The sequence below is a fragment of the Daucus carota genome, chromosome 6, assembly GCF_001625215.2.
Source record: "Daucus carota subsp. sativus chromosome 6, DH1 v3.0, whole genome shotgun sequence".
Lineage (NCBI taxonomy): Eukaryota > Viridiplantae > Streptophyta > Magnoliopsida > Apiales > Apiaceae > Daucus > Daucus carota.
In genome coordinates, this window is record NC_030386.2 from 15,936,091 (window position 1) to 16,008,179 (window position 72,089).

Here is a 72,089-nt window from a genome sequence, read left to right on the forward strand (position 1 = left end):
TCGCTAAGGTCACAAATACCCGGTGACTCGGTATCATAAGTTCATAACTTTGTCAGTAATGCGCCCCTTACTAAGGTATCATAAAGTGTGCAACCCCGAAGGTATCATAACAGGCACCCCTAGTAAGGTATCATAGGCTAGTTCCGGAACTATACGCAGATACTAACGGTTTCATAGGTCAGAGCTAACTGGGAATTCTTATATCTAAAATGTTTAACTTGAACCAAATATTTAAACAAAACAAAGTTTCAAATAAATACAATAGCAAGACTGAAAAGTTAACTTACCTTAACTAGCAACACCGATGCACAATATTCAATGATCAAATGATTTCCTAACCAATAAAACAAAACTTGATAAATATCTAATTTAAATAATTAAATAAAATATCATGACAATGATTTTAAAACAAGAGAGACACTACAAAAATATCGATAAATGATATTATAATATTATTACATGTTGCACCCAATTTGCATATTCCTAAAATAAATTAAACATGACATTAATAATAAGGTCCAATATTACTTATATATATTATAATCATACAAAATAAATTTAGCTTGGCACATAATTAAATATGCAACTCTAATAAAAAAAATGATTTAAGAAAGAGACTCTCTAAAATAGTTTGTCTTTTGAAAATATAATAACCTCATATATTACAAAATTTATTAATGAGAGTAATTAAATTAAGCCATTAATCATATAACTAATCTTAACAATTATACAAATAAATAAAAGAAGATATAAACTAAGTGCATAGAATAATCATAACATTTTTATAAGCCAGTACAAGTATACATAAACTAATTTTATATTGTATACACAGTTAACCTATTTTGACGTGAACACATACAAATAGCCTGTGCAAGTAACACATAAAGCCCACTCAACAAGCCCATCCATCACTTCTAAACAGATTACAAATAATTCACAATTTACCCTATCTGTTCATATCCCAAAACTCCAGTAAACTGAATTCAACAAAAACTAATAATTTATACATATGTAGCCAATCAAATATAAACACACAATATTAAACAATCTCATAATATACAAGTCTCCACAAATATTTACTAAACAATTTTGTTCATAAATATACAAGTAAACATTAGTCTTAAAATACTACTATTATAATTGACAAGAGTGACATAAAATAATAATAGTTTTAATAAAATAATGTATATTAATTACGTAAATCTAATATAATTCATAAAAGATTAACATGCATATTAAATTATAAAATCAAAGATATCCATATCCAAAATTGATGCATATATACATAAAAGCATATTTTTCAGAAATTAATTATAAACATAATTTTAATCACTCCAAAACAATTTTGAGATCTAATAAAAAATCAGACTCCATTATATACATTAAAATAATTAACAAAAGATAAAGGCATCAAACTTTAAACAAGATATTACACAAACACTTAATAATAGAAGACATATAATATACAATAATAGAAAACATATAATATACAGTAGCCAACAGTATGTGTAAAACTAGTAAAATAGACATGTATATACACAACACAGTGACAAACTAAATTCACTGTAGTAAACATGTTATACATATAATGTCAAATATCAGCCAAGAGTGTATAGCAGAGCAGAGCACATAAGCAGGACATAAACATAGACATACCTTTTAGAAGAGAAGAGCTGTACAAGAAAATAAGTGAAACAAGTACGTGTATTTATGTACATACTTGGTTCAACGTGTTCCTACAATTATGGGTACGTGATCATTATTTTGAGTTAAGATCTATCCACTTGCTAACGGAAGTTCTGGCCTAAATATTTGCTTAGAGATAACACTTCAGTATATAAAATCTTATAAAATAACAACACACGTATTCAAATATAATCACATAGAAATATATTTTATCAAAGTTTTAAACACCATTGAAAAGTAGTTTTTTTTTTTTTTTTTTTTTTTTTTTTTACAAGGAAAATACAGGCTATCACAGCAAAAGAGTATCTATCTAGTATATAACTATATATTATATGATAAAACGGAGAATAAATAGTTTATTATATTCGGCCTGGACCAAATCTGCCTATATATTCAATTCAACCCACTCTCTCCAAAGAACACTAATTTCAGTAGCAACAGAACACTACACACACCATGCCAGGCCCTTCATCCCCCTTATCATCCCCCACCGCACTCCGGTCACCGCTCCTCTCCCCCGAGGCCAAAATTCCGGTCACCGACGAACCCGAAAAGCTCTACATAGACCACATGTTACAAAAATATTGCGGAGAATTCGGGGCTTATCAGTTAAAACACTTTGTTCTCACGAGCTTAGCATGGGCTCTGGAGGCTTTCCACACCATGATCATGATTTTCGCGGACCGCGAGCCAGACTGGCGCTGTAGTGGCCCAGGATGTTCTCCTGCGGCCACTAGTGTTTGTGGACTCGACGAGGACGTCTGGCAGTGGAGCAGCGGAACGGGCAGCTCCACTGTGTCGGAATGGGGATTAATTTGCGGCGAAAAATATAAGGTCGGGCTGGTACAAGCTTTATTTTTCGGAGGCTGCATGATAGGTAACAAATTCGATTTCGCTTATTCGCCATTAATGTGTTTTTTTCCTTACTTTCGATATTGATTTTGTCATCTACTACGCTTCCCATCTTGTCCCACGTTATTTATTGCGTTAGTGTTCATTTTCACAACTGTTACCACTTACCGATAACCCATATATTCATCAACGTGATATATATTCACGAATATTCCGAAATAAGATAAATATCAATTGATATATATATATATATTCGCAAATATTCTGGAATAAGATAATTTTATACATTTATATGGACCGGGTAATATAATTAAATAAAAAAAGTAGGAATATGTAGAAATTATAAATTTATGAGATATCGAAGATATTGTGCATAGTCGCGAGATAGAACTGGATAGCAGGCAGTGATGCAGATATACGTGAATATACACAGACACTTATATTCCCCGAACTGCACTTGCCAAGTTATATTTATATAATTAAGAAAATTATGATGACACTAATAAATTATACTCCCTCCGTCCCGGTGATTTATATACAAATGGTTTGGACACGGAGACCAAGAAAAAGTGTAAAAAGTGAGTAAAGTTAGAGGAAAAATGGGTGAAGTGGTGGGACCCATTTATATTTAATGATAGATTTGAGATAGTGGAGGAAAGTAGTGGGTGTAATAGTGTTTATATTATTATAGAATGAAGATAGTGGAAGAAAGTAGTAGGTGTAATAGTGTTTTATATTATTAAAAGTTACTATTTTTGGAATGTATAGAAATGATGGGACGGCCCGAAAAGGAAACTGTATAGAATTGAATGGGACGGAGGGAGTAGCCTAACAGGCAAGTGATTTGGTTAAAAAGCTTGACTTTGGTTTATATATGACTAAACAATGAACAGATAATGTATAGAAATGACACTGGGATCCAGTAACAAAGAAGTTAATATAAATATCACTAAGATGGATGGTGTACATGTACCAATCCAGCTGTGACTCTGTCCAAACAGACCAATCCTTTGTAACATCTCGATTCTCGTGGTCTCACTTTACTCTCTCCGTCCTATTTTAATTGTCACTTTTGAGTTTGTGCCGGTCAAATTGATCAAAATTTGACTGAAATTTATTGATATTTTATTAATTGAAAAAATAAAAAAAATATGTCACCGGAAATAACTTTTAATCTACTTTAAGATGTAATTTTCAGTTTTTTAAAATAATGAAAGAACGACTTATAATTTATGGTCAAAGATAAGCCAATTTGACCTAACAAAAATAGAAATGTGACAACTAAAATGCGACGGAGAGAGTACTTGAGTACTGTACCCTTTCTTATTCATCTGTTTAATACTAAATTCTTATATTAGTCCCAAGCCTGCAAATACTTTATATTATAGTATGTAATATACAAATATAAATGTGAGCGATGATATATTTAGAAAGAAAAACCTTTTGCTGATTTTAAAACCAAAATTTTCTCCATAAATATATAATTATAAGTTTTAACCCATATGATAGGTAAAATCAAAGCATTTAAATTAAATGTATAATTATACTCCCTCTCGGCTGTTGTTTACGTTTCATTTTGAAACTACTACAAAATATAATTTCATAACATTTTTCTTAATTTAATTTTTTTTTAAAAAATAATATGGAACCATATTTTACAGGAACAATCTCTTCCCAACGTTCCGCTTAATGATAATTTGTCATATTAAAATTCTTATATGGTACTTTTCTATTAAATAAAGAGTGAGCGGAAATATGATTATTAATAGGAATATAGTTCATTCAAATAATATTAGTTCGAGGATAATTTTTGTGGCTCCTTCTTATCTATTTTAAAAAGATAATGATGAGGATGCATCCGGCTGCTTTTTTGAATAAATAATTATATAAATACGAAATATTATCATCTCGGTCTTTGTCGGTATCCTGCCAGTTCCAGATCAAGCAGACTAGGTTCACATGTAAACAACTCCCAGTCGACGGATGATGTTATAAAAATATATATGCAAGTGACGGTCATGATTGATCTTTGTTTTCCGATCACGACTCTCGTGTTGGTCTTTCCAAAATTAATTAAAAATATTGATTTGGGTTGATATTTTTTAACGTTGTCGAATATGTGTATTCACGATTGTGCCACTGAATATATTATATCATGTCTTGGTCAGAGTGAGTAATCTGAAAATGGATTGACATGGACACTTACGAATAGAAAATTCCTGATAAATTACGTCTTCTGGGTAAACTGAAAACAAATAGACCCGAGACAGAGCACCTAGTACAATGGAATATGCCCCCCGCTTACCATTTTTGAATAAAAGCTGTGTTTTGTGGGAAAGTATGTAGTATCTTCTGTTGCTGCTAATGGGTATATCCAGATTGTTTTGTGCTTGTGTAATATTTGAAATGACTGCACTAATTGTGGAAGAACCAAAATTAAATTTAAATTACTTTTTGTTGATAGATGTTATGTTAGCTGGATTAGACACTGTGTGTGTAGGGAGAGTTGCAAGATTATACAGCACACGCATGTTTTAGTGGAAATGTTCATGTATGAATTTGTAGCACTGCCAGAGTAGTAAGAAAAGTCGAAAATAAATAGCTAGCAGGATGATCTGATTCGTATGAAATTCAGTGTTGGAACCATGATCTCGAAAGGGAATAACGTTTATATTGTGTTAACTCAAAAGCAAAAAAATATAAAAACTATACTGATATTAGTAATTCAGTCGGGGTAATAGTCTAGACTCCGCCACTGACGAGAAGTGATTTGTTCTGAGAACATTAGATCCCCTAACTTGAACACTGAAGGTTAATATGATTACAGTTATTCTCTTTGAACATATACTATTTCCAGATTTAAAGGGGGTGTCTCTGGGCAATCCAGCCACCATCTTTGCTAGCCAAGTAAGAGCCGTGACATAACAATTTTTCAGCCACGGGACGCTTAAAAGAGTCAAATTTTGGTTTAGCTGAAAAAGAGTCAAATTTTGCTAAACTTGTTTTTTTTCCTCAGGTGCTGGAATTTTTGGCCACCTCTCTGATTCAAAACTGGGAAGAAAAGGATCTCTGACACTGGTCTGCATACTCAACGCCATCTTTGGTTGCTTAACAGCATTTTCACCCAACTACTGGATCTACGTCCTTCTCCGCTTCCTCACTGGCTTCAGTACTGGAGGGGTAGGCCTTTGTTCATTTGTTCTGGCTACCGAACCCATTGGTCCATCAAAACGCGGCATTGCTGGAATGTCCACATTCTATTTCTTTTCGGGAGGCATTGCAGTTCTATCAGGCATCGCTTACATTTTCCAGACATGGCGCTCTCTTTACATTGCCGCCTCTATTCCCTCCATCCTCTTTCTTTTCATCATCATTCCTTTTGTCTCCGAATCTCCTAGATGGTATTTAGTTCGTGGCAGAAGTAACGATGCATTGAAAATAATGCGCGACATTGCTAAATCCAACGGGAAGTACCTTCCGGATAATGTTTCTCTTGCCATGGATGATGATAAAGAAAGCACTGATACTTCAGATAAAGAAGGATCAATAGATGATAAAGAAGCTGTCACGGGTTCTATACTGGATGTGCTCAAATCACCACTAACGCGGCTTCGTTTGTTTTTGACAGTGGCAATAAGTTTTTCCAGCTCAATTGTATATTACGGGCTTAGTTTAAATGTTGTGAACCTAGACACAAATCTTTATCTCACTGTCCTGGTGAATGCAGTTGCGGAAATGCCTGCGTTTCTATTGACAGCCATTTTGCTGGATAAGTACGGGAGGAAACCATTAGCGATTGGTACACAGTGGTTTAGTGGATTGTTTTGTCTAGCAGGGAGCTTGATGGCAAGAAATGGCCCGTGGAAAGTTGTGAGAATGGTTTGTGGAGTGTTGGGAATATTTGGGATGGCAGGGACTTATAATTTGTTATTTATATACACAATGGAGCTGTTTCCAACTGTGGTCAGGAATGCTGCCCTCGGATGTGCCACTCAAGCAGCGCAAATGGGAGCTATTTTAGCACCCTTCGTGGTGGTTCTGGGCGGAGGTATTCCATTTGCTGTGTTCGGTGTGTGTGGGGTCTTAGGTGGCATCCTAACGTTTTACTTGCCAGAGACATTGCACAAGCCCTTATACGACACAATGGCCGGAATGGCTGTGGGTGAAATCTGATTAAGCTGTGGTTTAGTTAGTAGGGTGTTATTTCGTTTTCAAAGGACACTAAACTTTAAGGTCATCACATGTCAGTTTGTAAATTTACCATGTCGGGTTTTTGACATTTTGTTATACTGTAATGGTTTACTGTTGTTGCCTCCATTTCTCTGGGAAATAGATTAAACTCTGGCACTAGTGATTACATGATGCTCTATATCATAAGTAGTTCCTCTGTTTTCGTCCTCCATGTTCTAAAAGGCTAAAAGGAGAACGCGATTGAGCTTTGTTTTCCAGCAACTATGCATATTCAACTCATTACAGGTTTTAAATTCAATTGTATTACACAGGAATAGAGCTGTAAACGAACCGAACTGTTCGGTAAGTTCGTTCGGTTCGGTTCGTGTTCGAGTTCGGTAAGCTCGTCCGGTAAGCTTACCGAACACGAGTTCGAACAGCATTTTCCGTTCGGTTCGTTAAGCTCGTGTTCGGTTCGAGTTCGAGAAACTCGTGTTCGTTCGATAATAAATAAAATTATTTATAATATTATATATAAATATAATATATAATATTATTTAAAAATATACATTGTTCGCGAACAGTTCGTGTTCGGTTCGGTTCGACATGTTCGCGAACAGTTCGTGTTCGGTTCGGTTCGTTACCGAACCGAGTTCGGACAGAAAATTTTGTCCGATAAAATTATCGAACATTGTTCGGTTCGTTAAGATTTTGTTCGAGTTCGATAAGAGTTCATCCGAGTTCGTCCGAGTTCGCTTACAGCTCTACACAGGAGCGGATCTAGCATGTGGTTTCTCGGGGGACGGGGAGCACCAAGCAATTTTTTTAGATTAATATATCTCTATATTTTTAAATTTTATGAAGGCACCACACCTTCTATAATTTTATAAGAGTATATTGCAAAACGCACCCCCCTGGTTTTTGCGAAAAGCACTTTTTACCCTAGACTTTCCAAAATTGCACTCTCCACCCCCATCATTTCAAAAGCGCGGCAGTATGCACCTGGTTTGACCACAACCGTTAGTCTCTCCCGTTAACGTTAAAATTTAAGGGCAAAGCTGTAATTTCACCGAGGACTTTACAGTCCACTTTTGTTTTTCTAATTGTTTACCCCTAAATATCTAATTCCCTCCCAAATTGAGACATAACCCACCCCCCCATTCAGAAGTCGCTCCATCTCCCCAACTACACCCTGCGATCAAAACCCTAGATTGGAGATACTTGCAATTAAACATTTTGAAGCTTTGTAATTAACAACAATGAGAGGGCGTTTAAGGACCGGCGTTCAAGCCCGAAATGATGGTGACCTTTGGAAAGAGGATAAAGCAACCGGTGATGATAGTGGCAGTGTAGTTAAAGAGTGTGCTGATGAAATACCTGCTTATGGTGGTAAGCATCTTCGATGTCCTTTTTCAAGCTTTGTATTTATGTTGTTGCTATATATAGTTGCATGCATTATGTGTTTTAGGGTTTTTGTTTTTTAAATCTTTGTGGTCCCTTTATGTTTGTCATGATAAATGATTTACTATATTTGCTTGCTCCAGTAGTTTATTACTATATTTTAAAATTTTTGTGGTCCCTTTAAATCTTGCTGCAGATATGAGTCCCTACTTTACCTTAAAACTTCATTACGGGGGTTATTTGAATGAGGATTGTACTGCTTATGTTGGTGGTGAAATAGCCTATTTTGATATGTGTTCTGTGACTGGTTTGGATTTATTTGAAATTGATGCTATGCTTGGTGAAGTAGGTTGTAGTAGTCAGAGTATGGATCTTTGGTTTTTGACAAATGAGCATGAGTTTTGTGCTGCTAATATTAATCCGATTGAAACTAATCGTGATCTTGAGGTTGTGAAAACTCTGGTAGAGTGTAACTACAAGTTGGTAAGGCTCTATACGACCCCAAATGGTCCTGGTCTTGATGGTGAATTTGCTGATTTTTCATTCACACAACTGGCTATAGATCAAAGAATTGAAAGGATAGAAGATATAAGAGTTGAGGTAGAAGCTGCTGTGAGGGATGAGGGTCTAGAAACTGTACAAGAGGAGGAAGAGAAATTAAGCTTCCATGGGGACAGTTCAAACATGGATTCCAGTGACACTCATTTGCCCAAGTCTAAAAAAAAGAAGAGGAGAATCCCACCTCCTAATCCACCATACAGAGCTAGAAAGAGAGGGAGGTACTCAATGCTGAGGGGCTTATTTAAGAACACAGAGGAAACCCCTGTTGTGCTAGATGATGCTGGTAATGATGTGACCCCAGAGCCACTTAAAGCTAAGAAGGGAAGAAAGGTTGGTGAAAAACAGAACAAGGGACATGAGAAGGAGGTTGGTGAAAAAATAAGCAAGAGAAGTGAGGTGGATGGAGTTGAAAAACCAGGCAAGAGACATGAGATGGAGGGAGGTGAAAACTCTAGCAAGAGAGAAAAGCAGAAGAAATCTGTAGGGAGGTTGAAGAAGGGTACTCCAACAAAAATTATTGAAGAAAAGGGTGGGGATAAACAAGGTGCAAAGCTGCCTTGTGTTAAAGAAAAAGTGCAAGAAGAAAGTGCAAGGGTGGCTGCTGTAGAGCCAAAAGAAGTGAGAAACAATGTGAAGAACAAGGGCAAGTATTTCAGTCAGAAAAAGGACAAGGCCAAGAGTGTCAAGGACAAGGATGAAGATGAAATTGAGACAGTGTTGCCAGAAGAACAAGGACAAGAGAGTGTAATTGATGAGAAACATGTAAAAGAAGATGAGAAAAATGAAGAGATGGAAGAAGATAGTACTTCATCAGAGAGTGAGTATAACAGTAGTGTGGAGAGGATGGCCATCTCCTCTTGTGATGAAGAGGACAACACTTTTCCAGAATTTAATGAGCAAAATGATATGGAGGATCCACAATTTGAGATGGGTATGCTATTCAGCAGTGGCCAGGTTTTTAGAGAGGCTGTGAGGAAGCATGCTATTCTACACCAAAGAGGGGTTAGGCTCAAGAAGAATCTATCTGATAAGATAAAGTGGGTTTGCACTGCTGGATGTGACTGGAAAGTTTATGGTATCAAGCAGCAGAGATCAACCATTATTCAAATCAAGACAGTGTGCAACATACACACATGTACACCTACATGGGTTCAAAAACAGATTAATTCAACTTGGTTGGCTAGGACTTATGAAGAAGAGATAAGGATGAATCCAAGTTGGCCCTTACAAGCTTTTCATGCAAAAGTTGTAAATGATTTGAAATGTAACATTTCATTAACAATGGCATACAGGGCAATGAGGAAGGCTAGAGAAACTATAACAGGGAGGCATGAAGAAGAATTTAGCAAGCTATATCTTTATGCAAATGAAGTTAAGAAGGTGATGCCAACCTCCACTGTGAAGCTGATGACAGAGCTTGCAGAGAATGGTTTTCCTGGAAGAAGATTTCTCAGATTTTATGTATGCTTGGGACCATTAAAAGATGGATTTCTTGAAGGATGTAGGCCCTTGATTGGTTTAGATGGATGCCATCTAAAAGGTCCATTTGGAGGTATATTACTCACTGCAGTGGCTACAGATCCAAATGAAGGCATGTACCCTGTAGCCTGGGCACATGTTGAAGCTGAAAACAACAGCAGCTGGGACTGGTTCTTGGGGCTGTTGAAGAATGACTTGAGGATTGAAAACACTGGCACCTACACATTTATCAGTGACAGACAAAAGGTCCATTTCTAAACCTATCATCTATATTAACTTGGAATATTTCATTGTTTGTTTGTGTTAATTAGATGTTTGTGCATTGTGTAATTTTTGGTCTGTGCATGATATAGGGGCTTGTAAATGCACTTGAGACACATTTCCCCCAAGCTGAAATTAGATTTTGTGTGATGCATCTATATCACAACATGAAAAAAGATTTTAAGGGTATAGGAGTGACTAGGCAAATGTGGTTGGCTGCTAGGTCTACTATAGACTATTTCTTCAACATGAACATGGAAAGTTTGAAAAAGGTAATTGTCGTATTTTATTAACTTTACTGCATTTGTTTAAGGCTATACTAATTTCAGTTTTTACAGCTGAACAAGAATGCTTATGAATGGTTGGCTGCAAAGCCAAGGTCTCAATGGTCTAGGAGTGGCTTCAGAGAACTCTGCAAGTCAGATGTTTTTGTTAACAACAATTGCGAGGTATTTAACAATGCCATTAACAAATACATAGATAATGGCATTGTCACAATGTTCAAAAATATTCACAAAACTTGCATGGTGAGGATCCAGAAGTGGAAAAGTAAGATGGAGAAGAACAAAAATAAATTTTGCACCAAGACACTTAAAAAAATTGAAAAGTGAGTCTCTCCATCAACTTTGCACTTATTTATTTGCACTTATTTATTTGAACTTGTTTATTTGCACTTATTTATTTGCACTTATTCTAGGGCAATTAAAGATGCTGCAAAAGCAAGTCCAGTGTGGAATGGTGGGGACAAGTACCATGTTACCATGTCAGCTGGAGGACATGAGGTTGTAGTGGACTTGAAGCAGAGGAGATGTGCCTGCAGGAAGTGGCAATTGACTGGGATCCCTTGCTTCCATGCTGTGGCATGTATTTTATTCCAGAAAATGGACCCTATGGACTTCATTCATGAATGCTACAGCAAGGAGAGGTATTTGCAGGTGTATAGCCACATTTTGGAGCCCATAAGTGGTGAGGCCTATTGGGAACAAACTGAACAAGAACCACCCTTGCCTCCTATTAAGAAAACTGCACCTGGAAGGCCCAAAAAAATTAGAGACAAGAAAAATGATGTGGTCCAAACCAGGCCAAATAACCCAACAATGCTGAAAAGACAGGGCACTAGTTTAAAGTGCTCATACTGTGGTCAATGGGAGCACAATGTCAGAAAATGTCCAAAAAAGGTATCTACATTATCTCAACCTTATCATCTAGCTCAAATATTATCTACACATTTAAATTTTATTCTTTTTTAAAATAGATATCAGATGGAGTTGAAGCAGCTCACCAAGCTGAAAATCCAGATGAGGTGCCAAAGTGGCCACAAAAACCATCAAAATGCAGTTACTGCAAGGAAGAAGGCCACAACCTCAGATCTTGCCCATCCAAGGTATACTTTGCATTCCATTATCATCTGCTATATCCATCATCCAACCAACATTACATCATCTCCTTCTTCTGTGTAGACCCTTGATGAGGAGAAAAAAAGGAAGGATGGTGAAGAAAGTGCACAAAGTCTCCGGGAGAAGCTTGAGGACCTTCAAAAATCACAGAATGAATTGTTTGCCACCCAAAAGCAACCAAGGACTAAACAATTGGCAGGAAAGTCACCTAGATCCAGCCCCTTAAAGAATGGCAAGCATGTTTTAATTCAAGGAGGCACTGTGAGACCGTTCAAACCACCTGCACAGACAGGTCCTTTGGGAGTGGAGTGTTTTGAAAAAAATGGTGAGAAGTTTACAACACTAGGACAGTTGCAGGCAGCACTAAGAAAGAAGAAGGGTCCTGCTAAGTAATGCTATTTTCTACAAAAAATGCTATTAAGTCCTAGTGTTTGTTTGTGAAGACTCTTTTTTGTTGTTGTTGGTAGTCTTTTGGATTATGTTGGTTTTGAAGATGGTATTTTGGTTAGGAAACCAGTGTATGGTCTTTTGAGGATATGATTTTGGGACTTGGTCGGTTGTATCCTAACTCATACATTTATGTTCCCCATCCGTTTTATTCAATGTCATCAACTGCCAACCTTTGCATTATTACTTGTTTTTCTTCTTCTTTTGGAATCTTTGTCAGTGTGTTAAATATTGTGCTTGGACCACTAGGTTGTGTTGTAAAGAAACTGAGCTTTCATTATAAAACTACATTACAAACTACACCACTACAGCTTCAATCTAAACATCATAATCCTCTCCTTCTTGCATCTTACAGAAACAGTACAAAATAATTGCGATCCATGTCACGATAAGAAAAGTAAGACTGATGTTGCAGCTGCACTTCTCCTTCTGGACTTCCATGCCGCTTCTATCCGAAAGCTCCAGTCGCCCACCTTCTTCAGAACAGACCATATGCCCACCGATTGTGTCGTCAACAAATCCGATTCTCTTGCATGCCTCTGGTCGTTGTTGTGCTTCTAGCTTGTTGATTCTTCTCAACAGACCGGGAATAATCGCTCTTGAACGCTCACACAATGGTTCGTTCAACCACCGGAAAAAACGACATCTCTCACACGAAATAAACCGACGTCCGGCATTTGCATCCGTCCATGCCGTCTTTGCTGCCAACCATTTACCACAGAAACATTTGCCAGCCATGATTCAGTAAGTCGATTTGAAGAAGAGGAAAAAAAAATGAAGAGAAAAGAGAGAGAAGATGCTGTGGGGTTGTATGTATTGTGTGTATATAAAGACAACCTCAATAAGACCGTTGCTCAGCATTTAATTAAAAACAAAACTGAAATACCAAGCATACCCTCAGCAGTAACTAACGGTAACGGATATATTTAACGGAAGGGTCTAAAATGTCGCGCCAAAAAAACTTTCAGGGTGGATAGTGCAATTTTGGAAAGTCTAGGGTAAAAAGTGCTTTTCGCAAAAACCAGGGAGGTGCGTTTTGCAATATACTCATTTTATAATTTAGAATGTTCAAAAAAATATCAAAAAATTTTTGTGGGGAGACATGTGTCTCTCGGTGCTCATTACTAGATCCGTCCTGTAGGCATTTCGAATATTGAGTTCATAAGCAACAAAATGTTTTAGGAGTTCGTAAGCAACAAAAAGTTTTTGAAGTTCGTAAGCAACAAAATGTTTCTTAGTTATGAACAGCCCGGTGACTCAAAGAGTGGATAATCGCAATAAAACTCTACAATCTTTACAATCTGAAATCAAATACAACTGGTAATAATAAACGATTATTCAACTGGAAATCTGCAGGACAAAACTGTGAACATACTCGACATCATGCATTACATATGTACAAACAGATTACTATCTGCAAGACTTTTAACACACAAAGATGCTCATTGGATCCACTATGTCGTCAGAACAGAAACGGTGTCGGAGCGAATGCTGGTATGATATCTGGCATCGGAGCTCTCCTACAAAACAATACAGATTAATCATTACTTTAACACTAATACCACAAAGCTAAGCAGTTCACTTACTTAAAAAAAAGTGACTTTTTACTTAAAACTAAAGAAAGTGGATTAGAAATGATAAGTAAGTTAAGACTTATAAGTTATTAAATTGTTTAAAAAAGAAGTAGAAGCCAACTTTTTAAAAGTGCTTTTAGCTTTTTTACACGGGTCAAAAAAAGCAGAAGCTACTCCCGCTTTAGGTAAACAAACATGCACTAATTACCTGTAGTCTTCGGACCGACTAGTCCGGACCTTAGATTTATGCATAAGAGAATCTTTCCGTTTGGCAGTTGTTTCGGAAGTGGAGCTGTTGTGTCTCTTCACAGCTACAATGTTATCCTCCGAAATCGCGTTAAGAGAAGGCCTCCAGTCTGCAGGAGCGGAACCAGATTTCCGAGGACTAATGCTACACTTTCTGCGATCGCGGTACCGTGGCCTGTCTGGCTGCAGAACAGGGACGACACACTTGGAATCATCAGGCCGCAACGATGATGAGGCTTCGGAGATTGAGCTAGAAGAAGTACAACAGATTAAATACTCAAAAAATTTCATGCTTGTGAAATACAGTAATTGTTATGCATTCATTAATGAAACATGAGAAATGTCGTGAAATGATTTTTATGGTCTAGTGGAAGCTGTAGCTTGTGTCTTTTACATGACATGTACAACTGTACAAGTGGGGCGGCTTCGTTTTATAGACAAAAATATTTGGCACTAATCTCTCGTGGCTACCTGGATTACTCTTTGTCTTATCCAAATCACTAGTAATTTGCCACTAATTGATTAATTTAATTACGCTTTTACCAAACTTGTTCTATCTCGCTTGGATTCCCGTGGGCCGTGTCTAGATACTTATTATGGGGATAATTGTCAGCCTTTTTTCTTGTACCAGTTTTCGCTTGAATTTAAAATAAAATTTCCCATCTCGAAGTTTTGTCATCATAAATAAATAAATTTATCCATGTCCAGGTTTTATTGGCCTGTACGTTTATTAGCATAATTCTTTTTTGTCGACGTTTTAGAGTTATAATTAAAATTTAGCAATGTGAAATTTGTTTTTGATATCTATAATTAAATATAAATTTTCACATGTTTTTCATCATATGCACGGAAATGAAAAAAATAATTTCATTTGGCGTAGCCAAAGGCATTATCTTAAATTTAATAAATAACAAAAGAATCATTGTCACCTCAATGTGAACGTATACAATTTTCTAAAATTCTCATTAGTATCTTAAATTTGAAGTTTACATACCGTTACATCAATTCAATACAGATCGCACGTATTTTGGATATCTTATATCTATACGGACCACAATACGGAGAACTAGCCACGTTAACATACGTTGATGTGCATTGCAGGACAGTCTGTGCTTTTACTCAGAACTTGGTAGTTTTCTTATTCACATAACAACTAATCAGTTAACCAGAGTACCGTTGAAAATTGCTGTGTTGTCAGAAAAAGTAATGCTAAAACAATTAAAAAAGTGCTGTTGTAGAAATCAGTTTGTGAATTTTCTGACATTTGCTTATTTTAAATTATAATATAAAGAAAATATTGTTTTTAATGAAATTCGATAATAAAATCTGTATCAGCCGTAAAAGCTGATATAAGAATCGATTTGTGCCACATGCACTACAGCAATTAAGGCGCCAAAATTCTTCCAGTCTTCTTGCAAGCTATGCTCTCTTGTTTCCGCCTGCGCCAGAAGTTCTCTCTTTTAACTTCAAGGAAACCAACTTATCAGCACTGTCTTAGTCGGTGAGGACACCGTTGCTGCCACGATACGAAGGCACATTTTTCATCTTTCCATTAATTCCACCATGATTCACTAACCGATGCCACAGAACCAATTTAATTTGTTCGCATTCGCAGCTCTCCAACATAACTAAGATCCATGAACCAATCGACAGTGATCTGCGACGTTGCTTTCGGGGCCATAAATTGTATTGACTTGATTGTCTGGACACCTGTTGCATGTATCATGTGGATAGGATACTAGTTATCAACATTCATCTTACTGTGGCCAATGTTTGTCTGCTTCAATACAACTCAAGAGTCAGATCACATTCTGTGTGATGTATAGTATTCAATGCACCGAAACCCCGCCAGGTAATGCTTATGTTGTTCCATCTTTCACTACAAAACTCTAAATTGTCTGACTCAGACTCACAGAGTATATTCATGAAATGTAAACTGGGCTAAAGAAACGTGTTTTCCAGGATACATTTAAGTCTACCAAGCCAACACTAGCTTCCCCATCAATGCCAAGTCTTGCTCTGGAAACTTCTTTTAATTTTGTGGTCATCGATATTGGATGTGCAAACATTCTAATAGACTTTTTGGGAAGTACAAGGAACTTTGCAGAATAGAATTATCACCCATCATATACCAAGTGCAAGTACAGTGATATACAAATATTCTAACAAGTATCCTATAAATATAGTAAAAATTATTGTTTTAGAGATTCATCATTTAAGACATTACTTCGGTACATGAACTCTAAAATTATGTCTTATAATCTTATCTTATTATTTAAGATATTTGAAATAGATGCTTTAAAATTGAGGAAGCTAATTTTTAATTGATAAAAATAGTTTAGAACATGCATAATATTTTAATACACCACTAGAATATTATTCGAGAACACATGTGTTCCAAATACCTTAAAGTTTAGTCTTAACATCGATTGAGGCATCACTAGAAAAACTGATAATTTCTACAGAATTTTGATATTCGGAAGAAATCACTTATTATTGCGTTATCCGCCAAGAACAAACTAGTTATTGTCAATGAGTTTTTTTGTAATGTCTGATGACACTTCTCCTCTTAAGACTTAACTGCAAGAAGAAAGAGAAACGAAAAGGTTGTTGAAGTTCCTTATGGACTTGAATGACAGTTACTCTATTGCTATGGGAATTCTAATGACAGAACCCTTTGCTTTGCACATGCCTTTTTTTTTTTTTTTTTGTCAAGTAGGAAGAGCGCCAGAGACATGAATTAGTAAGGCTGTTAACTTGGATCGAATGGATGAAAAATTATATAAAAATTTTATGTAGAAAGAATAAGATATGAGATAATAATAACTAAATATGAATGAGTTTATACTTCTTGTAATAAAGATCGTAAGAAAACATGATATAGAAATAGAATAGAATAAGCATTCTTTCCAACACATACGAGTTATAATTCTAATTAAAATAGTAGCAATAAAATGATTGAAAAAATGAAAATTATACATGTTCTTTAACAAACACCATGTTAGAGTACATAATTCATTTTATTCTCCATCCATTCCATTCGTGAACACAACCTAATACTCCCTCCGTCCCTATTTATCTGTCCACTTTTGAAGTAAAAACTTGTCCCTATTTATCTGTCCATTTATATAACCAAAGCAAAAATTTTCATTTAATAACCTGAAGAGTGTTTGACTTTGTTCTTCTAGCTATAAATATCATGACTATTATTCACTGATTCATCAAATTTGTATTGGATAATAGAGTAATCCCACTAGTATTTTCCTACAATTAAGGCATTAAATAAGAGTATTGATGGAAGTTTCTTATCAAACTTAAATTTTCTTAATATGCGTGAAAATGTTAAAAGTGGACAGATAAATAAGGACGAAGGGAGTATTAATACAATTTGTACCTATAGTTCTTACAACACAAGCTTTACTTTTAAAGGATTCTATCGATTTCTTGAACTCTTCAGATATAACACTTGTAAACTATATCTATAAATGATCTTGATCACAATAACACTATAAAAGTATTCCACCCATTCAGGGGTAATATAAGTCTTAAGTTACGAAGAAACATGTCAAACCAGGATAGTGTGGAGAAATCATATGAAACAATTAATTGCAATACATATACTGAAATTTCGACTTAAGGTGCGACATAAATGGGTTCCTCTCTTCTGTTTCTAATATTTAGAAAGAAAATGAGAAAGTAAGGATAAGAAAATAATGGTTTAGCAAGAGTTGATGATAGATTACTATCACAGAAACGCCTTTTAATTAACATGTGATACTTGGTCAAAGTAAAGCTTAATCCCTGATATTCAATCACTGGCGTTGGCCATATGTGTTGCCAAACTGGCCTTGGCCTGGGACTGGTCTTGGCCTGGCATATTCGGCAAATATAACCCAACCATCAAGAAACTGCAAGACAGTAAAAAACAAATATCATAAGAACCATTGGCAAAAATAAATAAATTGAATTCATATCCTAAATTAATAGATACTAACATATAAAATAATAATTAAGTTGCAAAAATTTGACACAACTTGTCTTCTTAATAAGACATGTAGTGATTCTTGTTGGCGGGTCAACTCATATTCAGCTGTTCAGGGAGTTGTAAAATCTGACAGGAAAGGAACCTAATGTCACTATCAATCCCGATGAAGTTGTTGCACTTGGAGCTGCTGTTCAGGCTGGTGTTTTGGCTGGAGATGTTAGTGATATTGTTCTTTTAAATGTTAGGGAGTTTGTTAGGGACAAGTCTCTTGGCAGCTTCCGGCTAGATGGAATCCCTCCTGCTCCACGTGGGGTTCCTCAGATTGAAGTAAAGTTTGATATTGATGCAAATGGTATCTTCTGTCACTGCTCTGTTCTGGCAAGAAGCAAGATATTACTATAACTGGTGCTAGCACCTTGGCTACTGATGAGGTAGAGAGAATGGTTTCAGAAGTGGAGCGGTTTTCAAAGGAAGACAAGGAAAAGAGAGATGCTATTGATACAAAGAATCAGGCTGATTCTGTAGTTTACCAGACTGAGAAGCAGTTGAAGGAACTAGGAGACAAGGTTCCTGCACCTGTGAAGGAGAAGGTTGAGGCAAAACTTGGGGAGCTAAAAGAAGCCATAGCTGGAGGTTCAACCCAACCAATAAAGGATGCAATGACTGCACTGAATCAGGAAGTCATGCAACTTGGCCAGTCACTGTACAAATCGAACTCACAACTCTCTCCATCAGAGCAATACCAGGAGGTCATATATAAAATAAGTAAGATAGGATCACTAAAATTAGTACTACAGATGTATGAGTTATGACCAAGTTACAGGGGGGCAATTATTCCCACAACAATAGGGAAGCTCTGTTCCTAGATAAAAGCAAGCGGGGAGCATATTAACATAGTAGCTGTAAGATTCAATCAACACTTGCAAACTATAAATACGTACATATAGGCTATGCGACACATACTCTCTGATTTAGTCATCATACAATCTACCCGACTACCCGTATAAACATGACATGGTGTTGGGTACAGGATCAGAGTCTGAGTTCAGATAGCATAGGATATGAAGTGGTTGGGAACTTAACACCTTACACTTTTTCTATCATTGTAGCAAACTTTAGCCCTTTAATCTTTACCATTCATAGATATACACACGTATTATATTGATAATAAGAAAAACATCTCTTACAAAATTAGGAAAAAAGTTTGCAATCATTGATATTCAAGAGTTTGTTGCTTATGTAAACTAACCTGGCCATCCATGCCCTTTATACCCGCTTCAGCCTCTTCTACATTAGCATACCTTACAAAACCAAATCCCTTTGAAAATCCTGAATTTCGATCAGTTACTACTCTGGCTGCAATAGACAGAGTATTATTATGCTTAAGTTATTTCAAATAGATGTATTCACTTAAAGCCACAGTTATCAAAACATAGCAGCAAAAAATACCATGAACAACTTCACCAAACTTCGCAAAGGCAGCATGAAGTCCTTCAGTAGTCGTACGTTTGCTTAGTCCTATAAATAAAGATTTACAATTTTGTAATGATCAACATATGCTAGTCGAAACAAGCACGATTAGCAAAACAGGAAAGCAGAAAAAAAAATATGGACTATAACTTCAGACAGGAAGTCTCGAGCATAACTGTATAGGTAATATCAAGTAATTACCAACAAGAAGATATATGAGCTGAAACGGGTCTTATGATAGGTAAAAGTATTATCTTATGTGTGCTACTCAATCAAGTTATATTTTATTCAAATTGCTAGATGTTTAGCATTTTTGTTGAGATTTGTATTTGAGATTAATAGAATGTCACCTTTGCACGAATTTCTCCATTTATATACATACATACATACATATATATACATAGGGATAGGATCAAATAAAAACTTTTTTAAGTTACAAACTTACAAACTTTTTTTTATTCTCCCATCGTGTTAATACTTAGTTATATAAAGTATCCATGTTGAAAATTCTTCAAAAAACATCACAATTTTTAAAAATAACGCATAAATAAATCGCGTTTTCAACACATTTATAACTGGGGTTCAACATCGGGTGTTGAACACTAATTATCATTGTGTTGAATATATCTAAAAAGATGTTTAAACTATACCTCTGGGGTTTGGGTAGGGTCTAGAAACATAAATATTAGTTATATAACATGTTTACCTTAGTTCTTACATATAAAAATTGGTTTATGTACTTCTCCACTACTATTTATATCGATGTTCAACAAAATATGTTAAAAAATGTTGAACTCAAGTTATATATGTGTTGAACAAAAAAAGTTTGTAAGTTTGTAAGTTTGTACCAGAACCCTCCCCTATATACATATACATATATATATATATATATATATATATATATATATATGGAAGCCAAGAAGTTAATATAATTATCTAAAAATGCAGGCTATGAGAAAAAATTGAGATTAATCTTCGAACAATCATAGGCGCTCTAGAGGATATTGATCTTGAATTTCTTAGGAGTATGATGCACAAAGGTACACTAAGCAACTTCCCCAGCTACCCAAAAATTCTTTTGCACAGAATTTCCAGAAGCATCACCAGTTACGATCGATATTGCACAGCAAGTGTTAGTTCTTGATCCTTTAAAACACATAATGATGTCTGCCTCTTCACATTTATCATTCATATTAGAAATTTGTGTTTAATCAAAATTAATATTATACATTTCAATTTAACAATCAAATATGCTCTCTCATGAAGTTGTCAAGTTGAGGAAGCATTCACTTCAATAAAGTTTGAATAAGATCAAAAGAACCCAACTTGCAAATTTTGCATCATTTTCAATTTTGAACAAACAAGTTTGAGTAGTAATGAAGTCATATATATGAACTTAGTTTGTTGGATCAAGTTGTTACTACACGTTTCTTATAAACAAAATGATTTTTTGACCACTTTGTTTGATTATTTAGCATATAAGCAGACAACTATACGCATTTGACCAGATAAGTATACATTGCATGTCTGTCCAAACACTTGAAAATACTTGTGTGTTAAAAAAAAATATAAGACAGCCGCAGATAAGCCCCTTTGAGCCTATTTAGCAAATCAAAGTATATTACTATATTATACCATCCATTGCAAATGATTATATCATCAGGCGCAATATGAAATAACATGAAAGGGAGGGTGCTTGAATATCTGGCTAACAATCATTGTTTTTACTTTATTAGATGTTCTATATAGAGATTGGTGCAAATTGATTGATTGACTGTGAAGCATATATTTAATACTCCCTCTGTCCTGAGTAATTTGTAGTTTCTACATGTATGTAAATTACTCCATCAGGACTAAAGTAATTTTTCTAAATCTTGAGATATTTCGTCGATCTATAAATTATTCAATCAGTATTATATCAAGTTATTTTTGAAAATTCGGGACAATTCAATTAGCATTATTTTAAAATTTGATAATATTCAAATATTGATGGCATTAGGTTTCAAAAAATAAGATATGGGTTGTGAAGTGAAGCTTAATCAGGGTTGCATCTTGTTTTCTTTGTTACAGATTTTCAGGGTTGAATTAAATGGTAGCTCTTTTCCTTTATCGTCACTTATATCCTTTTTGTTGGTTGCTGTAGCCAACCAATGTTGGGGCCACTAAGGCTATACTAGTCGTTAAGATGACATGACACGTGCAGTAAACCAATTGGGTATTAAAAGGTTTGATCTAATCTGTCTATCCAAATTTTGTGGTAGCAGTTTACAGTGACTTAGCCAGCCATATGAATCTTTTAACTCTAGCTGTTATTGAAAACAGATTACAAGTCCCAGTAGAACCTTAAAGTTGTACAAGTGTTATAGCTCGTTAGTCATTACTGAATTCACTAGACCAAGTTTGATATTATATCTGAATTATAGTAATCGCTTGCACTTCGGCTACGCTGATCAGCCGCGTTAGCATTGTGCAGAAGGCCCCTACTGTTCTCAGTGAGCTTTGAAATTTTGTTCCCTGGATACAATATAATGAACTTAATAAATACTAGTACTCATTTTTACCATGTATTTACATCAAGGTTTTTCATTAGTTATACAAGCACAGTTTAAAGAGTCCAGCTCATTATACCTAAATGTTCATGTTCTGCTTTTTTCCACAAGCTAGCAAGAATTCCAACTCCAATATAATTATATCACAGCACTAAAACCATTTCATCAGTAACATTATACCCATGGAATCTCAATTAACAATACAAAATCAATAAAATTCAAAAGCACACGGTATATTCCGAAACAAGAAATTCACCCAAGTAAACTCATTTCCAATATCAGAATTCAGATATCCAGCAAACTAATCAAGAAAAACCAACTAACAATATCCATATATGAAAAGCAAAGATAAAAGACACAATATTACTCCATACTTCTAGACACGAAATGACACCCACATATAGAGGGGGGGGGGGGGGTCGAAAGAGAGGGGGGAGGGAGGAGGAGGGAGGGAGGGAGAGGGAGAGAGAGAGAGAGAGAGATGCAGAAACCTGAAACAAAGAGATTAGGGGAAGGATCAGCAGGAGGCTCCTTATTGGCTTGATTAACTTGGGGCGGAGCAAATGGCAACCCCGATGATATAGTTGAATAAAGCATCCCTCTAAGCCCTCCCTGTGACGTCATTCTCCCCGTCGCCGCCGCTCTAATCGCCGACATCGCCATTTAATTAAAGAAAAGGGAGTTTGAAGAAAGGGTGTTTGAGGGTTTTAGTAAGATTTATGACACAAAAATGCGAAAATGAGGGTAGTGATAAATTGATGAGTAGCACTGTAGCAGATTAGGTCTTATATGGGCCGGCTTAACATTCTCATCCTTTCGTTTTTCATCTGGGTTGGGCCCAATTATGCTATACTGTACTGAAGAGTGAAGAAGCCTCAGTTTGTTTCCAAAATTTAGAAAATTTTCTGAAAATTATTTACCATTTCCTGTTAGGATGCTTTCCCAATTTTGATGCATCAATAAAATGGATCTAGGTAGAGAAATTTCCTCCAGAGAAAATGCTTTATTTTTTGGAAAAATGATTTCTTGTTTTTTTTTAAAAATGAAAAAAGGTTATTCGTGAATTATCATGACCTAATTTGACGTGACCCTATAATAGAGAGTTAAATAAAGAAAGTAAAATTTATTTTAACAAATCTCTTCCCGTTTCCTTCGCATCTTTATATCTATATAAAGGAGGGTTTTGAGAGGGTGACGTGGCACCTCTCAGAACTCTTCCTTCAGCTATTCTATTTTTCTAGCATTCTACGTTTTTTTAATTTTACTTGTAATTAAAATTAATGAACTCTTCATATTTTCTGTTTATTAATTGTTACTATATCAGTTACAGTGAATCTTTATATTATATCTATATAAAGGAGGGTCTTGAGAGGGTGACGTGGCACCTCTCAGAACTCTTCCTTCAGCTATTCTATTTTTCTAGCATTCTACGTTTTTTTAATTTTACTTGTAATTAAAATTATTGAACTCTTCATATTTTCTATTTATTAATTGTTACTATATCAGTTACAGCTTTTCTGTTTTCCTGTGGTACGCAAGTATTGAGAAAAGTCTATGGTGTCACTGTGAGGATGATAAGTGTTGTGATTCTGCCTCAAATCAGAAAAAAGAAAGTAGAGGTTTCTTCTGTGATATGAAACTAAAATTTCCTTCCTAAAAGGAACTCGATGTTTGATTCCTTCACGCCCAGAAGCTGTTTGATGAAATGCCTCAACAAAGTACAAAAAATCCAATGATTTGTGTATAAAGAAATGTCGCCAGATACTGGAGAATAAGGTAACCCAAAAAATTTCTTCTTTTGTGATTGACGTTTTTTATATGATGGATAGCTTGCAAGACACAACAATAACCATTTTGCGGTATGTTAGGTGGTACAGTATTGGTTACGATATCAATTTACTTTACAAAAGCCTGCAATTTTTGACAGTATATTTTTGTATATGTGCATATATATTGTTTGTTCTAATGCTAGGAATGGGACTGTCTCATATTATAAGATTTGGCATTGGACATCTTTATATCTATATAAAGGAGGGTTTTGAGAGGGTGACGTGGCACCTCTCAGAACTCTTCCTTCAACTATTCTATTTTTCTAGCATTCTACGTTTTTTTAATTTTACTTGTAATTAAAATTAATGAACTCTTCATATTTTCTGTTTATTAATTGTTACTATATCAGTTACAGTGAATCTTTATATTATATCTATATAAAGGAGGGTCTTGAGAGGGTGACGTGGCACCTCTCAGAACTATTCCTTCAGCTATTCTATTTTTCTAGCATTCTACGTTTTTTTAATTTTACTTGTAATTAAAATTATTGAACTCTTCATATTTTCTGTTTATTAATTGTTACTATATCAGTTACAGCTTTTCTGTTTTCCTGTGGTACGCAAGTATTGAGAAAAGACTATGGTGTCACTGTGAGGATGATAAGTGTTGTGATTCTGCCTCAAATCAGAGAAAAGAAAGTAGAGGTTTCTTCTGTGATATGAAACTAAAATTTCCTTCCTAAAAGGAACTCGATGTTTGATTCCTTCACGCCCAGAAGCTGTTTGATGAAATGCCTCAACAAAGTACAAAAAATCCAATGATTTGTGTATAAAGAAATGTCGCCAGATACTGGATAATAAGGTAACCCAAAAAATTTCTTCTTTTGTGATTGACGTTTTTTATACGATGGATAGCTTGCAGGACACAACAATAACCATTTTGCGGTATGTTAGGTGGTACAGTATTGGTTACGATATCAATTTACTTTACAAAAGCCTGCAATTTTTGACAGTATATTTTTGTATATGTGCATATATATTGTTTGTTCTAATGCTAGGAATGGGACTGTCTCATATTATAAGATTTGGCATTGGACAAACAACTGCATACAGCAAGAGAAGAGCTTAGTCATGCCCTTAACCAGGTGTCTATTTTTTGGTCAACTATTGGTTCTTTTACTAAAACCAGACTGCTTTGCATCTTCTCACCACAAACACTAGCAGTGATCAGTCAAGAGTGGATGATGGAGCTATGACATACTTATTTAGTTTTCCTTGCAAATGATTTTGTTAACATGAAGTGGAGACTGGTTATATCTGATTATTTGCTGGTACCAATATGATTAGTCAGATATGCTAGCCGTGAATGTGTAATTGTGATGATTTGGCTCTACTGATGGAAGTCTGGTAACTGAACCGATTTTAATTGCACAGAATAGTCAAATGGCCGTTTTCATAATTAGCATTCCATGAAAACAATGACACACATTTGATATGCAGGACGTGTAGACTAGACTATTTCAGGTTGTAGATGTAGCAACTAGATGTCTTCCTTCTATCTGAATGCAATTGTGAAATGGAAGCATAGCACAGCTTAGTGCTTCTTTGGAAGATATCTTTTGTTTCAATAATAAGAGTTCATACCTTCTAGCTCTAGGCTTATGAAAACAAGCTGGAATAATTGAATTGCTTAATAAAACTGTACAAGCTGGATAAAAGAGGAGTGCGGATTTATAATAGAAGCATACAGCTGCAACTGACATTGTGCTGCTATATGCTTCTATTTTAATTTTTTAGCATGCTCTATTTTTGAATGACCACTTCTCTGTAGTAAGAAGTATAATTTTCTGCGACTTTTATTTAGCCTTCTTTTCAGATAATAATTACCCTAACCCTATATGAGACTTTGCTTAAAGTTATATACGATGAAAACAAAAGTTCCTTCTCTGATTGCTTTTATATCTGCAGGCTGATCAATGGAAACTCAACTAAAGAACATGATCTTGTCATGAAGAATGATCTTGAACACCTGTTGCATCTTTTACATGGAAAGGGATGGGATAGGCCTTGGCAATATCTCATGGACCACTCTACCTCAAACATGGCATCTCAAGCCTGGCACCATGAGCCTGAGGTACACTTGAACTTAACATTGTTATCTGCTGACTGCTTTCGCTTGCAACGTTTTAAGGGTTGTATGTGGTCACTCTTCGCGTCCAATTGGGAAGTGTCGGAAGACTTTGAGTTTGTCTCAAAAATAAGTTACGTAACTGTATTTTATGTAGGTACAATGTTAAAAAAGTGTGAACAAACGGAAGTACGGAGGGAGTATTATAAAGTGTGTTAGTCTATAGATGATAGACTAATCTTTATGTAATGTTTCAGCTAGTGGTGCATCATGCTGGGTTGGAACGAATGAACTCCGAGAATCAGAGACTGAGGGACATGGGGGATGAGGTGACCACCAATTACAACAATCTTCAGATGCATTTAGTCACATTTATTCAGCAGCAGCAACAGAAAGTAGATAATAATGAAGTAGAAGCAGATGTTGTTGGTGAAAATAATAATAAGGGTGAGCAATTTGTTAGACAAAATAGCAGGCGAAATACAGTGCCTAGACGGTTCATTGATCTCAGTCACAGTTTCGGTGAAAGAAAAGCTATATATTCTTTCAACAAAAATTACAGAATAAAAGGATTCAAAAAACTATAGATAATAAACATCTTTTAAAATGTCTTATATTCTATTTTTTCTCACTCGCGCGGAGCGCGTTTTTTCCAGTAGTTTTTACTTCTATTAGTAAACTAGTTTACTTCTATTAGTATTCATTAATAAATAAATACTTTTATGTACTATATTATACATGTCCTTCGCTTCTCCTTTATATAAGTATATTGCACTACAACAAGCAGGAGAATTGACGACGAATAACTTACGACGGATACGCCGAGCGCCCGAAACTTACGACATATATTAGACTTAATTTTTGTCATATATATATAGCCCACTTTGTGCAGTGTTGATTGATTATATGCTCACTTTCGGTCGTTAAAACATTCAAAAAATTAGAATAAGTAAAAATCCAACTACTTTGGGCCTGCTTGGCAAAACTTAATTATGAAAAAAAAATCTTTATTTTCTCTAGAAAAAAGTATATTTTTTTACAACTTTTTTGGATAGAAATGTTAAAAAGGTGTTACATATTCGCTAGTTGAAAGAAAAAAAGGACTTATTTTAGAAAACAATAAATTTTGTGTACTTTCTTTCAGAAATAAGTTGTTATTTCTAAGAAATAAGTACACCCAACGGCCCCTTTATAAACTAAGAAGAAACAAATGAGAAAAAAATAATACTCTAATCCAAAATAGTACTCTTTTTTTTTTTTTTTTTTACTTTTCTGGTTTGATATGTCAGTTCATAACATGAGATAATCTATAAGACTGGTTATGAGTGATCTTTTTGGATTCATATATATATATATATATGAGTAAAGTTTTTATATTTAATACTAATACAAAATCAAAAATATTAACGATCAAAAGTGTGTGTTCGATTTGTAAAAAAATGGTGTGTGTTAGCAAATATCATAAAACGTAGAAAGTAGTTATTTTGATGTAAAAACACATAATTGTGTTGCTTATTTTTAAATTGCTTTTATGTATAAATATAAAGAACAAATTTTATTTAAAAGATTTTCTTTATAAAATATAAATAATAATTAACAATTAATTAATGTTACCATTAGGTTTCCCGTGAAACTCAACACAAAAATCTAGTGGTTAAAATCCAAGTGCATTAACTCTGGATGCGACAAATTTTTGACTAAATATCATAATACCAAAATACAATCCTAAACCGTATCGAATTTATTTTCCAATTACTTATTTTTCTAAACACAATCAAATAAGGAGACACCTATAAATAGTCCAGGTACATCATACCTGCGCATACTCAAATATTTCCAAAACTCACTCCTTACAAAAATTCTTCAATCCGAAAACTTGAAGTCGTGAAGATTGATAGGATGAAGAGTCCAAACGAGATTCCAGAAGAATCAAGAAAGCGGAAGATGGAAGATCTTGATGCAGGTAGCTTAAGGTTAAGTACTTGTGATTGTGCACTCAACATGAGAATCGCTAAAAGAATTAGCGGTTTTCGTTCTTACACTCGTCAAGAGGAGGCAGATGAGAGATTTCTCGGAGTCTCTACAAAACTAAAACTTTGGTTGAATGGAAATGAGAGCAATGATCCATGGAAAATCAAGAAAAATCTGAGGCAAAGCGATTGTGATCATCTCTACAGACTCATGCCACTACTAGAAAGTAGTGAGTGACGAAGAGTATGGGATTACGAAAGAGAGAAAGAGTATGAATTGAAGTTGAAGAAACTGAGTTCCAGCAAGAGTTATGTAGTTAGTGGAGCCTGGAGAACAAAGTTTGTGAAAGAGAGGAGACTGAAGAAGGGGGACACCATTGGGCTTTACTGGAGCACATCCAAATCCAGATTCGTCTTTTCTGTTCTTGCTCGTGCTCCTCCTGCTCCTCTTTCTGAAATTTGATATTATAGGCTATCTAGATATATCATTGTTTGAATTTACATCTGTATGAAATACAAGGTCCAACTTTTTATTCAGGTGAATAAATAGAAGATACAAGGTTGTTTATCAACCGGCCTAGAGAGAATAGATAGCAGCATAACATATGTAATTAACTAATGAGACAAAGAGGTGGTGAATAAATAAGAAGAAAGCCCTTCAGAATATTAAAGGGCCTGAAGAATGACGCAGGGAATTTAAGTTTGCGCAGAGAAACCATTGTTACCATTCTTAATCTAATTATTTCACGAAACCATTTTTTATGTTGCAAGTTCTTTAATCTTCTACAAAATATGTGATGTATGTTTTATGCTCTATATTGTTTAGAGCATCTCCAATAGCCTCCTAGTTAATTGCTAAATATGATATTAAATATTAAGCTACTAGCAAGTTAGTACAATTATTAGGAGTGTGAACTCCAACAATGCTCTTTATACTCACTCCTAACATTATATTTAGTTATTATTTAAACTCCATTATCACAAAAATTCAAATTTAAATGATGGGAGTGAATATTGTATCATAAAAACAAGTTAAGAGTCATGTGGTGGCTCTTAAAAAAAGAGGTGGGGAAAGGAGCTCCTAGTATTTTTCAGAGCCGCTAGGAGTCTATTGGGACTTTATTTTTTCTCATGCTACTTATTTTTAGTCTTAAGAGATTATTTAAGAGTTTATTGGAGATGCTCTTAGCGTATCATGTCCCATCATCAGCATGTTATTTCACTTTGATTAGCTTAATTCCTCGCACAGTAACTTTGTTTCATTTTTTATACTATGTTTACTATGATTTTTGGTTAAACTTATATATAGAGAGAGAGTCTTATTCTACTACAAACTCCTTTATTTTATAAATTACAAATCCAGATGAAATATCATTAATTTCTAAAACAAATACTACTAATTCTCCCCCCAAACTACCTCTGCCTCCGCCATTGCCACATGCATCTCCCCCATCGGCACCTGCACCCCTGCCCCCACCCGTCCACGCCCAACGCCACAAACCAGCAACCATCCGCCCTCTACCACCAATGATTCATTGTCGTCATCCCATAACTCAGCCAACAACACTACCTTCCATCTTTCTCGTGTCTTGTTTATTATCGGCGGCTCTAAGTCTAAATATAGAGACAACCCCTATCTGTTACATAGGGATGATAACTCAACATTAGAACATCACAGATAAATAATAATACATTTGCACAAGAATTAGAAGATGCGAAGACAAAAGTTGAAGAAGCCAATAACTTCACTAGAGGAAGTTCATTAACATGTTCATACCTTAGTGAATAATAACGATTGAAGTATTCAAGATTGTGGAAGCAATGAAGATGTCTATGTACTCAGAAGGTTTCAAATCAACCCCTGAAGCAAGATATTTCTGGATATCATGGTTAGTTATTTATAATCAATAAATTGAGCATATATAACTAACCTGCAACCATCAGATTTGCTGACAAAGACGATATGAAGTATAACTCATAAGACATTAATGTAAAATTAATTTAAGCTTAGTACTTAATTATCACCTCAGGTTCCTACATATGTAGAGGGGGAGAGAGATGCAGAAACCTGAAAAAAAAAAGATTAGGGGAATGATCAGGAGGAGGCTCCTTATTGGCTTGATTAACTTGGGGCAGAGCAAATGGCAACCCCAATGATATAATTAAATAGAGTATCCCTCTCAGTCCTCCTTGTGACGTCATTCTTCCCGCCGCCGCTGCTCTAATCGCTGACATTGTCATTTAATTGAAAATAAGGGAGTTTAAAGAAGGGTGTTTAAGGGTTTTAGTGAGATTTATGACACCAAAATGCAAAATGAGGGCAGTAATGAATTGATGAGTATTCGAATATTAGGTCTTACAAGGGTGGCTTCAACATTCTCGTCCTTTCATATTTTTCTGGGTTGGGCCCAACTATGCTATAGTTTTTTTTTACAAATGAGTATGTGTTCTACAACGTCTCGAGATGAGCCAGCAGAGTCCAACCTTGGGTGTCTTGTGAGAATAAACCCTATCCAATCGTACTCAACTATGCTATTGTTAAGAAGACTGACTTTGTTTCCAATATAAAGGAAAATTTTCTTAAAATTATTTACCTTTTCTCGTTAGGGTGTTTTTCCGATTTTTTTAAAAATATTAAGAAAAGTTTCTAAAAATTAATTATCTTTTATCATTCGGATGTTTTCCCGAATCTGATGGCTCAGTTTGTTGCCTGAAAAATAAAATAGATCTAGGGTAAAGAAATTTTCTCCAAATAAAATACTTTATTTTTTGGAAAAATTAGTTTTTTTTAAACAAAGGTGCGTCTAATAATAAAAAAACATACGACATCTACACCGATGATCGAGTCGAACAACCAATAAATTATAATCGCCTGTTCTTATGAAGAGACAATTAAACGATATTTTCAAGATAATGTATATACAAATACAATTACCCACTTCATGACTCGACCAGAACCTCTTATCGGAGAGAGAATACAACATGAAAATACAAGACTAAAACCAAAATAAAAGCAAACTAAAAACAAATGAAAATAAAAAACTTAGATTTGATAGTCGAATTTACAAGACAGACGATTAAGTTTTGAATTTGATAAGCTCTGCTTGAATAGATAAAAAAATAAACCGGAAATTTTACTGGTGAAAATCGATGAAAGTCTCTCAGATAGAGGCAGCTACTTTAAGGAAAAAGAGAATTTTAGAATTTTTCTCTAAAAGGTTTGGTCTACATGGAAAAATGATTTGATGTTTTTCCTAAAACGAAAAGAGGTTATCGTTATTCGTGAACCTAATTTAACGTGTCCCTGTGAGGTAGAGAGTTAAATAAAGAAAATACAATCTATCCTAATAAATTTCTTACCGTTTTCTTCATATTTTACTTTTATTATAAGTAAATATGCTTACTTTTGGTCAATAAAATATTAAAAAAAATTGGATAAGTAAAAATCCAACAACTTCATAAACTAAGAAGAAATAAATAAGAAAAAAAAAAGTATTTCAATATCCCATTCCAAATTAGTAGTTATTTTGATTTAAAACACCTATTTAAGATGTAAAAATGCATAATTATATAGTAGCTTACTTTTAAATACTTTTTTCTGTAAATATAAAAATAAACTTTTATTGAAACTTTTTTTATTAAATATAAATATATAATAGTCACCAAATAATTACTGTCACAATTACATTTTCGCTTAAACTCAACAGAAAAACCAAGTGACCGTTATATATGAACTCGGGATGCAACAAATCTTTGCCTGAATATTTAGTTACCATAATTACATGAATCCTAAATCCTATGGAATTTATTTTCCAAATACGTACGTATTTTCCTAAACACAATGAAATACCTAGCTACTAATCAAATAGAACACACCTATAAATAGCTAGCCCACGTACATCATACCTGCAAATCTGCAATTCTCAAATATTTCCAAAAGGCCTTACTTACAAATATTCTTCAATCCAAAAACTTGAGGTCGACGATGAGCGTGAAGATTGATATCATGAAGAGTCCTAGCGAGATTCCAGAAAATTCAGGAAAGCGGAAGCTGGAAGATCTTGATGCGGGTAGCTTAAGGTTAAGTACTCCTTCTTGTTACACTAATTGTGATGCTGCTGTTTTCGAGAAACCCGAGAACAGTACTTGTGATTCTGCACTCAACATGAGAATTGCTAAGAACATTAGCGGTTTTCGTTCTTACACTCGTGAAGTAGAGGCAGAAGAGAGATTTCTCGGAGTTTCAACGAAACTAAAACTTTGGATCGATGGAAATTGAGTCGAACATATAGTAAATTGTCAATGATTGAGTTGAACATATAGTAAATTGTCATCACATGTTCTCATGAAGAGACAGTTAAACGATAATTAAAGATAATGTATATACGAATATAAGTACCCACTTCATGCATCGACCAGAACTGTGATTTCATACAAAATTTTATCATCAAACCAAGACCACTGCTTGCAATCAGGATGTGAAAACAAACCTCTCACTGAGGAGAGAAAACAACCTGAAAATACAAGCCTAAAACCTAAATAAAAGCAAATCGAAAACAAATAAAAAAAATAACTTAGTTTTGATAGTCGAAGCAACAAGACATGTAATTAACTTTTGAATCTGATAAGCTGCGGTTGAATCGAAGAAAAAAATAAACCGGAAGTTCCGATGATTTGTATCTAGAAAAATAAATCAAACCTAATTAAAAGGATAAAAATCCTTCTCCGAAGAGAAAGATTATTGAAAAAATCAAATCAAATAAATAAAAAAGTTTGGTAAAATCGATTGAAACCTCTCAGAGAAAACAGAGGTAGCTACTTTAAATAAAAAGAAAATTTTAAAATTTTTATCGGAAAGGTTTGATTTACGTGGAAAAAAATGATTTGTTGTTTTTCTTGAAACGAAAGAAGGTTATTCGTGAATAATCACCGCCTAATTCGACGTGGCCCTAAGAGGTAGAGTTAAACAAAGAAAATAAAACTTATCCTAATATAAATCTCTTATCATTTTCTTCATATTTTACTTTTATTAGTAAATATGCTTGCTTTAGGTCATTAAAATATTAAAAAGAATGGGATAAATGAAAATGCAACTACTTCATAAACTAAGAAGAAACAAATAAGAAAAAAAAATAGTATTTCAATACCCATACAAATTAGTAGTTATTTTGATTTAAAACACCTATTTAAGATGTAAAAATACATAATTATATATGTTGCTTATTTTTAAATTCTTTTTTCTGTAAATATAAAAATATACTTTTATTTAACCTTTTTTTCATAAATACAATAGTCACCAAACAATTACTGTTAGAATTATATTTCCGGTTAAACTCAACACAAAAATCAAATCAAGTGACCTATATATGAACTCGGATGCAACAAATCTTTGCCTGAATATTTTGGTTACCATAATTACATGAATCCTAAATCCTATGGAATTTATTTTCCAATTACGTACATATTTTCCTAAACACAATGAAATATATACCTAGCTACTAATCAAATAGAACACACCTATAAATAGCTAGCCCACGTACATCATACCTGCAATTCTCAAATATTTCCAAGAGGCCTTACTTACAAAAATTCTTCAATCAGAAAACTTGAGGTCGACGATGAACATGAAGATTGATACGATGAAGAGTCCCAACGAGATTCCAGAAGAATCAAGAAAGAGGAGGCTGGAAGATCTTGATGCGGGCAGCTTAAGGTTAAGTACTCCATCTTGTTACACTAATTGTGATGCTGCTGTTTTCGAGAAACCCGAGAACAGTACTTTTGATTCTGCACTCAACATAAGAATCGCTAAGAACATTAGCGGTTTTCGTTCTTACACTCATGAAGAAGAGGCCAGAGAGAGATTTCTCGGAGTGTCGACGAAACTAAAACTTTGGATCGATGGAAGTGAGGGCAATGATCCATGGAAAATCAAGAAAACGCTGAAGCATAGTGATTGTGATCGTCTCTACAGACTCACGCTATGCAAAGATATGGTGCAGAATCATATCATCAAGGTCTGGGAAGAAGCTGGGAAAGTGGATGAGATTGAGAAAGTAGTGAGTGATGAAGGAGTTGCGGTTAAAGTTTGGGATTACGAAAGAGAGAGAGAGTATGAATTGAAGTTGAAGAAACAGAGTTCCAGCAAGAGTTATGTAGTTAGTGGAGCATGGAGAAAAGAGTTTGTGAAAGAGAGGAGACTGAAGAAGGGGGATATCATTGGGCTTTATTGGAGCACATCCAAGTCCAGATTCGTCTTTTCTGTTCTTGCTCGTGCTCCTCCTGTTGCTGTTTCTGAAAGAGGTGGTGAATAAGTAAGAAGGAAGCACTTCAGAATATTAGAGGGCTAGAAGGACACATGAAATATAGGTTTACACAGACGAACCATTCTTAATTCTTAATTTAAGAAACCATTTTTTATATTTTAAGTTCTTCAATCTTCTATAAAATATGTGTAGGTTATATTTCATTTTTTTTTATATGAAACATTGCCATTTAATTGAAAGTTTGAAGACGGGTGTTTGAGGGTTTTAGTGAGATTTATGACACAAAAATGTGAAATGAGACAGTAATGAATTGATGAGTAGTAGATTAGGTCTTATAAGGGTCGCTTTAACATTCTCGTCCTTTGACAACTTAGACTTATATACTTTACAAATGAACTACTATATCTGGCCCGTGCTTCGCACACGGGTAATGTATGTTGTTTTCATATTCTTTTAATTGATAATTTATCTGTACACATCGGATAATCATTTTTTCGTTGCATATTGTTCCGTGTCCCCATTTCTAACTCGAGAATTACACAATTTTACGAAACATACATACCATACTCGTGTCTTTAGATTGTGATCTAAATCTTTTGAGGAACTCATCAAAAAAAGCTAGCACAAAAAAAGGGTGAATTCAATGAGTTCGCGTTTCAAACACTGTAAATTCTGAATACTCCACCCAAATCAAACTTCTTAATAATAATAAAAATTCTTAGACAAAGACCAACGAATATTCACTGCGTAATGATTAATAACAGAAACTAAAACTGAGAAAGGAAAGTTGAGAATCCAAAGATGAGCTCCTCATACAAATCGCGAAAGGCAGCAAATGAGGTCAACTTGTTCGTGCTTCACACAATGCTAATAATCATATCCGAACCTAAGTTAGTGACTAAAAACAAATCCAAACCTAACATCAGTGGCTAAAAGGAAAAAAAACTTAGTTGAGTGGCAAGTTTCTAAAAACATAATAAGTTCCGTAACAAAAAAAATCTATTTTCCCTTTTATTAATAAACAGTGTATAAGCGGTCATTGCAGATTGTTACGTATTTTTAGTGATAACGCATTTAAGATTAAATTCATATACTAATATAATTATTTATTATAACTAAAACATGATAAAATTAAAATTAGCATGAAAAAATATTTCTATTATTATAAATTATATTTTGCTTTTGAATAATAACATGTATTGCATCAAATGCATAATTTTACTTTCATAAAATTTATTTATTGAATTGTATGAATATAATATAAGAAAAAAAGTTGTAATTTTATCATTTTTCAATAAAATTGAATGCAAGTTCATCATTTGAATTAATAAATTATTTTAACATTATGTTATTTATAATTTAATGACTGAAAGTGGGTCAAGTTATAAGATTTTAAAATCCGAAAATAGGAAATTGCTATACACCAAAACCCTATATGTATATTAAAAAAAATTGTTAAAAATTACAATTTTTTTTAATCAATTATAATTTTTTTTATTATGTTTGATGATAAATTTATATTATTTATAAATGACATGGATCAAATTAAATTATTAAAATTGCAATTATGGATGTTTTAAATATTTCAACATACCATATTATTAAGTTTTAATGAGTACAATACGTACTTACATAAATAAATAGTTTTAGACTTTTAAAGTAAAAAGACACTAATTTTAACTTTCAAACTAAAACACTATCAAACATCTGCACCAAGTCATACTCAGACATGGCTAATTATGATCACATTATTGGAAATCTTAATGAAGTATATGAGTAGCTTCTTTCTACATAACAACCAAGTTTCGTGGGTACTGCCTTCCGTATAACTCTCATACTGGTATGTAGTATACAACTATAGAGCTGGTCCTTAGATGATACCTTCACTTCCATTATGGTCCTTTGGCCTATCCAGACATCTTGGGGTCTAGAGCATCAGTTCGAAGTTGAATCCATTGCTGCCACGTTTCAGACTTATTAACTGGAGCTCTAAAAAACCTGCCATTTGACCCAGCATAGTGTTTTGTACATTAATTATAGAATATATTCCAAACTGTATGATATATATATTACTAATGATTAGTTTGCTTTTGTACCTGCGCTTGGCATGTTTCTAGTCTGAGCATTGGTAGAATATTCATGGAATTTGCGTTGCCAAAGAGATGATGCTCGCTCTGTGTAGCCACGGTTTTCTTATGCGGTAAGATCTCTGTCTGACAGACTAATATTAAGACCATACCTCACTACAACAAACAGGGGCTTTTACGACGGATTATTTACAACGGTTTTTGTTCCGCGCAGAACTTACGACGGAAAAGCTATGTCCGTCGTAAGTTATGGTCATTTTTTGGCGCACCCAACTAAATTCTTCCCGCGTTCCGTCGTAAATATTCCGTCGCAAGTTAAATTTTTCAGAGAGATATATGTATTTTCGGAATGAAAAATAAATAAAAAATAAAAATGTTTTGAATTCCGTCGTAAGTATTCCGTCATAAGTTACATTATATAGATAAATGTATGCATTTCAGAACGGGAAAAAAAGGAAAATAAAATGCTTTTATTTCCGTCGTAAATATTCCGTCGCAAGTTCAATTTTTCAGAGAGATATATGTATTTCCGGAATGAAAAATAAATGGAAAATATAATGTTTTGAATTCCGTCGTAAGTTAAATTATATAGATAAATGTATGCATTTCAGAACGGGAAAATAAAATGATTTTATTTCCGTCGTAAATATTCCGTCGCAAGTTCAATTTTTCAGAGAAATATATGTATTTCCGGAATGAAAAATAAAATGTTTTGAATTCCGTCGTAAGTATTCCGTTGTAAGTTAAATAATATGGATAAATGTATGCATTTCAGAACGGGGAAAAAAGGGAAATAAAATGTTTTTATTTTCATCGTAAGTATTCCGTCGCAAGTTCAATTTTTCAGAGAAATATATCTATTTCCGGAACGGAAAAAAATGAAAATAATATGTTTTTGAATTCCGTCGTAAGTATTCCGTCGTAAGTTCACCTACCAACTTTAATTGACACCTTCCTGCATTTATGATGAGCGGTAAAATAATATATCTTTTAAATGAACTTATGAAGGAAGTTGGCATTCCGTCGTAAGTTGGTTGAACTAATGCAACCAGCATACTGCTTCTCTCATTCTCTGCTTCTAACTCCAGGAAAAAAAATATGTGCTCACAAAAATCATAACAAAAATCAGATCATCACTTGCATCAATCATCAATGTAAGTATGTATTTAGATCTTCTCTATTTTAATTATGTAATTATCATCATCTATATTTTAGTTAAATTGATATATTTGCTCAATTTTTTATATGAATGTTTGTGTCCATATTTAAAATTGTAATTTTATTATTTATTTTTTGTAGATGTCTAATGATCGTAGTTGGATTACTCGACGTATGAAACCCGGTGGTTATGGTTTTACGGATGAATATAATGAGGGGGTTAAATATTTTTTGGCATTTGCGCGAAGTAATTCAAGAACACCAAATGATCAGAATCTTTTAATCAATTGTCCTTGCAATATATGTAGGAATCAATTATTCCAGCTCATTCCCGATGTTGAGTTTCATTTAATTGCAACCGGTTTTTTAGAAAGTTATACTAATTGGCACTATCATGGAGAAGCTAGTGGTTCAAGAAATGAACAAATGGATGATCGTGAAGATGTATATGATGAATATGAAATGTTTATCGATGCATTTGGTAAGGAGGCTTTTAATGAAGAAAAAAGTAACCACGAAGACCCGAATGAGCAAGCATCCAATTTCTTAAAAAATGTGAATATAGTCGGTGAGCCAATATACCCGGGAAATGTCAAATACTCTCAATTGAAGTTTGTAACGAAGTTACTGCATTGGAAGAATCGCAACAAATGTAGTGACAAAGCCTTTGATGAGCTTCTCCTTTTACTTGGAGATGTGTTTCCAGATCAACATAAGCTTTCATTCAATTATTATGCTGTCAAGAAGATGGTTAAGAAGCTGAGTTTGGGATATCAAAAAATACATGCATGCGAGAATGATTGTATGTTATTCTACGGTGATGATAAAGATCTACAACATTGCAAGTATTGTAAATTAAGCCGATACAAAGTTGCAACAAATGCTGGGAATAACACCATTCTAAGAAAGGTCTTGAGACATTTCAAGATTACTCCTCGGTTGCAGCGTTTGTACATGTCTACTCGCACGGCTATGCATATGAAGTATCACAAGAACAGAATTGTGACTGATGGGGTTCTTACTCATCCTGCAGATGGGGAAGAATGGAAGGACTTTGATAGGAACTATCCTGAATTTTCAGCTGAAATTCGTAATGTCAGACTTGGCCTTGCAACTGATGGATTTCCCCCGTACAGCAATGCTACCTCTACAGTATACTCGGTATGGCCAGTTGTACTACAGTATACTCGGTATGGCCAGTTTTCCTAGGTAAACGAGTACTAACGTTGATTAACTTTTCATGACTGGACCATGATTATATATAAATAAAAAAAAAGGACATGGAGTATAGATGGACAAAGAATTGAAGCTTCTGCTCTTGAGTATTAGATTGTAAGTTCCAAAAGTTTCGCATAAAAAGGTTAAAAATGGATGATTAGCATAAATAGTTTACAGATTCTGATATGTGTGTGAATTATTATTATCACTTTATAATATAATTGAAATAGAAAGAAGGCCTTATGTCTCGTCTTTTGCGTATGCAATAATGATAATATATATATATATATATATATATATATATATATATATATATATATATATAGAGGGCTACTCTAATGAGAACTTTAAGTGGTGAGAACTAGATACTAGGCTTAAAACAAAAATAGATACTGGGCTTAAAATTAGGACAAGGCCCAATAACATAAACATCCTGGACATCGGCGGTTTTTAAAAATTAAAATCAGTATCAAACGTAACCATACACCATTACCCACTCAAACTCTCACTAGCAAATCACCCCCAAATCACAAAAATCTCTCAACTACGCTGCTCAATCGCCGTGTTTTGCTGTTGAACGCTCCTCAACGCTGCTCAATTTGTTCTTGTAAGTGTTCGACTGTTCGTACACATTGTTCCTTTCACTACTCTAACGAATCACTTTAAATTTGAGTAGTTATGTAAATGGATTCATCATTACGAATCACTGATGTTAGACACTTTGTTTTTCTGCAGATTTCGTGCTTGGACGAAACTCGAGCACTAAAAAACCGGTATGTGAGTTGTATATATCGTATGCATGTGTTTTTAGTTAGTTTTTGTGAAGTGCATATCACTAAATCACTTGCAAATCAATAAGTTTGTATTAATTTTTGATTTTAACTGTGATGAAAGTAACTTGTATACGTGTTTAATTAAAAAATTTGCTTAGGGTTTTGTTCATGATTTAATCAGTTTAAGATGTGCAGAGCAGTAATTATGTATTTGTAGTTTAGTGCTCAGAGGATTTGTGATAGGCAACAGTATGTTTATTGGCTTCCTGTGTTTGCATTTGATTTGAGGTGTTTTTTTGTCAAATTGAAAAAGTGGAAATGTGGTTGAGGGGGAGTGCGATCTGAAATGGTAGGATATATATGTTTCCAGCCCCTGAGAGATATATCGACATTCAAAAAGAAGAAAAGTGATTTTCACAAGTTAAGTTGTTTAAGTTGAAGTATCAAAAAGCTCAGGTGAGCGTTTTTGTTTCATAACCTTACTTACTCAAAACTTTAAGTATCAGAGCACTTATGTATAGAGCGTGTGTGTAATATTGTTTATGTTTCTTAGGACTAGTTCATCTGTTGCATTTATAGTTTTTCCACTTGCACAGGTGCATTTTAGTATCCTGAGAACTTATGTATCAGAGCCTGTGTATAATGCCTCTGGATTAATTGAGTGCTTCTTACCATGGTTGATAGGTTTCACCAAGTGAAGGGGAAGCAAGGTCTTTCCTGTGTAATATGCATATGAAAGGTAAGAAACCTATTCACTGATTTGTGCCTATATTGTACTTTTGGCATTTTGTGGACAGATCAAACACAAATCAGATATACATTATATAATTCTGTTGCTAGATATAGGTTTTAAGTGAACACCATGTATGTAGTTGTATAAATACATAAGTTACCTCTAAGAAATCAGTTGTTCTCTTGATTGCAAGCTCTTTGAACTGTTTTATCCACCAATATAATTAGAAATATGCACAAAGCACTTATTAGCATACACAAAGCACTTAATTATACATAAAAAAACACTTAGAGGTATAAAAAATACACTGATTTATAAAATATGCACAAAGCACTTAAAATTACACACAGAGCACTTAATATTTAATAAATAAATATTAAATACTCAAGGTATCTAATCTGTTGTTATGTGCTACATGTGCGTGATTTTAAGTGATATATTTTCTTGTATCAGGATCCAGTAGAAGGCAAAGCAAAAGATTAAAAAAAAAACATATCTCGAGCACTAAAAAATTGGTATATGAGTCGTATATATTGTATGCATGTGTTTTTAGTTAGTTTTTGTAAAGTGATTATCACTAAATCACTTGCAAATCAATAAGTTTGTGTTAATTTTTGGTTTTAACTGTATTGGAAGCAACTTGTATACGTGTTTAATTAAAAAATTTGCTTAGGATTTTGTTCATGATTTAATCAGCTTAAGATGTGCTAAGCACTAATTATGTATTTTAAGTTTAGTGCTCAGAGGTTTTGTGATAGGCAGCAGTATGTTTATTTGCTTCCGGTGTTTGTATTTGATTTGAGGTTTATATTTTATCAAATTGCAAAAGTAGACATGTGGTTGAGGGTGATTTGAGGTGTATATTTTATCAATCTGAGCACAAAAGTTCTTTAGATTCTGAGGCAATCACCTCTTTATAATGTTGCCAAACTGCTATACTGTAAATTCCAATCTGGATGAAATATTGCTTTGGCATAGGTCAATTGGAAAAGAAGTAAGTGATATAGCTGAAACAGCTAGAATGATACCGTTATACGAAGATTTTTCTGATATATCCATATTTAAAAGAGAAGAAAAGTGATTTTCACAAGTTAAGATGTTTAATTAGAAGTATTAAAAAGCTCAGGTGAGCGTTTTTGATTCATAATCTTACTTACCCAAAACATTAAGTATCAGAGCACTTATGTATAGAGCATGTGTGTAATATTGTTTATGTTTCTTAGGACTAGTTCATCTGTTGCATTTATAGTTCTTCCACTTGCACGGCTGCATTTTAGTATCATGAGAACTTATGTATCGGAGCTTGTGTATAATGCCTCTAGACTGATTGAGTGCCTCTTACCATGGTTGATAGGTTTCACTTAGTGAAAGGGAAGCAAGGTCTTTCCTGTATAAATTTGCATATGGCAGGTAAGAAACCAATTCACTGTTTTGTGCCTATATTGTACTTTTGGCATTTTGTGGTGATATCAAACACAAATCATATATACATTATAGAATTATGTTGCTGGATATAGGTTTTAAGTGAACACCATGTATGTAGTTGTATAAATACATAAGTTACCTCTAAGAAATAAGTTATTCTCTTGATTGCAAGCTCTTGAACTATTTTATCCATCAATATAATTAAAAATATGCACAAAGCACTTATTGGCATACACAAAGCACTTAAGTATACATAAAAAAACACTTAGAGGTAAAAAAATATACATTGATTTATAAAATATGCACAAAGCACTTAAAATTACACACAGAGCACTTAATAAATAAATATTAAATACTTGGAATACCTGCAACTATTTTAACCTTTTCTGTATTTTTTGTTGATTCAGATGGGATAGAGAGCACAACTTCAATGATTAAGGGTGAAATACTCAAATGCAATTCTTACACCTCACTTGAATGAATACAAAGAGATTGAACCAAAGCGGGCAAAAGGCTTCTACAAAAAGATTGCAAACAAGACACTCATGTCCATTGTACTTGCATCAAGTTCAAAGAAACCCAAGAACACAGAGATTCATAGAAATGTTATATTTTCAGACATTGAAACAGAACATGAAGAAGCATGATGAAGTACCGGCTGCTAGAAAGTTTAATGTATAGAATTCTATTTGTCATAAAAACATATATCACTTGTATTCGACATTTGAATTTCAGTCATTACTAGTGTTTTAAGGAACTTATTGTATTATGCATGTAGAATTTCAGTCATTACTAGTGTTTTTTACTCCTCTTTTACATTCAATAAGTAACAATTCACAAATACATAAGTAATTGGAAAACTAAATAGAAAAGAAAGAACTTAAATATCACCATACACATAACATATATACACCAAATAATTCAAAATAAAAGAACATAACGATTCAAAAATTAACATGCACATAGACATGTATAACACCTAAAAAATATGTATTCAAAGCCCCAAAACATGTAATTAAATCACCAAATTTACATAAGCTAAAAAATAAAATACAAAGCACTATATATATATACAAAGCACCAAAATATATACACACAAAACACTAAAAATATACACAAATCACTAAAATAAAAAATATCTGCTGAACTGAAAACGATGACTAAATCTTGACATTATCATCAATATATTATCTTTACAGAGTCTTAAAAACCACACTATAATTTCTTAATGATATTACAGAGTCTTCAATAAAAAAACTGAGAAAAAGAATAAAGTATTTCAACTTAATCTTCATCACTCCCATCAATTTGATAATCCTCTCTGGCAGGTGATTAATTTCTTGCTCCTGCTCCTATGAGCCTCCGTGGCCTTGTTGTCCTTGGCCCTATTGAACGCCACCACGGCCTTGTTGTCCTTGGCCATGTTCATGTGCCAAGTACGGACATGCCATCTCAAGTTGCCCAGCTCCATTCGTCACCATAAAGATCTTAATTGCTTTGGAATCGAATAAGATAGTTGCCATGCTTCCCTGAACAAAAACATCAATCCAGATCACCCTAAATAAATAAATTTATAAACATCGGCATATCTAGTGAGAATGAAAAGAACATACTTGTGTGATGTTAGTAAAGGAAACGGTAACATCAAAATCTTCAGGCAGCCTAAAATCTCTAGGTTTAACCTCACAGAGCTCACCAAACTCATTTCATTCAACGGGATCTTGCATTAAGATATTAACCTTGTTCTCTGAATCACCACCACCGAAGGCAAAGGCCACCGAAAAGACATAAAGTCCTAAATAAGTACACAAAGCATTTATTCTGTTGTTATGTAGAATTGAAGCCTTTATTAAATGCACAAAGCACTTACTAGTATACACAAAGCACTTACGTATACACAAATATCACTTAGAAGTATAAAAAACACTTAAGAATAAAATATGCACAAAGCACTTAAAAGTATACACAGAGCACTTAATAAAAAATTCCTTAAAGTGACAAACTTTAAGGAATTATGAAGACTGTGGGATATTTGTTTTGAGACATATGGAGACTTATATGGGTGGACGGAATACCTCGAATACTGGATTTAAAGCAGAGAAGGTACTTGAAACTTAAAGGCGTTTTCACATTATATTATCAAACAATTTACGCAACTATTTTAACATTTTTTCTATTTTTTTGTTGATTCGGACGGGACAGAGAGCACAAATTGAACGATTAAGGGTGAAATACTCAAATGCAATCCTTACATCTCACTTGAATGAATACAGATAGATTGAACCAAAGAAGGCAAAAGATTGAAACCCAAGAACACAGAGATTCACGGAAATGTTATATTTCCAAATATTGAAACAGGACATGAAGTACCGGCTGCTAGAAACTCACACCAGCTACCAAAGAGTCAAACAACTGATCAACAAATGTTCTACAACTATTATCACGACACTTTGGCAAATAATACCTACTACCTCCTAGAGTTATACTAAGATTTGAAACAGAGTCATTGCTTTCCACACCCGATGCACTACCAGAACCCTTACCACAAACAGATGTAGTATCATCAACATATCGCTTAACACGTGTTGAATCTACACTACCAACACCTACACGAATTATCACAATTAGACATTAAAAGAACAAACAGAAAAACAGAGCACTATAACAAGCTCTATTGCACAAAAAACTAATATAACATGCTCATCTATTCACAGACATAAACAACAATAACAACAAAACTCAACAAAACAACAAAATTAATAAAACTAACATCACAAAGAACAGTTAAAAATAGATACAACACAAAAAAAATCATAAACAAAATAACAAAAAATAAAATTAACAACACAATCAGCAGAATTAATATTCAGAATCTCACAAAAACAAAAATCATAAAAAGCTCAACAAATAGAATCAGACTTTTATATACACAAAACTGAACATTCAATATATTCAAAAATACCTTGATTGTCACTGATTATTAAAATATCTTGAGCAATCATACCGAAAAATATAATATCGATTCTATTGAAGGAAACTACTCAATACTCGATAGAAAGAGATTGTTCATAATACTCGAATAATTCAATCACCAAATTCAATTAAGACATACATATGGAGCTACATAGCAGTGAGCGATATAGAGAGATGCAGGACCGAGCAAGAGAGAGAAAGAGAGCTGCGGAGAGAAAACACCGCGCGAGAGAGTGAGAGCGACAAAATTAGAGAGAGAAAACACCAAAAGAGAGAGAGAGAGAGAGACAGACAGAGAGAGAGAGAGAGGGGGGAGGGATAGCATCGGAAGTAATCACAACGAGAAAGTGTCCGAAAAAAGTATAAGTTAATCCATATAATTGAGCGGCCAGGATTAACTTTGCTCTTAGAAAAATGAATGGTTTATATTAAATCTCAGTTCTCATTTTTTGAAAAGTTCTCATTTGAGCACAAGCCTATACACACACACACACACACACACACACACACACACACACATACTATTTCTTATATAGAATTAATTAAATTGAATTTGTATTATTGGTTTTTGCTTAGTAGTCTTTACCTCATAGCAGATTTTATAAGGTAATGTTTTAAACTCATACAATACAAGCTAAGGATTAAATGCTCTTTTTTGTGGATGTAGTTTCTTTACTTATTTTGTTTGTTATAATTGTACTTTACATTTTGTTTCTTTAGTTGGACTGAAATTGGTTGATGGCTATATAAAACGCTAAATCTCTGGAAAACAAACAGCTGTTTTCTAAGATGAGTACTACAAACTAATGTAACACAGTAATGTAGTATAGTTTTATTAAGTGTTGTCTAGGCCGGTGCATTATTTTATTGTAGTATAGTTGTATTAAAGCTATCAACTTGAAAGAATAATACTTAGACTGTTATGTAAATTTTCAGGGGAAGGGCATTGTGGAGGAGGATGGTGGCAACACTGACACGGGCTGTCGTGAGGGGGGGGGGACTCTAGTACTGACTCTGAAGATGGTGAACTCCGCCCACCACCTAATTTTAGATCTAAAGGTGGTCCTGTGATTAAGGGTTGAAGTCTTTATTATGTAATTTTAAGCAACAATGCAGCTTTTGTATGATGATGTGGACAAACTTTGGCATGAACAAACTTTTGTAACAAATGGTTATATTTTGGGCATTTCATGTATCAGACAATTGTTTTCAGTATTTTCTGGGATCATATCCGGTTGCGTGTTTGTGATTATGTATTTTATCTACGTTTTTCATATATTTAGAAGTTTGATTGCATGTTTGGGCAGGTTATATATATATATATATATATATATATATATATATATATATATATATATATATATATATATATCTGTGTGTGTGTCTTTTTGGATGCCAAAAAAATGGCGAGAAACTAGTGAAAATAACAGTAATAAGAAACAGGGATTCCAAACTTACGACAGTTTTTCCGTCACAATATAACAAAATAATGACGAAAAACATCTGTCGCATAGTGTGGTAGAAAATCTTAGGGATGGGGCCCGCAACTATTTACGACAGTTAATTCGTTGCAAGATAAATTATTTACGACAAAACAGTTTCGTCGTAAGTTAAGGCAAAAATTTCTCAATGTAGGGCCCACGCTAAATTACGACGGACATTCCGTCGTAAGGTGCCCATTTACGACGAACACCGTCTGTCGTAAGTTAACAAAAAGAAATCCACATGTAGGACCCACCACTAAAGTACGACGTTTTTCCGTCGTAAGTTTGTGGAGCCCACTGACATTTACTTATGACGAAAATTGTAACTTATGACGAAATTTATGCATGTGACAAAAAATGAACTTTAGACGGCTATAAAAACGACGGAAATTATCCGTCGTAATTGCATGTATTAACGACGGAACTGGTGTAAAAATTCCGTCGTAAAAAGCCTGTTTTGTTGTAGTGCCTGTTAAATTTATATGATGAAAACTCCTCGCAGACGGTGAGGTAAAAAGTGAAGACGTCGGGTGTTTGTTAACTTGACCTATATATGACTAAATTTAGACAAATTTATTAGCTTTACGATATTAAAACGCAGCCACCGCACATGTCTCATATTTCATTTAACTAACCTGCTAATCTTAAAACCCTAAACCCTAATCTTAACGATGCATAATGTGGAGATGGGTGCGACAAATAAGTAGATGTTGATGGAGTGGGTAGCCGAGTAACATCTGAATATGGTAAATCAACGATTGGTAACGCTTAGATAGTGCAACTATAGTCTAATTTGACCATTAGAATATAGATGAAATAACCTGAAACCGCAGTTGGACTTTCAGCAGTTGGCCTGACCTCTGTTTGGAATACAGACCCATGTCCCCTCCTTTGCATATTTTATCCTGAATATGAAGGCATCTTTTTTTTTTTAATTTCAGCCACCTATAGGCAGTTAATTCCAATCTGCAATTTTTTAATGCTAGGCAAGAAAGGATTGGTAACAAAAAACTTACAATTGCAATTAACAATCAACTAAAACTAAAAGAGAAAAAAGTATATACTAATAAAAATGATTCAAAAACTAATAAAAAATGGAATTATGTACACACCTGGTGGATGAAGTGCAGAAATCACCCACAATTTTCAGGTTGATTCCGACAACGTTACCGTTTTTTAAATTTCTAAATCAACCACAAAAGAATCATCATTTGTACAACAAAGTTAATTATGAACGCTGAGAAGTAGACTGTCTATTACCATTGCCTTGCAGGTTTATTAGCCTCTGATGCAGATAAGCATCCAAAGCCGTGCTGCGACCTCGACGCTTTAAGCCTACAAAAGAATATTTTGAATGGATTATAACCGCAGACTACAATAGGAAGATATTATGACATCAACCATGAACATTCTCACCTCCTTTAAAATCCTAATCTGAGAGCTCTTTTTTGTTTTTGCTAATACACCCTTTTGAGTTAAGAAAGAACAAAATTTTCAATTAGCATATTCGTGACTTATACATAATAAGTCACATATCAATAATGACCCAACTCTTCTGGAACAGAAATCATCTTCATTTGTAACTTCAGTTGTAAAATTGGAGAATATCAGGCCATCGAGATTATCCTATGATAGTTTACTAAAACAGATAAGAAACATATTCAAGTGGAGAAATGACAAGCCTTCTTACAGTTATACTTGGCCATTGTTTGATACAAAGTAATTGATCCAATCAAATTATTGGAAAAATACTGAAATGGATGAGCAACACTCTCACCAACAGCTTTAAGGCCAGCAAAATGAATCACAGCAGCAAACCTATTTCACATCTATTGGTATAAGTGCAAGTTTGACATAATCATATCAAACAATAACAATCACATAATAATGTTTCTATTGTTCAGCAAACATTTATTTCCCTAGTTAAAAGATTTTCACATCAAGTTCATCTTGAATCTTGCATCACACTCGTTTTAAGTGCACCTCCCGCTACTGCCAAGACTTCTGCTTCAGAGTAGAAACCTCACTTCTGCAAAACAAAATGTTAGTTAAGTGCATCTCAATCCCTATCGCCATTAATGAAATTACACACCTAGAGGGGGGGTGAATAGGTGTTATGGCTAATATACTCGATTTTTATAAGTTACCGAATAAATAATCTGTCAATGACAGCCTGCTGTTAAGTTTCAGAGTAAACAGTTAGCCTGCTAATAAGATAAATGCAATGCAGAGAATATAAAGCAGTATGCTAGCAACACCAAGAATTTTAGCCAGGTTCGACCTCTAACCCCAATGGTCTACGTCCTGGTCCCCTACCAACTGGTAAGAGATTATATTATTAATCAATAATGTTAACAATTACAATGATTCAATAATATAACTCCCTTTCTCCCTTGTTCCTGTTATCAGCCTGCTGAAACCCCTGAACCACGAACCAAAAGCCTACCAAGACCTATACTTCCCAAGTATATTCTCCTAGCTAACTAGTTCCCTTGTTCCCTTGTTTCACGAGCTGGATACACAGCAACAAAACATTACACCTTGAACAATACACTGAATAAGAGTAATACAACTGAAACTATGAACTCTCAATATAGATATATAATCAAATATAAGCACTAGAGCTCAAGTAAAGATTTAGCAATGTAAAGAGTTGTATTTCAGAAAGCTTGGTGTGTTCTCCTTTTTCTTCAACACGAAATCACACTCAAGTATTTATACATCATACTAACGGTCATAATCCAACAAATTTCCCAACGATCTTGGTAACAACCTCACGTTTAAATTTGATTTGAATAATGAACGTTTGGATGACATAAGTTTACTGAGTAAAAGATAAAATACGTTTGAAATGATCTCAGTAAGATATTTAAATAAAGTCCAACAGATTTAAACTAGATAGGAGTTTTAGATAAGATCAATTCGAGATAAAATCTCCTATTAGTTAGGAAAACGTTTTTGAATGAAAACTTTTTATAAAACTGAGCTCTAATATTTATATAAGATATATACAAATATTAGAATCCTTACAAAGTCGTTTCCTATTAAATCTCCATGAAAATAGACTTTGATCTTTATCCGTTTGTTTCTCTGTTCACGCTGTTAGCCTGCTGATAGCTTGTAAATATCCCTGTAAGCTTGCTGACAGCTTTAATCATGCTAACATCCTGAAACACTGTTAGTTCACATAAACAACCTTTGATAGCATGCTTACACATATCAGTTTCATGTTATTAGCTTGCTGTTGGTGTCATCATCAAAACCTTGAGAGTATCAATCTCCCCCTTTTTGATGATTACGTACACTATATTAGGAAAAGTAATAAACTCCCCCTAAATATAGCAATCTAATATCACTAAACTTTCACACATATCACAGAATAAAATCTAGCAGATATATCTAATTATCAGATATTCACAGATATGCAATATTTAACACAGAAAACAATTAACCAAAGCAACTTGCATAACATAGATAATAAGTTCAAATAATCCTAACCAGGATAAACCACCTGGTATCCAAAGATATTATCCAAACAAAAACAACTTAAACAACTTAACTCAGGATAAACCACCTGAGACCAACAAATTCAAAAACCAACACAAACCAACTTAGTCTTAAACTTAGGGCCAATTGTACTTAAGCAGATTAAACAAACTTAAGTAAAGTCTTATTAATTTCCTAATTTCCTCCCCCTTAATCATTAAAAAGGTGAGAAAACTAAGTTCCAGCAGTGTCCTTCTCAAGCTTCTCCTTCGCAGCCACAGTAGCTAGAGCCTCCGCAACATTCACATTCCCAGCAGCATCCAAAGTAACCTTCCCAGCAGTCTCCTTGAGTGCATCCATTGCTGATCTTGGCCTTGGACTATCCGTTGCATCATCTTCTGAAGTGAACACAAATTTCATATCCGAAGAGCCACCAGAACTGAACATCTGTTTGCGAAGCTCATAAGCAATACTCCCTGAGCTGCATTTTTCAGGAGAGTTCCCAGTTTTTCCCCCAAAAACAATATCTTTCCAGAATTGATACTGGTTAGACAACTCTTCCATCTGCTCAGATAGTTGCTTCTGACCATCTACCAGCTGCTTGTGATTGGAACGAAGCTCTTCCATATAGTCATGAATCTCTTGAGCAGAGATTCCCAGATCAACAACATTAACAGACTGTGCAGGAGGTGTAGGTGGAAGAACTTCAACAGCAACTAAGTTCCCATCTTTGTCCAGTTTCAAATTGGACTGAGCCAAAAACTTAACATCAAGAAACTCCTTGGCAGTGACAGTCTCTTCATCAACAAACGAGACCCCAAACCACTCAAATACCCGAGTCAACAACAACCCATATGGTAAACCACCAGATGACTTACCCTCAACAGAATCCAACATATTTTTCAAGATTAAATCAGGCAAATCAAATTTCCTACCAGCCATAATCATAGAGACCACAACAACATCTTGTGAAGACAAATTCGAACGAGTTCCAAGCCTAGGACTAACATTTTCAATTGACAACTTAAATAAAGCATGAGCCAGAGGAATCAATTGAGTAGTAGACGGAAATGCATTCTCAGAAACATCATCAAGACCCGTGAGAACCTTTAACTGATCTTTATGAGTAAACCCTTGAAAATCTTTAGGACCTCTCTTAGTGTGAATAGTGAGTGTGGAGGGTGGGATTTTAAGAATAGCCCCCCAAAACATCGATGACAAACAAATCTTAACATCCGACACATAAGACACATACTGATCAGATCCAACCGACTGCAAATTTGCATAAAACTCTCTAACTAAAGCAGGGTAGCAAGTTTTAGGCAAATCTAACAAAAATGACTGAAACCCCAAATCTTCAAACAGCTTAACAATACCACAAGTAGAAAAGGCTTTTCCAGAAATAGGCTTACCCAAAATGACCTTGCGACCGGCGAGGCCACGAACAGCAAGAACCTCAGGTCGAGGCTTCTTCTGAGTGGATTCAATCCCGATCTTATCGCGATTCACCCCAGAGAACTCATCGCCGCTGTCCACAGTAACCAGTTCATCGTCTTCTTCATCAATAAGCTTTCTCTTCTGTGAAGTGGTGGAAGGCTGAGGAGTGTGGGCTTTGACATTAGCTCTTGTCTTCTTCCTTATTGCGACACGGAGACCGATCGAGGCTATGGTGAGTACGAAGAGTTTCCGGAGTAGGAGAGATAAAACCCTAGCGTCTCGGGGAGGAGTATATATGTAGTTGAAATGGCGTGGAGAAAGGATATATTTTAACACCCGTTTAACAATTATCAGGGGAGTAGTTTTAGGAATAAAATTAACCGAACTAAAATTTCTAAGATAATTCATGTTAATCTACTAGATTCCGAATAACTAAAAAATGTTAACAGCACTTACCACTTATCACACTATATATCCCTGGAAACCAAAATTTGAATTTTAAACTTATCATAAATTGCACAAATAAGCACATAATCACGTATCAAAATTCAACACAAAATTTCAGCTTTTTAAACATATAACGGTAACAACATTTAAGTACTCAAATTTCAAATAAACACTTAATCTGACCGGCATGCAAAAGAAATAAGAATTATGGAAAATGCTAGGAGTAAGCTGATAGTACCCGGACCATATTTAAGATCCTGCTGACTGCACATCACACATACCCAATACCCTTCTTAGCACAACATATCGTTCTTCAGGAAGAGGTTTTGTGAAGATATCAGCTAATTGATCTGCTGTAGCCACAAAAATCAACTTGACAGCACCCTTTGCAACATTGTCTCTCAGAAAATGATGTCGAACATCAATATGCTTTGTCCTTGAATGATTGACTGGATTTTCTGAAATGTTGATTGTACTTGTGTTGTCACAAAAGATAGGAGTTTGCTTGCATTTGATTCCAAAGTCCTTCAATTGTTGTCTCATCCATAGCATTTGAGAGCAACAGCTACCAGCTGCCAAATACTCCCCCTCAGCCGTAGATAGAGCAACTGAAGTTTGCTTCTTGCTTAACCAAGAAACTAAGCTTTGACCCAAAAATGCACAAACATCACTTGTACTTTTTCTATCAGTTTGACTACCTGCATAATCTGCATCACTATACCCAACAAGATCAAAAGCATTTGTGATAGGATAGAATAGACCCAAAGTAATGGTTCCACTTAAATATTTAAAAATTCTTTTAACAGCTTGTAAGTGAGAATCCTTTGGTTTTGCTTGAAATCTAGCACAAACACAAACACTATACATAAAATCAGGTCTAGAGGCTGTAAGATAAAGTAAACTACCAATCATACCTCTATACATTCGAATATCAACATCTTTACCATTTTCATCTGCTGTCAGCTTGCTGACAACGCTTATTGGTGTTGATTTCGCCTTGATATTCTCATATCCAAATCTTTTGAGTAGATTTTTGATATACTTGGATTGATGCACATAAATTCCTTCTGGAGTTTGCTTAATTTAGAGCCCCAAGAAATAATTGAGCTCTCCCATCATGCTCATGTCAAACTCACTATGCATGCACTTAGAAAACCACTTACACATAGAATCATTAGTAGATCCAAATATAATATCATCAACATATATTTGAACAACTAATATATCTTGACCTTTAATAATAGTAAACAAAGTAGGATCAATTTTACCTCTAATGAAACCATTTTTGATCAAAAATTCACTTAACCTTTCATACCATGACCGAGGTGCTTGCTTTAATCCATAAAGTGCCTTCTTGAGCTTGTAGACATGGTTTGGATATTTTTCATCCTCAAATCCTGGTGGTTGCTTGACATAGACTTCTTCCTTTAGATATCCATTTAAGAATGCACTTTTGACGTCCATTTGATGTAGCTTGAACTTCTTGAAGCATGCAAATGATAACAGCATCCTAATAGATTCCAATCTTGCAACCGGAGCATATGTTTGATCAAAATCAATTCCTTCTTGCTGATTGTATCCTTGTGCAACAAGTCTAGCTTTATTCCGAGTGATAGTACCAAATTCATCAACTTTATTTTTGAACACCCATTTGGTTCCAACAATTGAAGCATCCTTGGGTGGATCTACAAGTTCCCAAACATCACATCTTTCGAATTGGTTGAGTTCTTCTTGCATTGCCATGATCCAATTTTCATCTTGTAAAGCTTCTTGAACATTCTTTGGTTCTTCTTGAGCTATGAAGGCAGCATAAGCACAAATGTTGGCTTGAGCTTTCCTTGTCTTGATTCCAGCTGATTTATCTCCAATGATCAACTGAGGAGGATGATTCTTCACTGTTCTAGTTGATTTTGGTAGATTATGTTGAGCTATGACCTCTTCATTCCTTGTAGTCTGCCTAGGAGGAGTCTGATCAACAATATTTTGGCTTGCTGATGAAGTTTGACCTCTGGATTCATCCAAAGTGAGCTTTGACATCTTATCCAAAGTTTCTTCAAGAGATGGAGTGGATTCAGTAGCCTTATTGCCTTCTGAAGTTTTGGCAGTTGACTTGTCAGCTTGCTGATTTCCAGTTTCCTGCACTGTCAGCTTGCTGCCAGTACCTGTACCTGCACATTCTTCCTCATCCCTTGCAAGATCATCAGTAGACTCTTGAAATGAAACATCAATAGACTCTTCAACAGTATGTTTAGCAAGATTATACACTCTATAAGCACGACTTGTTAAAGAATAACCCAAAAATATAGCTTCATAAGATTTAGAATCGAATTTACCATCCCTATCAATGGTTTTAAGTACGAAGCACTTAGATCCAAACACCTTGAAGTAGCTGATGTTAGGCTTCTTTTTCCTTAGCAATTCATAAGGAGTCTTGTTGAGAATTGGTCTGATAAGCACTCTGTTAAGAACATAGCTTGCTGTGTTGACAGCTTCTGCCCAAAAGCTTCTTGGCAGCTTGCTCTCCTGCAGCAATGTCCTAGCTGTTTCTTGTAAGGACCTGTTCTTACGCTCTACAACTCCATTTTGCTGAGGTGTACGAGGTGCTGAGAACTCATGTGAGATTTCTCTTTCTTCACAATAAGTAATGAAGTCTTTTTGGAATTCCCCACCATGATCACTTCGAATACCTACAAGTCTTGTATCTAGTTTGTTCTCAAGCAACTTGATTAGCTTCTCAAATTCACTAAAAGCACAATCTTTAGTACGCAAGAATAATACCCAAGTGAATCTAGAATAATCATCAACAATAACAAAGGCATATTGTTTACCTCCAATACTCTTATAAGCTTCGGGACCAAAAAGATCCAAGTGGATAAGCTCTAAAGGTTTAGAAGTAGATACCATTTTCTTTGCCTTATGTGGAGTCCTTGTTTGCTTTCCTAATTGACAAGCAGAACATGTCTCCATCTTGACATACTTAAGCTTTGGTAATCCTCGAACAAGCTTCTTTGCTGACAGCTTGCTGAGATGATCCATATGAGCATGTCCAAGCCTTCTATGCCAAATTTCTGGATTATTATCCACAGCTGCTAAACAAACACCTGCCTCCTGTTCTTCAAAGTTCAAAACATATATATTTCCTTCTCATTTTGCAACTAGAGGGGTTTTGTTAGCACCAACAAGTATAGTACATTTATCCTTACCAAAGTTAACAATATGACCATCATCAAATAACTGACTTATACTAAGCAAGTTATAAGTAAGACCTTTCACATATTGTACCTTGTTAATAGAAATGATACTATTACCTATAAATCCCTTGCCAAGAATAGGAAGAGTTTTGTTATCACCAATTGTGACACGACCACCCTTCTTCATCTTCAAGCTTAGAAACTGAGATTTGTCTCCACTCATGTGCCTAGTGCATCCACTATCCAATATCCATTGATTTGGTTTTACTTTAGACACGAGACAAACCTACAAAACAAACACAAAACACTCAACGTTTTGGTACCCATATTTTGTTGGGTCCAGCAGTGTTAGATGATAAAACATATAGAACATTAAGATCAGATTTCTTGATCCACATTTGGACCACTTTAGAACTCTTCTTCCATGTTCTGCTGGTCTTATCAGCATCCTGTCCCGGAGCTGTCTTCTGTCTGTTTCTGTTGTCAGCATACTGTCTGTGAGCTGACTTCTTTCTCCAGCTTCCTGATTGAGTATTCTTCATTGGACAATTATTAGCAAGATGGCCCTTCTTTCCACACTTGTGACAAGTCACCCAAGGCATGGCATAATTGTATGGAATGCCATTTTTCCCTTCATATCTCATTAGAGATGTGGATGTAGAAGTTGCACCAATGCCTCCTTTGTCATGAGAACCTTTAGCTTGTTTCATCATGGATTTGAGACTTTCTTCTCCTTGAACAAACTTTCCCATGGCTTTCTGAAGATCTTTGATTTCTTGCTCCAATGATTTGATCTTTTCAGCTTGAATAGAGATTTCGGCTAAGCTTTGTGTTTTGCTTAACTCGAATGCCTCCAAGCTTGCATCCCTAGCTTTAAGATCTGCTCTCAGCGAGCTGAGTTCCTTCATGAGTGTATCATTCCTTCTTTGGATTTGCATGTTATTCCCTTCAAGTTGTGAGATTTGTTCCTTGAGAGTAGCAATGATTCCACTACTTGCCTTGTCACTCTTTTCATTCAGGAAATCACCTATGACTTTCTTCAAATGAACATTTTCTTTCTCGAGCTCATAGTTCTCATTCTTTAGATCAATGAGTTCCATAACTGATAGACAACTCTTATCCTGCATGGTTAGTTCACAAGATGTTGTATCAATAGAATGTAATTCAGAATTAATCGAATGTACCTCACTATTAGTCTCTGAATCTGAATCAGTTGTCTCTATTGAGCCATCGAGACCAACAAGAGCCAAGTTCACCAACTCATCACTTGAATCCTCGGAAGCTGATTCATCTTCATCATCACTCCAAGTTAGAAGTGCCTTGGATTTCTTTTTGTTCTTGAAATCAGCTTGCTGTCTAGGCGTCTTTGGCTTGTTTTTTGAGCTTGTAACAATCTCTTTTGAAATGCCCTTTCTTGCCACATTCGAAACATGCATCATCTTTTGGATCTTTCTTTGCACCGAATGCTTTGCCCTTTTCTCTTTTCATCTTATTTTTCTTTTCGATCATTCTCTTGATTTTCCTGGACATTAGAGCTAGATCCTCATCTGATTCTGTTTCCTCATCTGATTCCAGCCTGCTGGCAGTAGAGTGAAGTATAAGATTCTTCATTTTCTCAGTAGGTAGCTTGCTGCTTTCTGAGCTGTTAGCCTCAATTTTAGCTTCAAATTTTCCCAACTCAGCAAATATAGCTAGGTGATCCATAGTATCAATGTTGAGAGCTGACTCCAATGCTGTGACCTTGGCACCATATTCGAATGGGGATAAATATCAAGTTGGTGACTCGTTTCGTCCAAATATATCAATTGAGTGACTGATTCCTAAATTGACTCAAATGAGTCACTCATTAGAAAAATTTGTATCAAAAATATCACTTTTTCGTTAGTCGAAATTTTGAAAGTACTATATATTAAGTTGCGCATATTTTTTATGAATGATATTACATCTAAATGAAAGATTCGGAGTTCTAGTATATTAGATAATATTTTTAGATTTTTAAAAATTTATCTCCTATTTATTTTTATTTAAATCAAATAAAACAATTAAAAAATTAAAAATAAATAGTTGATAAAATTTTAAAAATCTAAAAATATTAGCAAAAATAGTAGGACTCGGAATCTTTCATTTCGATGTAATACCATTCATAAAAAATGTGTGAAACTCAATATATAATATTTTCAAAATTTCGACTAAAGATAGAGTAATATTTTTGATACAAATTTTTCTAATGAGTGTCTAATATGATTCAATTTGGAAATCAGTCACTCAATTGATACATTTGGACGAAACGAGTCACCAACTTGATATTTATCCCTATTCGAATGGAGCTGCATTTAGAATATTCATGTTGATTTCCGATTGAGGAATCTTTTTGCCAAGTCTTTTAAAACTGTTAAGAGTAACTTGGAATCTAGCTTGGCTTTCACGAATGGATTCTCCCTTCTTGATAGCGAAGCTTCCAAATTCTTTCATGAGCTTTCGGAGCTTGACCTTCTTTAGACCTTGTGAGCCTTCATGATACGTCTCCAATGCATCCCAAATTTCCTTTGCTGTTTTGAGAGAAGAGACCTTGTCATATTCAGCTTGATTCAGCCCATTGATCAATGTACTCCTTGCTTTTCCATTGGCAGCAACCTTTGATAGCTCGTCCACTATGAGAACATCAACGTCCTTGACTTTGCCATCTTTATCAAGATATTCATAAGGACCTCTTTGCACAACTCTTTGCATTAGGGGATCTCTGGACAGATGAGCCTCCATTTGGCCTTTCCACCAATTGTAGTTGTCAGAACCCGTGAGGAGAGGAGCTCTAAAATCGGACTTTCCCTGAAAGTTATCAGTCATATCGATCGATACTATTCCTGTTACAGAAGTATTAGTACAAACACAGCTCTGATACCAATTGAAATTACACACCTAGAGGGGGGTGAATAGGTGTTATGGCTAATATACCCGATTTTTATAAGTTACCGAATAATTAATCTGTCAATGACAGCCTGCTGTTAAGTTTCAGAGTAACCAGTTAGCCTGCTAATAAGATAAATGCAATGCAGAGCAGTATGCTAGCAACACCAAGAATTTTAGCCAGGTTCGACCCCTAACCCCAATGGTCTACGTCCTGGTCCCCTACCAACTGGTAAGAGATTATATTATTAATCAATAATGTTAACAATTACAATGATTCAATAATATAACTCCCTTTCTCCCTTGTTCCTGTTATCAGCCTGCTGAAACCCCTGAACCACGAACCAAAAGCCTACCAAGACCTATACTTCCCAATTATATTCTCCTAGCTAACTAGTTCCCTTGTTCCCTTGTTTCACGAGCTGGATACACAGCAACAAAACATTACACCTTGAACAATACACTGAATAAGAGTAATACAACTGAAACTATGAACTCTCAATATAGATATATAATCAAATATAAGTACTAGAGCTCAAGTAAAGATTTAGCAATGTAAAGAGTTGTATTTCAGAAAGCTTGGTGTGTTCTCCTTTTTCTTCAACACGAAATCACACTCAAGTATTTATACATCATACTAACGGTCATAATCCAACAAATTTCCCAACGATCTTGGTAACAACCTCACGTTTAAATTTGATTTGAATAATGAACGTTTGGATGACATAAGTTTACTGAGTAAAAGATAAAATACGTTTGAAATGATCTCAGTAAGATATTTAAATAAAGTCCAACAGATTTAAACTAGATAGGAGTTTTAGATAAGATCAATTCGAGATAAAATCTCCTATTAGTTAGGAAAACGTTTTTGAATGAAAACTTTTTATAAAACTGAGCTCTAATATTTATATAAGATATATACAAATATTAGAATCCTTACAAAGTCGTTTCCTATTAAATCTCCATGAAAATAGACTTTGATCTTTATCCGTTTGTTTCTCTGTTCACGCTGTTAGCCTGCTGATAGCTTGTAAATATCCCTGTAAGCTTGCTGACAGCTATAATCATGCTAACATCCTGAAACACTGTTAGTTCACATAAACAACCTTTGATAGCATGCTTACACATATCAGTTTCATGTTATTAGCTTGCTGTTAGTGTCATCATCAAAACCTTGAGAGTATCAATTAATACTTTAAGTCGGTTAAGCGCGAGCAGAAATTCACAACATTAACTCTCTGTTGAAGTGAATAATAATATTTTTACAAATATAGAATCCCCCATTATTGTAATTTACCATTGTGCAAAAAAATAATAAATCTTTGTCATTATAATGCCCAAATAAACATCATAATTTCTTGATCAATACAGCAAACATTTGAAGTGCAGTATCTCACAACAATGATAAAACTCACATGTACTATACAATTTATTTACCTAATATCTTTAAATTTGATTTATCGGGACTTATTTAACACCCAAGACCTAGAATCATGTACTCAACAATCAAGACAACAAAAATAAGAAATAGATTTATTGGTCAAACAAAAACAGATAAAAAACACATATACCATAATGTAAAATTGGCGGGAACTCTTTTAACGCCTTTCTACCTTGTTCATCATCTCTTGAAACATATATAGCTTAATTGTGGCCTCGTCAATTAAGACTCGAAGAATAAATAGATTAGGGAGACGAAACTCACGTTCGCGTGCAGACGTCGGTGACAGCGGAGAAAGAGGAGGCCGTTTCAAACCTATGGCAAATCAATCTGATGATCCATACCATGATCTTTAAGATAATCGGGTGATACATACCACACGGATCCATCGAGGAGCAATCCTCAGTGAAGAAAAACTTGTCCAGAAGGTGCTTACAGAAGTGAGAGGGCATTAACCACCCAATATGAAATTTCGGGTAATCAAATGACACGGCTAAATTAACAGAGCATGACAACTGCCTCTCCCAGAGACTCAAAGAATGAGCCTACTCGAATTTTCACGGGTCATCCCGAATTCTCTCGAAAAAGCACTGTATTCGAGTCGGGTACGACCCATTTAAGAGTGGATAGTCCATTGTTTGGCGAAAAGACAGAAATAGGGCTCCTTTTCAAAGCGCTGCTAAAAATGTGGAAGGGCAGGAACAGTCTTTTTCCAGTTTCTTTGTGTTCAGAAATTAAGAATATATAGATATCTGTTCTGCTACGTTTTTCGGGATGAGCTAGAGTCGAACCCAGGTGTATCCGGGCAACAAAGAATAAACCCTATCCAATCGTACTCACCTATGCTATATTAAAGAAGACCGACTTTGTTTCCAATATAAAGGAAATTTTCTTAAAATTATTTACCTTTTCTCGTGAGGATGTTTGTCCGAGTTTTTATTTCAAATATAAAGAAAATTTTATACAAATTATTTATCTTTTGTCATGAGGATGTTTTCCCGATTCTGATGGGTCAATTTGTTGCCTAAAAAATAAAATAGATCTAGGTTAGAGAAATTTTCTCCAAATAAAATACATTATTTTTTGGAAAATGATTTTCTTTAAACAAAGGTGGGTCTAATAATAAAAAAACATACAGCATCAACACCAATGATCGAGTCGAACAGACAGTAAACTGTCATCCATTGTTCTCATGAAGAGGCAATTAAACGAAATTAAAAATAATGTATATACGAATATAAGTATCCACTTCATCTATTGACCAGAACTGTGATTTCATTGTATGTTATATTTCATCATCAAACCAAGACCACTACTTGCAATCAGGAAGTGAAAACAAACATCTTACCGAGGAGAGAAAACAACCTGAAAATACAAGCCTAAAACCAAAAAAAAAAAAAAAAAAAGCAAACCAAAAAACAAATGAAAATAAAAAACTTAGATTGATGGTCGAAGCCACAAGACATATGATTAACTTTTGAATCTGATAAGCTCCGCTTGAATCGAAGAAAAAAAGTATACAGAAAGTTCCGATGATTTGTATCTAAAAAAAAACCAAACCTAATTAAAAGGATAAAAATCCTTCTCGGAAGAGAAAAGATTATTGAAAAAAACAAATCAAATAAATAAAAAAGTTTGGTAAGTTTTACCGGTGAAAATTGATTGGAAACCTCTCAGAAGACTGAGGTAGCTACTTTAAGGAAAAAGAGAATTTTAAAATTTTTATCGGAAAGGTTTGATTTACATGGAAAAAATGATTTATTGTTTTTCCTAAAAGGAAAGAAGCTTATTTGTGAATCATCATCGCCTAATTCGACGTGGCCATGCGAGGTAGAGTTAAACAAAGAAAAAAAAAATTATCCTAATAAATCTCTTACCGTTTTCTTCATATTTTACTTTTATTAGTATATATGCTTACTTTCGGTCATTAAAATATTAAAAAAAAATTGATAAGTGAAAATGCAACTGCTTCATAAACTAGGAAGAAACAAATAAGAAAAAAAAATTGTATTTCAATACCCCATTTCAAATTAGTAGTTATTTTGATTTAAAACACCTATTTAAGATGTAAAACTACATAATTATATATGTTGCTTATTTTTAAATACATTTTCCTGTAATATAAAAATAAAATTTCATTAATATTTTTTTTATAATTATAGATAATAGTCACCAAATAATTACTGCTACAATTACATTTCCGGTTAAACTCAACACAAAAACCAAGTGACCGTTATATATGAACTCCAGATGCAACAAATCTTTGCCTGAATATTTTGGTTACCATAATTACATGAATCCTAAATCCTGTGGAATTTATTTTCCAAATACGTATGTATTTTCCTAAACACAATGAAATATATCTAGCTACTAATCAAATAGAACACACCTATAAATAGCCCACGTACATCATATATACCTGCAAATCTGCAATTCTCAAATATTTCCAAAAGGCCTTACTTACAAATATTCTTCAATCAGAAAACTTGAGGTCGACGATGAGCGTGAAGATTGAGATCATGAAGAGTCCGAGCGAGATTCCAGAAAATTCTGGAAAGTGGAAGCTGGAAGATCTTGATCCGGGTAGCTTAAGGTTAAGTACTCCTTCTTGTTTCACTAATTGTGATGCTGCTGTTTTCGAGAAACCTGAGAACAGTAGTTCTGATTGTATCGCTAAAAACATTAGCGGTTTTCGTTCTTACACTCGTGAAGAAGAGGCGGAAGAGAGATTTCTCGGAGTCTCAACGACACTAAAACTGTGGATCGATGGAAATGAGAGCAATGATCCATGGAAAATCAAGAAAACGCTGAAGCATAGTGATTGTGATCGTCTCTACAGACTCACGCTATGTAAAGATATGGTGCAGAACCATATTATTAAGGTCTGGGAAGAAGCCGGGAAAGTGGATGAGATTGTGAAAGTAGAGAGTGATGAAGGAGTTGCGGTTAAAGTTTGGGATTACGAGAGAGAGAAAGAGTATGTATTGAAGTTGAAGAAACTGAGTTCCAGCAAGAGCTATGTAGTTAGTGGAGCCTGGAGAACAAAGTTTGTGAAAGAGAGGAGGCTGAAGAAGGGGGACACCATTGGGCTTTATTGGAGCACTTCCAAGTCCAGATTCGTCTTTTCTGTTCTTGCTCGTGCTCCTCCTGCTCCTCTTCCTGAAATTTGATATTATAGACTATCTAGATACATCCTTGTTTGAATTTACATCTGTATGAAATACATGGTCCAACTTTCAATTCAGCTGAATAAATGGAAGATACAAGGTTGTTTATCATCAACATGGAGAGAAAATAGGTAGCAGCATAACATATCTAATTAACTAATGAGACAATGAGGGGGTGAATAAATAATAAGGAAGCACTTAAGAATATTGAAGGGCCAGAAGGATCACACAGGATTTACACAGAGAAACCAATCTTAATTCATAATTCACGTACAAAACCGTTTTTCATGTTGCAAGTTCTTTAATCTTCTATTATATAACTAATCGGTGCATATAGATTAAAACGTTCGGTGACTTTTGGTATATTTGAGGAATAGTGAGAGATACAAATTTCTTATTTCTTTTGGTATCCAGTAAAAATGTTTGTATATATCGTTAGACAATATTATAAATCTATACTTTGTTTGTACGCTTCTGTTTCATTTATCCTGCAATATTGTTTCGTTAGCATGCTTTATATTGTTAGAGCATCTCCAATAGTCTCTTAGTTAACTTCTATATATAATATTAAATATTAAGCTATTAGCAAGTTAGTACAATTATTAGGAGAGTCAACTCCAACAATACTCTTTATACTCATTCCTAACATTATATTTAGTTATTATTTAAACTCCATTATGACAAAAATTCAGATTCAAATTAACGGAGTGAATATTGTATTATAAAAAAAACAAGTTAAGAGTCATGTAGGGGCTTTCAAAAAGAGGAGAGGGAAGAAACTCCTAGTGTTTTTAGGAGTTGCTAGGAGTCTATTGGAACTCTATTTTTTTCCATGCTACTTATTGTCTTAAGAACGTATTTAAAAGTTTATTGGAGATGCTCTTAGCCTATCATGTCCCGTCATCAGCATGTTATTTCACTTATCCCCTGTGATTATCTTCCTCGCATTCATTTAACTTTGTTTCATTTTATAAACTATGTTTACTATATATATATATATATATATATATATATATATATATATAGAGAGAGAGAGAGAGAGGGTTACTCCAGTGAGAAATTCTTAAAATGAGAACCGTGAGAACTTCCTTAATTTATCATATTTTGACTAATCTAAACATCAAACTAGTGGGTACCCAATATAAAAAGTGTATATAAAACTAGTCTCTCCCTAACTAGTCAAAAAAAAATTCAAAAAAAAAAGTCCACTGCCACGTCATCAATGATTTTTTTTATTTATTTTTTATTTTTATTTTTCGGCTAGCTAGGTGGAGACCTTAATTATATACATTTTTTGTGAAGATGCCCCTGGCGGGGCCCTTCAAATGAATGAGATATTGATAAATTAAAAAAGTTCTCACGGTTCTCATTTTAAGAAGGTTCTCATTTGAGAAAATGCATATATATATATATATAACATAAGTCTTCATTATTAGCGGTGACACTAAGTCTAAATGTAGAGATTACCCAATCTATTACATAAGGATGATAATTCAGCATTATAACATCACAAATAAATAATACTACATCTGCACAAGAATTAGAAGATACGAATACAAAGGTTGAATATGCCATCTACAGTTTTGAAGGTATAACTTCACTAGAAAAAGTTCATTAATATGTTCATACCTTGGTGAATAATAATACCTTAGTTAATTAAAAATATTGAAGTATTCAAGATTGTGGAAGGAATGAAGATGTCTATGTACTCGGAAGGTTTCAAATCAACCCCTGAATCAAGATATTTCAGGATATCTTGGTTAGTTATTTATAATCAATAAACTAAAGCATAACTAAACCGGAAGCGTCTGATTTGCTGACAAAGACGATATGAAGTTTAACTCATAAGTCATTAATTAATTTAAGCTTAGTACTTATCATCTCAAGTTAAGCTGGCTCCTACATATAAAGGGGGGGGTTATGCAAAAACCTGAAACAAATGATTAGGGGATAAGAGGCTCCTTATTGCCTTGATTAACTTGGGGGAGAGAAAATGGCAACCTCGATGATATAATTAAATAGAGTATCCCTCTCAGCCCTCTTTGTGACGTCATTCTCCCCGTTGCCGCCGCTCTAATCGTTGATATTGCCATTTAATTGAAAATAAGGGAGTTTGAAGAGGGTGTTTAAGGGTTTTAGTGAGATTTATGACCAAAAAATACGAAATGAGGGTAATAATAAATTGATGACCAGTAGATTAGGTCTGATAAGGTTCTCTTCAACATTCTCGTCCTTTCATTTTTTTTTTGGGTTGGGCCCAACTATGCTATAGTTTTTTTTTTTTGGACAACTTAGGCTTATATGCGTTGCAAATGAATATCTGTTCTACAACATCTCGGGATGAACCAGATCAGTCGAACCCGGGTGTTTCGGGATAACAAAGAATAAACCTATCCAATTGTACTCAACTATGCTATAGTTAAGAAGACTGACAGTTTTTTCCAATATAAAGAAAATTTTCTTAAAATTATTTACCTTTTCTAATTAAGATGTTTTTTCCGATTTTTTTTCAAATAGAAAGAAAATTTTCTAAAAATTAATTATCTTTTATCATTTGGATGTTTTCTCGATTCTGATGGGTCAATTTGTTGATTGAAAAATAAAACAGATCTAGGGTAGAGAAATTTCCTCCATAAAATACTTTATTTTTTGGAGAAATGATTTTTTTTAAACAAAGGTGCGTCTAATAATAAAAAAACATACGTCATCTACCCCAATAATCGAGTCGAATAAATAGTAAATTGTCATCGCCTCTCATGAAAAGACAGTTAAACGATATCTTAAAGATAATGTATATACAAATACAAAATACCTACTTCATGCATCGACCAGAACTATGAATTCATACAAAATATCATTATCAAATCAAGATCACTTCTAACAATCAAAAAGTGAAAACAAACCTCTCACTGGGTACAGAAAACAACATGAAAATACAAGACTGAAACCAAAATAAAAGCAAACTAAAAACAACTGAAAATAATAGATCCGATAGTCGAAGTCACAAGACAGGCGATTAACTTTCGAATTTGATAAGCTCCACTTGAATCGAAGAAAAAAAAAGTAAACCCAGAGTTCTGATGATTTATATCTAGAAAAATAAACCAAACCTAATTAAAAGGATGTAAATTCTTCCCGGAAGGGTAGGATTATTGAAGAAAATAAATAAAATAAATAAAAAAAATTGGGAATTTTTACTGGTGAAAATCGATGGAAACCTCTCTGATAATAGAGGCAGCTACTTTAACGATAAAAAAGAATTTTAGATTTTTACTATGAAAAGTTTGATTTACATGGAAAAATGATTTGTTGTTTTTCCTAAAACGAAAGGAGGTTATTCGTGAATCATCATCACCTAATTTGACGTGGTCCTGTGAGGTAGAGTTAAATAAATAAAAAAAATTATCCTAATAAATCTCTTACCGTTTTCTTCATATTTTGCTTTTAATTGTTAGTAAATATGCTTACTTTCGGTATTAAAATATTAAAAAAAATTTGATAAGTAAAAATCCAAGAAATTCATAAACTAAGAAGGAAAAAAAAATAGTATTTCAATATCACATTCCAAATTAGTAGTTATTTTGATTTGAAACATAAGATGTAAAAATACATTATTATATATATATATGTTGCTTATTTTTAAATACTTTTTTCTGTAAATATAAAAATAAACTTTTATTTAAACTTTTTTTTATAAATATAAATAATAGTCACCCAATAATTACTGTTACAGTTACATTTCCGGTTAAACTCAACACAAAAACCAAAGTGACCGTTATATATGAACTCGGGATGCAACAAATCTTTGCCTAATATTTTGGTTACCATAATTACATGAATCCAAAATCCTATAAAATTTATTTTCCAACTACGTAAGTATTTTCCTAAACACAATGAAATACCTAGCTACTAATCAAATAGAACACATCTATAAATAGCTAGCCCACGTACATCATACCTGCAAATCTGCAATTCTCAAATATTTCCAAAAGGCCTTACGTACAAAAATTCTTCAATTAGAAAACTTGAGGTCGACAATGAACGTGAAGATTGATACGATGAAGAGTCCCAACGAGATTCCAGAAGAATCAAGAAAGCGGAGGCTGGAAGATCTTGATGCGGGTAGCTTAAGGTTAAGTACTCCTTCTTGTTACACTAATTGTGATGCTTGTTGGAGTTTAATTCTATATTCATATGTTTTAGTTATTTATTTAGATTTATTTAGATTTATTTAGATAATGTTTTGTACGTTTGCTATTGTCAGCAAAGACTAGGTCTAGCCTAGTAGCGAGTTGTTAGGAGGTGACACTACAACAGATTCAGCATCACACAACGGTTTTTGCCCGTTGTCTGAGACCATGGAAAACCGTTGTCTACCGAGACGCCGTCTGATGTGCGTATCAGACAACGGTGCGCACCGTTGTGTGATAGTGCTGAACACGATGGTTTACGTTGAAAAAACTGTTGTGCAACACCCAGAACCAACAACGTTTTCTATTAAACGTGGTGTTGTTAATAATCCTTCTTAACAATAGTTGCTTTCAGAAATAATGTTGTTAGAGAGGCATTCCACAACAGTTTTAGTTTCTCCATACTGGTTGAAAGGAGGATCATACAACGATTCTTAACGAGGGCATGCTTGTTGTTTATGCTTTACTACAACGGTTTCTGGTATAAAGGTTCTTGTTTAAGAACTGTTCTTACAATATTTTGTCTTTTCAACTGTTGTGCTAAATCCTTCATACATCAATTTTTCCAACAAAATAGCTTGGCGAATATGTCTTCAGACAATGTTTTATTTAGAAAGGTCCAATTGTGTAAGGACCCTTTTCACAATATGAGCATTTTTAAAGTGTTGTGTGAAAGCTCTTCTACAACGGTTTTTGTTGTGAATGCTCGAATAATATTGACTTAGACAATGGTTTATTACTACTATTTACTTACTTGTATATGTCTTAGACAACGATTTTATTTTTTAAATTGTGTTGTTTGTAGGTCTTGAGACAACTGTTTTCTTTTTCTTGTCCTTTTGTATTTAGTTATGTCACACAATGGTTTAACATAACCTAATTAAACCATGCTCAAGAATATAATTAACAAGCCATAAATTAGTAACAAAAGTTTTCATTACCAACTACAATTTCAACATACAATCACATACAAAATTGTCACAGAAGATCTAAGGAAACAATATCTTAAACCAAAGGTGATTACCAAAATGGACATAAGTTAAATGACGGGGAAAACTTGCATACTACATACGGATAGAACATATACTAGAATCTAAAACACGATCAGGTTAGGCCTTAAAGTGCAGAAGGTATGCGACATTGCCACCCAATTTGTTTGCAAGCACCAAATTCTACTAACAAAAGCTCAACTGGAAAAGAGAAGAACTACTTTGCAGAGGCAGCTTGTTCCCACTTATAGCTGCTTTGAATATTTAGAAGAAGAATGGACTTTGCACCTGAACACAAAAGTAAGAAGTTGAAGTGAGTAATTATAGAAGATAAAAAGATTTGATATCTAAAATAGAGGAAGACAGTTACCAGGGAACGACCAAGTAAAAACAAATGAAGGTTGCCTAGAAGTTTGGAAAATATATTTATAAGCAAGAAGATATTGCATGGTATGTTGTGTTAGTCAATAAGTAAGATTTGGAGAATGATGAGTCAGGTCAGAGGTCTATATTTGATGTCACAGCACTAGAGAGATCTTTAGCCTGGACTCTAGATTCTTCATCTGCAATTGTGTGTTAAAAGGTCATGTACTAGTTTGAGCATAAACCTGCAAGTTTGTTATTAATAAGTTACCTACCAGGGGCAAGTCTCTGCAATGCATACTCTGAAATAGAGAACTGATTTTGAGATTCAAGGAAATGCTCGATTGCTTGCCTAAAAGATAAATCACGGAAATCAAAATTCATATGCTGTATAAACCAGTGCTGTAAGCTCTTCATACAGATTTTGTACTTAGCAGCAATGCATCAAAATATAAGTTAAGAATTCGCAAAACAGCTTGCAATTATCTGTAGAGCCACTTGCCTCTCAACCATGCAGAAGCAAAAGATTATATACAAAAAAAAATTATATAAAATAACAAGTCTGCATTCTCAGATGCAAAAAAGAAGAATAAGGGGAAAAAATGAGAAACATTTACTATCCAGCCTCACATGCTCTTGAATTTTTTATTCCAGTTTTTCTGCTGGATATTTTCCTTTGGTGTATTCCTGATCAAAACCTAAATTAACATAGTAGTATGGTAAGTCTGGCACTAAAAGGGTGATTCAAAATCACCGGGCATTATACGTACCTTTGGGAATAGCTTTAATAAAGTCACCTGCTTGACGCTTTTGGCACCTTGACCTGGACACCAATCATCAAATTGAACCAGTTAATTTTTACTAATACTCCCGTCTATTACTTAATCTAAAAGGAAGACAAAAAAGAGGTATACCTTAATCCTAAGATATCAAATATAATATTAGGGATTACTTACATGTATCACTAGCACAGGGGACTTTACTTTTCGGATTTTGTTTATATTCTGCAAAACTAGAGCTTTGGATAATATAAAATTGCAACTGAGATATTCATAATACATAGAGACATGAAAGATTAGGGGAGCTATATTTACCTAATACTAGCAACAACATAAAACACCAAGTAGATTATTTGGTTGGCCGGCATGAAACCATTGCAAGCAAGGAGGATAGGAACTTACCCTGTAGATGTCGAAGCAAAGTGTGAACTTACATGGCAGAGTACGCGAAGACCAGAAAGTATAACACTATGCAGAACTACACCTCTCAATCTTGGCAGTTGAGCTGCTAAATAAACCATAAACTCAGCAATCCAATGACATATTAATAAAAAAATATATATGTATGAATCTATATTAATGAACTTGTCAAGCTAGTACAGGCCTGGAGAAAATTAACGGCAAATCACTATATATAAAGTGATTTCGTTCACTTTGGATATGGGAATCATTGAGGACCTAAAATACAAAAAAAAACTACTAAAAAATGTAATACATGGATCTTAAATATCCCTAAAATGAATTCACACAAATTTCTCGAATCAAAACAAAGCAAGCTCAAAGTTTAGAACAACCAAATCAATCATTACCATCCCATAAAATGCACACAACAAAAAACCCGAAATAACAATAAAACTATACAATGATTAGATGTATATATATACCTGGTCTTGACATTTGAGAAAACTGAGAAAAGAGAAAGGGAGAGGGAGGGGCGGAGAGAGAGCCAGTGAGGGAGGGAGGGAGGGAGGAGGGGGCGGAGAGAGAGAGAGAGAGAGAGAGAGAGAGAGAGAGAGAGAGAGAGATTTGTCGACCGAGCAGATCTGGAGTGAAGACAAGTCGAGTGTGCCATTTCTATTTCATCAGAGACAATATGAAAATTAGGGATTGAGGGAGAGGGAGGATGAGAAGAAGAGTGTGCCGTGAACAAATCATAGTAGCTAGTACCCAATTGGAGGTGCTCTGCTAATTTGAGATGCAGAAGAATAGATCTGAAATTGAAGATGAAGAAGAAGAGAGGAAGAGAGATACAAAAAGGGGGAAACGAAAATTTGTGTTAATGCCAAGGGGGGAAGTAAAAATTATTTGGGGAATTGAAATGGCACATCTCCAAAGCGGAGATACAGAAATTGTATTACAAATAATAGAAATATAATATTTTAATATAATGCGTAGTTGAATTATGAAAAAAATACATTTTTCAAGTATTTATTTATAGTTTATTATCAAAATATCTTATAAGATAGAATATTAAATATATAATAATTAGTGATATAAACAGTCGATATTTTATAATTATCTTATACGATCTTTTAACAAAATTTAGTAGGATTATTGTGTCTAGTAAACAAAATAATTGATCCTAGTATTTATTGATGTAGGAATATAAAAAAATTAGAAAAATAATCTTGTAATTTTTTTTAACAAAAATCCTATAAATTTATCATGTAATTTTTGCCATTTTGTGTCCCAATAATTGCGGTATAATAAATTCTTTTTTTTTGAAGAGTCAAAAATTCTCGTATCTTGATTAATTCTTATTTTTATACTTTTTATCTAAAAAATATATTTATATATATATTATGCATATATGCAAATATATATTGTTCATTTGTAATACCAACACAATTTTGTAGTTCGGATGTGAGTATTAGTATGTGTTTTATGTTTACTATTTAGAAAGTACTGGATATAATCTTTGTTATGTATAAGATTAGCTCAATATTAATTTTTAAATATTTTTTTCGATGATCTAACCGTACGGATGTCGAGAACTAACAATATTAGTCATCTATAAAAAAAATTAAAATTTTTTATGTTTATTTTGTATGTTTTTTTTAACAATATTAGTCAAACGTAAATTCTGTCTTATTGTGAAAAGGTATATTTTGTCCTGTAGTGGCTAACAGACAACGGTTTTTATACATAACTCCGTTGTATCATTGAAAATGACACAACTCTTACGCAAGTTACACCGTTGTAAGAGAATCCATTGTCTAAAATAGGCTCAGACAACGCTTCAGGGAAAACCCGTTGTATAAAAGTAGTGTAGACAACGGTTTATGGGAAGAAAACCGTTATATAATATATTTTCATTTTTATGAGTTAAAAATTCGCATTTTCTTGGTCAATTATTGTTTTTCTACTCTTTGTATTAAAATATATATTTATATTATGCATATATGCAAATATGTATTGTTCATTTGTAATACCAACACGATTTTGTAGTTCGGATGTGAGTATTAGTATGTGTTTTATGTTTACTATTTAGAAAGTACTGGATAGAATCTTTGTTATGTATAAGATTAGCTCAACATTAATTTTTAAATATTTTTTTCGATGATCTAACCGTACAGATGTCGAGAACTAACAATATTAGTCATGTATAAAAAAAATTAAAATTTTTTATGTGTAATTTGTATGTTTTTTTAACAATACTAGTCAAACGTAAATTTTGTCTTATTGTAAAAAGGTATATTTTGTCCTGTAGTGTCTAACAGACAACGGTTTTTATACGTAACTCTGTTGTATCATTGAAAATGACACAACTATTAAACAAGTTATACCGTTGTTAGAGAATCCATTGTCTAAATTAAGCTCAAACAATGCTTTATGAAACATCCGTTGTATAAAAGTAGTGTAGACAACGGTTTGTGGGAAGGAACCGTTGTATAATAAATTTTCATTTTAATGAGTTCGCCTTTCCTTGATCAATTCTTGATATAATGCAAGAAAAACCTATGACTATCAAGAAATTGTTTATTTTGTTATAACTTTGATTAGGACTTTTGAATCTTTACACTCTCTCATGTACATTTATTTTCTTAAAATTCATTCAGTTAGACAACATTTTATTAGTTAGTACAGGCTTGTCTATAAGGCCATGTTACCATGCTAACAAAAACGCTTGTATGTTAGCTTTCCAGTCACACAACACTATGTAAAACCCTTGTTTGAACTACTCGTAAACAACACAAAAAATAAAACACTTGTCTAATTACAACAACGGTTTCTTGAACTATTGTCTGAAATTTCTTCACACATCGGCTCTCCAAACAGTTGTCTAACATGCATCATTACATAATACCACAGTTAAGAAACCGTTGTCTGATTGAATTTACTAGACAACAGTTTTTTAACCGTTGTAGGTCGTAGGTGTTGGACAATAGTTTTTCGAGGACGAAAAGAAAGTGTTGTGTCTTAATTCCAAACAACGCTTTTTTCACCGTGCGTTGTCTGATCAGTGTTGTCTAATGGTGTTTTTCTTGTAGTGTGATGCAGTTGGTTAGAAGTAGTGGAGCATGAATAGGAGTGGCACCTATTTTATAGCCACTATCTTTCCCTCTGTTAGTAGTTTTGCTTATATATACGTTCAGGATATACACTGAATGTATGGCCTTGTAATTCAGTTCT

At 34.1% G+C, this 72,089-nt stretch overlaps 6 protein-coding genes and 2 long non-coding RNA genes across 8 annotated transcripts; 5 read left to right on the forward strand and 3 right to left on the reverse strand.

Moving 5' to 3' along the window:
• The first annotated feature begins 2,076 nt into the window (after positions 1–2,076).
• Positions 2,077–6,895, forward strand: LOC108224882 (organic cation/carnitine transporter 4). The gene is made up of 2 exons (XM_017399626.2): positions 2,077–2,563; positions 5,555–6,895. Exons 1-2 carry the CDS (start codon positions 2,143–2,145, stop codon positions 6,709–6,711), a joined length of 1,578 nt encoding a protein of 525 aa, XP_017255115.1. The 5' UTR covers positions 2,077–2,142; the 3' UTR covers positions 6,712–6,895.
• Positions 6,896–12,572: 5,677 nt separating this feature from the next.
• On the reverse strand, positions 12,573–12,992 carry LOC108225943 (uncharacterized). The gene has a single exon (XM_017400893.1). It carries the CDS (start codon positions 12,990–12,992, stop codon positions 12,573–12,575), a length of 420 nt encoding a protein of 139 aa, XP_017256382.1.
• Positions 12,993–13,507: 515 nt separating this feature from the next.
• LOC108226714 (uncharacterized) lies at positions 13,508–14,478 on the reverse strand. Its single transcript, XR_010284218.1, has 2 exons — positions 14,037–14,478; positions 13,508–13,774 (listed from the first exon to the last, which is right to left on the reverse strand). It is a non-coding gene; the product is annotated as an uncharacterized LOC108226714 (long non-coding RNA).
• Positions 14,479–17,668: 3,190 nt separating this feature from the next.
• LOC108224790 (organelle RRM domain-containing protein 2, mitochondrial) lies at positions 17,669–22,812 on the reverse strand. Its single transcript, XM_017399510.2, has 4 exons — positions 22,570–22,812; positions 19,509–19,577; positions 19,309–19,415; positions 17,669–17,982 (listed from the first exon to the last, which is right to left on the reverse strand). The coding sequence occupies exons 1-4, from the start codon at positions 22,739–22,741 to the stop codon at positions 17,887–17,889; spliced, it is 444 nt and encodes a 147-aa protein (XP_017254999.1). The 5' UTR covers positions 22,742–22,812; the 3' UTR covers positions 17,669–17,886.
• Positions 22,813–24,319: 1,507 nt separating this feature from the next.
• On the forward strand, positions 24,320–26,562 carry LOC135147222 (uncharacterized). Its single transcript, XM_064080093.1, has 3 exons — positions 24,320–24,992; positions 25,816–25,981; positions 26,233–26,562. The coding sequence occupies exons 1-3, from the start codon at positions 24,874–24,876 to the stop codon at positions 26,560–26,562; spliced, it is 615 nt and encodes a 204-aa protein (XP_063936163.1). The 5' UTR covers positions 24,320–24,873.
• Positions 26,563–33,563: 7,001 nt separating this feature from the next.
• LOC108225944 (B3 domain-containing protein At2g33720) lies at positions 33,564–34,259 on the forward strand. Its single transcript, XM_017400894.1, has one exon. It carries the CDS (start codon positions 33,564–33,566, stop codon positions 34,257–34,259), a length of 696 nt encoding a protein of 231 aa, XP_017256383.1.
• A 3,338-nt stretch (positions 34,260–37,597) lies between these two features.
• On the forward strand, positions 37,598–38,665 carry LOC135147224 (uncharacterized). Its single transcript, XM_064080094.1, has one exon. It carries the CDS (start codon positions 37,598–37,600, stop codon positions 38,663–38,665), a length of 1,068 nt encoding a protein of 355 aa, XP_063936164.1.
• Positions 38,666–40,631: 1,966 nt separating this feature from the next.
• LOC135147111 (uncharacterized) lies at positions 40,632–42,243 on the forward strand. The gene is made up of 3 exons (XR_010284603.1): positions 40,632–40,695; positions 41,535–41,590; positions 42,013–42,243. It is a non-coding gene; the product is annotated as an uncharacterized LOC135147111 (long non-coding RNA).
• Positions 42,244–72,089: the final 29,846 nt, after the last annotated feature.

Bases quoted from the DNA above. Each gene is read 5' to 3' on its own strand.
- LOC108225944 (XM_017400894.1), top strand. From the start codon at position 33,564: ATGAACATGAAGATTGATACGATGAAGAGTCCCAACGAGATTCCAGAA.
- LOC108224882 (XM_017399626.2), top strand. From the start codon at position 2,143: ATGCCAGGCCCTTCATCCCCCTTATCATCCCCCACCGCACTCCGGTCA. The intron at 2,564-5,554 runs GTAACAAATTCG...TTTTTTCCTCAG, and splicing joins TTTCGGAGGCTGCATGATAG to GTGCTGGAATTTTTGGCCAC.
- LOC135147222 (XM_064080093.1), top strand. From the start codon at position 24,874: ATGTGCATATATATTGTTTGTTCTAATGCTAGGAATGGGACTGTCTCA. The intron at 24,993-25,815 runs GTGTCTATTTTT...TTATATCTGCAG, and splicing joins TTAGTCATGCCCTTAACCAG to GCTGATCAATGGAAACTCAA. The intron at 25,982-26,232 runs GTACACTTGAAC...GTAATGTTTCAG, and splicing joins CCTGGCACCATGAGCCTGAG to CTAGTGGTGCATCATGCTGG.
- LOC135147224 (XM_064080094.1), top strand. From the start codon at position 37,598: ATGTCTAATGATCGTAGTTGGATTACTCGACGTATGAAACCCGGTGGT.
- LOC108225943 (XM_017400893.1), bottom strand. From the start codon at position 12,992: ATGGCTGGCAAATGTTTCTGTGGTAAATGGTTGGCAGCAAAGACGGCA.
- LOC108224790 (XM_017399510.2), bottom strand. From the start codon at position 22,741: ATGGCGATGTCGGCGATTAGAGCGGCGGCGACGGGGAGAATGACGTCA. The intron at 19,578-22,569 runs GTTTCTGCATCT...CTTTATTTATAG, and splicing joins CCCTAATCTCTTTGTTTCAG to GACTAAGCAAACGTACGACT. The intron at 19,416-19,508 runs GTATTTTTTGCT...TGTCTATTGCAG, and splicing joins GTTTGGTGAAGTTGTTCATG to CCAGAGTAGTAACTGATCGA.